This window comes from Plecotus auritus, assembly GCF_963455305.1.
Source record: "Plecotus auritus genome assembly, chromosome: 8".
NCBI lineage: Eukaryota > Metazoa > Chordata > Mammalia > Chiroptera > Vespertilionidae > Plecotus > Plecotus auritus.
The window spans coordinates 66,767,696-66,839,507 of NC_137782.1; the positions used below are offsets into that span (position 1 = coordinate 66,767,696).

At 46.9% G+C, this 71,812-nt stretch overlaps 1 protein-coding gene across 1 annotated transcript; it reads left to right on the forward strand.

Moving 5' to 3' along the window:
• The first annotated feature begins 17,226 nt into the window (after positions 1–17,226).
• Positions 17,227–55,291, forward strand: TGM3 (transglutaminase 3). The gene is made up of 13 exons (XM_080684819.1): positions 17,227–17,402; positions 26,554–26,727; positions 27,090–27,332; positions 28,226–28,344; positions 29,012–29,140; positions 31,913–32,090; positions 32,197–32,332; positions 42,000–42,103; positions 44,136–44,381; positions 47,869–48,177; positions 50,791–50,948; positions 54,132–54,265; positions 54,683–55,291. The coding sequence occupies exons 1-13, from the start codon at positions 17,396–17,398 to the stop codon at positions 54,828–54,830; spliced, it is 2,085 nt and encodes a 694-aa protein (XP_080540945.1). The 5' UTR covers positions 17,227–17,395; the 3' UTR covers positions 54,831–55,291.
• The last annotated feature ends 16,521 nt before the right edge of the window (positions 55,292–71,812 follow it).

Consider the following 71,812-nt stretch of genomic DNA (forward strand, 5'->3'; position numbering starts at 1 on the left):
AATGACTCTTAGAAAATACAAGTGTTGGAAACTTATTAAGTAGATAATGATCAGAAAACCAGATGCCATCACTGGTGTTGGCAGCCCAAGCCAGCCCGGGTAATGGGGAAACACAGGCACAGGCAGACCTTGCAAATGCAAGTCCAGGTGGTAAGCACCAAAAAATAATCCCCGACATTGCTACATGGCCTTTTAACTTTGCAAAGTGCTTTCATAACATCGGTTCATTGGAGCAGCTCTGCGTGGGAAGTAGGCTGTGTGTTGTAATCCTTACTTCACACATAGGGAGACAGAGGCTAGGAGTGAATGGCAAAGATATCATAAGAGCTATGTTTTTTTGTTTTGTTTGTTTGTTTTGGTTTTGGTTATCATCACTACATCTCGTTGCCTTCCTAAGCTTTTCCAGAACAGAAGCCTGGCACTGATGCCTGATACAGTTTAGGGCATGTACAGAGCTTCTTGGAAGAGTGTGTGTCTAGAGAGGTCCTACTTTCAGCTAACTGAAGAGAACTCAAGCATAAAAGGAGGTTGACCTTCGTTCTCTCATAAATGCATAGACTTCACTTTTGACAGGATGGGAGAAAAGGAAAATTGCTGTTCTCATTCACTATATTTCTAGTGGTATCAACCACAAAAGAAGTGGAATTGTTGCTAAGAAACACTTCCCCAGAATGAACAGCCTGAGCTTTATTAGAAAAAAAAATTCTATATCCCTCCTTATATATGATAACCCCTTCTGTTCACAATGCACTTTATAATTTATTAAACTTTTTCAGACTTAATCAATTCAGATGTGGAACAATTCCACAAGTAGTGAACAGTTACTGCTTCTTGTATACAGTGCTTTGTTGGGTGAATGAATGAATGATTCCACTTTGCAGATGAGAAAACTGAGGTCCAAAGAGGTTGAGTGGTTTGTCCCAAATAGGGAAACATGACAGAAACTTGGATTTTCTGCGTTCAAGTGTGATCATGTTCCTACATGAATTATCCCTTGAGATCTGGTTTCTGAACATACACCCATGGAATAGCACCAGGAGAAATTGTCATATTTCCCATGAAGCAAAGATTTGGGGGATCTGGGGTCTCTCCAAGTATTTCTAATCACTTACATTTCTATAAATTAAGTCATTACTCACTCTCTCTGGAAGAGCAGTAAAAAGAACAAATTGGCATTCTGCTTCCCAAACAGCCTGAGGCAGAGTGAAGATGGCAATGAACAGTAGTCAAACTTCTAATCATCTCATCAAGACCCCGAAGCAGAAGGATTAATTTATGAGCCATCAATAAATTAATGCCAGCTTGGCAAAGAAAGTGAAACACACGCACACACACTTTTTTAAAAAATTTAAGCAGCACCTGGTACTGATCCCAGTTTATAGCACAGATGCCTCAACAGATAAGAGAGTGCTTGTTCATTCTCCAGGAATTTTAATATTGAAGAGAGAAATCTTAGAAGAAAATTAGAAACTCAGGTGATTACTAAGCCTAAAAGGGGGAATTACAGTTGGTGGTGAGGGAAAGGGTCTGGTTTGTGTAGATCCAGAGGTGCTTGGAGAAATGTACAAATTGTTTTCTTTCAGGAAGCATTCAGGCACTACTGGACAACCTCTCCCAAGAAGGGCAATATCTTGTCAGGAATTTTCCATAATTCATGTCTCCAAATTGAAAGGGACCTTAGATTAACCATCTGGTATAATCCCCTTGGCCCTGGCTGGTTGGCCAACCGTCTCTGTCACTGAGCCTCCACTTGTCCTTGAGTGGTGGGCAAATCCAACATCCCTTGAAGTACTGTTTCTCTGTATCTGAGTTCTATAAAATGTTGTCCTTATGTTGAGCCCCAAACTGCCACCCAGATCCCTTCTATGTTGCAGCACTTTCTAAACAAAGGGAATCCCTCTTCCGTGTGACAGCCCATCAACCACTGAAGACTGTGATCATGATGCTTCTGACCCATGCAGCTGAAGGTCTCTGAGCTAAATATCTCCAGCCAGGGGGAAGGGGGGAGCTCCTTAAAACATTCCAAAGAGAATTGAGTTTACAGACCCATTATCATCACAGCCATCCTCCTGGAAAATTTTCAGGATTGAAAGCCAGACTCCAGAAATAGTCTGAACTGTGGGCCCTTCCTCTGGGATGGTTACTTGACACCTATCCCAATCTCAGAAAAAGGCCTACTAAGTAGAGAGGAAGCACAGGATGGAAGCATGCTCTCTGATCTCAGGTCTGGAGGCTTTAGCACTGGCAGGGTCCACAGCCTGGAATTGTTCTGTGTTGTCAAGGCAATAGGCAGCACCATGTCAATACCTCAACAGCATAGGGATTAGGGCCTGGCCTTGGCCCAGGCTTGTGTCTGTGGGCCCATCAGAGGGTGAGGGACCACATTCTCCAGAGGATCCCTCAGGGACAGGTTGACTCTCCCTCAGCTCAGGCAGCAGCCCCGTCAGGCCCACTCTTGTCCCAGCAAGCTAGTCGTAACTTATATTCTGACAGCAGCACGGTCTGCCCATCCTGGGCCTTGAGTCTCTCCAACACAAGTTCTGCAACCTCAAGAGAGAAAATGAACCCAGTAAATGACCAGGAATTTAAAAAGTGAAACCAGAGAGCAGGGGCACTGAGGTCAACCAGGGGTCAGCTGTGCTTCGACCTTTGACAATGAAGCTCCCTCCCATGGAGCATCCGCAGAACTTTAAAGCTAAAAGAAATATCTCAAACCCAACTTCATCCTGTTAAGAATGAGGGAACAGACCCAGAGAGGGGACGTGACCCCCATCAAGGGCATACAGTGGTGCAGAGGCAGAGGCAGAGGCTGAGAAGGACCCATCTCCTGGAACCTGTGTTTTCTAGGATCTACCATGAAGTCTCCATTGCAGGAGAGCACTTGAAATGGCATTTCTCTCCCTTCACCTATTTTATACAGGTGGGATTCAGGCTCATAAACAATATATTTTAATTTCCAAATAGCTTAGGTATCACATTGAACCTAAATTGTGGGCTAACAAATAGAGTGTGTGTACCATGCTGGGTCTCAATGACTTTGAGATCTTGGCTCCAGGCTCCACTTTCCCCATTCATATTTCCCCCATTTATATTTATGTTTGGATTAGCCAATCACCAAGATTCCTTCCAGGTGTGACTTCCTGAGATTGTTCTGTGGTCAAGCACGCCAGGAATTTGTTTAGCTTATGTTATAGAGAGATTTCAACCACTGTTAGCAGAACTAATAAGGAATCTATATCTCTGCCAATTGCTTCTTTTACTATCAGGAGAGAAGGAAGAGTTTTGAGGATGCAACTTGAGGTGGAGCCTGTGGGTCAGGGGAAAGCTGCTCCAGGTTTTCACGAGGTATGCTGGTGCCTAGCAGGGGCAAAGGCCTTTGACCTGCTCAGTCTCCAAGGAAGCCTTCCCCAGCCCCCAATCCTGGTTCAAGGGCAGTCACATATGCTGCCACAACTTCATCAATGCCATCACCACACTGTATGTGGTTGCTCCTCCACTGTGGCTTGTTTAGCCCAGTGCCTGGCACAAGGTGGGTATTTACCTCATTCCTAATGACAGGTGAAATGGGTAGAGCCTCTCTCTGCTGAGACAGGAAGGACAGGAGTGAGGTTGCGGGGCATTTGGAATTACTCTGCTTCAGCTTGTCATATTACTTAGGCAAGTCTCCTGCCTCTGTTTTTATAAAATAAGAGTTGGGTTAGATCAGTGGTCGGCAAACTGTGGCTCACGAGCCACATGCGGCTCTTTGGCCCCTTGAGTGTGGCTCTTCCACAAAATACCACGTGTGGGCAAGCACATACAGTGCAATTGAAACTTCGTGGCCATGCACAGAAGTTGGTTTTCGGCTCTCAAAAGAAATTTCAATCATTGTACTGTTGATATTTGTCTCTGTTGACTAATGAGTTTGCTGACCACTGGGTTAGATGAATGGTTTCCAAACTGTTCTATAACACACTGGTTTCTTGGGTATTTTGCAGGAAAAGAAGCAGTCTTCCTGGGTTACCTGGATGATGTGTCATGCGACAGATCCTTCTTGGAGATTCATGTACATCTATACTAATAAAAGCCTATGTGGTCATCACGCCCTCACGCTGTGATGCCCTCACACCAGTAACAATCCATCACCAGGAGCGAGCACGCATGGGTGGGCAGGACTTGACGTTGTGTGTGTGGCACCGAGGCGGGTATTAGTATATTAAAGGCTCTGAGAAGTCCTACAGTAAAGACATCTTTTTAACTTTGTTTAAACCAACTTTCTCCAAAACCTTCTGGCCTCTTCTTCCTCTCTGAAGTGCTGGTGTTGTGAAGCATACAACCTAGGAAGTCCTGAACTAGATGATATCTAAGGTCCCTTGTAATTATGTCTCATCAAGAGATGAAGTCACCTGGTATAGTGAAAAGACCAGGGGCTTTGGAGTCAGACAGACCTGGGTTTGAATCTTGGCTGTGCCTTTTACTAGCTGTGTCATCTTCAACAAGACACTTAATTTTCCAGACTTGGATTTCCTCATCTGTAAAATGAGCATGATAACCCGTGTCTGTGAAGGTTATAGGTTGTCAAAAGTGTGAAATGAGGTAACAGATATCAAGTATCTAATACAATGTTTGACACATAGTAAACCCATAATAAATATTAGCTCCTTTGCCCTATTACTCCTTACACCTTCTTCCACCTCTCACCCCCACACTCCCAAGCCCAGAGCCGGTCATTGGCAGGGCAAAGAATGTAGCAGAAGGGTAGGCTGAGTCCAAGTCCTCGCATGACCTTACCACATTCTCCCAGTTTAATGGAAGGACCACACCCCAGCAGGACCAAGGCGAAGGGCCCAACGGGGTGGTACCAGAGGTCCCCGCCCTTTTTGCCAAGTAAGTATGTCTTTTATCCTAGGCTGAAAAGAGAAGATTAAATAATTTTTCAAACTGTTCTTGAATGAATTGTCACTGTCAGAAGGCCACTACCTAAAACAGCAAACCCTTCCCAAGTCCCAACATGAGGACAAAGCTTTGGCCTGTTTGCCTGGGCAAGAGGCTGAAACAAAGGTGCTGATCTGCGTGATGGCAAGCAAAAAGAGCAGGGTTCAGGGTGGCTTCTAGGAGCTTTGGCTCCAGGACAGCCATTGCAGGATCTGCCCTTGGAGCAAAGCCACCCACTGACAAGCACAAATGAGGCACCAGATCTGTGCCAGACACAGGGCTTGATCATGAAGTGGAAGAAACCAAGAGTTCTCTGGGAGGCAAGAATGAGCAATAGGGCTTGGCTTCCTGTAGAGAATGAACTATCTGGTTGGATCGGATGCATCAAAATCTTTGTGAACTGACCTCATCTTTGTACTACTCTTTTCTTCTTCCCTTCCCACTATAGAGCACTGTTAGGAGAAAGAGCCTTAGAGACATAGTGCCTTCAAGTGCTAGTTTCATGACCTTGGGCAAGATTTGTAACCCCTCTGAGCATTTCCTCCTGTGTAAGATAAGAATAATCATCCCTACTTAATAGAGTAGCTGGGAAGACCAAATGAGCTAATCTATACGTATCCTGAAGTATGACACATGACTCTCACAGGGGGACCAACATTTTTTAATTCTCAAAGTTACATTATAAAGCAATTAACATATCAGTCTTTTTAAGATATGTGTTTATTAATTTCCAAGAGAAGAAGGGAGAGAAAGATAGAAACATCAAATGATGAGAGAGAATCATTGATTGGCTGCCTCCTGCACACCCCCTACTGGAGATCGAGCCTGAAACCGGGCATGTGCCCTGACCAGGAATCAAACTGTGACCTCCTGGTTCATGGATTGATGCTCAACCACCGAGCCACACTGGCTGGGCAATATACCAAACTCTATTATGGATGTTATTGATTGGTACAAGGACAAAATACGTATGTAAGTTAAAGAGGGGGGGGGCAGGCGAAGAAAAGACAGTTTATTTAAAGAAAAATTACTAAGTCAATAATGGTATGGCTAATGTGTAGATATGTCAAAACACATAAATAAGCTATGTGAACCAAATATGGTGTCTGGTACATGGCAGGTACTGAAGGTGATTTCTTCTTCCTTTCTTGGGAATGGAAAGGAAGGAGACTAGGAAAGGAAGGGAGGCAAGAGAGAGGAAACAAACCTACTTACTTATCTACCTACGGAACTTGTAAGTCTACTTCATCCCTACTCTGCTTGTCCGAGTTTCCCTTTACGAATGAATTGCCCCTTTTGCTTTGATTTCTTCCTAAATATAGCTCTTAGATCCTCCATTAACACATTCTTTTTGCCTAAATCTTCTGATACATTCAGGCATCAGAAGCTCTAAACACCTATTCCTAATCCTCATCTCCGACACACTTTAATACATCTTCCAGAGCTTTTCAGGAGGTAAACATTTTAATGGACATGAGAAAGAGACAGAGAGACAGGGAAAGAAGGACTGAGAGGCAGAGAGACAAAGATAGAGAGATAGCCTGGCCAGTGTTGCTCAGTGGTGGCACATCAGCCTATGAACCAGGAGGTCAGGGTTCGATTTCCCGTCAGGGCACATGCCTGGGTTGGAGGCTCAATCCCCATTGGTGAGCGTGCAGGAGTCAGTCGATTGTGAACTGATCTCATCTTTCTCTCTCATCATTGATGTTTCTCTCTCTCCCTCTCCCTTCCTCTATCTCTGAAATCAATAAAAAATATATATTTTTACAAAAGACAGAAAGACACAGAGAGTATGAGAGTTACTATGGGAAGAGAGAAAATAGAACACAGGAGGAGGGGAAGGTTGTGGGACAGTAGAATTGGAGCATGACTCTTGAATCTTTGGGGCAGTCCCGTTTCCTAAATGAGCTTTTTTTTTTTTTTTTCCTAGAGAAAGTGGAAATCTAAAAAGGGGAAGTGACTTGCCCGAGAAACAATAAGTACCTTAAACTGAATGTCTCAATTCTTGGTCATATTTCTTGCTTTCTGTCATAATGAGGAATCTGGGCTTTACAGTCCTAAAAGAATCAAAGTGGTTCTCCTTAAAAATAGGCTCTGCTGTTAAAATCAAAACAAAACAAAATTCCTGGGACTAAATATCCTAAAATCCAGACTGTCTGAGGTCAAGGCCCAGCCCTTACCTGACACCGATGAGCAGGCACTGGAGGAAGAATGGCTGCCTGGAGCAGAGCTTTCCTTTGCTGGGGGAGTCCATTGAGTTCCCCACCCCACCATTCACATGGATAGCTCTCACATGGTGCCTATTTTCTCCCCTTATTTTAAGCCTTTTGGTTACATATGTCACCACTACACACCTACTACAATGACCAACATCCGGAACACTGACAACACCAAATGCTGGCAAAGATGTGGAGCAACAGGAACTCTCATTCATTGCTGGTGGGAATGCAAAATGGTGCAGCCACTTTGGAAGGTAATTTGGCAGTTTCTTACAAAAATTAAGCATACTTGTAACATACAATCCAGCAATCAGACTCCTTTTTATTTAACCAGAAACAGAACACAGGAGGGGAAGGGATACATATTGTATGGTTCCAAATATATGACATTCTGGAAAAGGCAAAACTAGGAAGACAGTAAAAAGATCAGTGGTTGCCAGAAACTGGGGAGAGGAAGGATGAATAAGCAGAGCATAGAGGATTTTTAAGGCAGTGAAAATACTCAGTATGAAACTACAATGGTGAATACATGTTATTATACTCTTGTTCAAACTCATAGAATGTACAACATCAAGAGTGAACCCTAATGCAATCAATTGAAATTTCTAACAATGTGCATTCAATAAAAAAATTCAATAAGTGCACAATGAATAGTCGGTCTCTTTGTTTCCTTAACCACCAGGCTCATAGGTTCCCTCCCCCAGAGAAAATACACTGTTAGCAACTTCTTTTACATCTTTCCAGATATTGTGTAAGAACATACAAGTATATACGTGTCTATTTTTTTTTTCAAGGCTCTTTTGATGGTGATTTAAATTTAGAATCCTAAAATCTAGGAGTGGAGGTTGTGGGCTGTGAAACACATGAAGATCATTTGGTTCAGAGTTTCTCAGGGAAAGTCAGAGACTGGGTGGAGGTGGCCACCCTAGTTGATAATCACGTGGCCAGTGAGATATGTTTGTGTGTAGAACATGTAATGGTGGGACCGAAGAAAAAGGTGGGACCTACTGATTTAGACCAAATTACTCATTTCCCCAGGTCTCCAAGTAAGCTTAGAACAGAGCCAGAACTAGAACCTAAGTCTCCAGGTACCTAATTTAGTTCTCCAACTTCACCCACGTGCAACCATCATGGACAGAGACTGAGCCCGGGGAAGTCTTTCTCATAGCTTTGCTGCGGCGCAGAAGGTGATGAGAAGCCTGTTGGAAACCGATCGTGGCTGAGAAATTCTTTATTTGGTCCTGTGTTGTAATTGACTTAAATTTCCATTTTCTTCTTCTGTTCCCTGTGCACAAGTCCTATGAATATTGCGACATCTCTAAGAGCAGCCTGATTTGGACTTTCCCGACTTTATGTTCCAGAGAGGTGATCAGAGCCATTCCCAGGTCTTCCCCCTTTCTGTTGTCCTGACTCGATTCCGGGAGAGAGGGTTCTAGCATCGTTAGCAAGTCACTCTTCCAGTTTAAAGTTACTAACTTCCTGGATGCATAAAACTGAGATCTAAATCTGTTAAATGGAAAATTCCTACTTGTTCTTGAGAATTAACGAAGTTAAGTATTGGATAAGTTTGGTGAAGACCAAAATTGCCGATCGATCCAGCTAAGAGCCAATATTCAAACTGTAAAATAATAAGTCATCTAGGGATAAATCCATTTTTACTTAGTTCATTCGATATGAAACTAGAATAATCAGGGATGAAAATACACCCTTTGCCCTCATTCATAGCTGCCTAGTTTGAAAGCTATGGATGAGTTTGATGACTAAGCTTGACGGTTAAGTGGGGATGGCAAGCAGTTCAACCCTCTTCAATGTGCTGCTCTCCTACCTTTCCTTCTTTCTTGTTACATAACTTATGCATATTGAGGCATTTCATTATAGACACAAAACAATACAGCAAAACAAAATCAGGGAATACTTACCATTTGGATTTTGTTGTACCACGTTCTAAGCTTTTAAAATTCCTACACTTGCCATAAAGATATGTCAACATTGGATCATCCTATACATAAAGGCTTAAAATCTACTTAATGATATACATATTACTATATATCATTGACATATTTCTGTGATAATATGGTCATTTTTTAAAAAAAAATGGATATATGTTTTCTGATTATCAAAAATCCTATATAATAAAAGCCTAATATGCAAATTGTCCCCCAGGGCAGTTGTTTGACCAGGAGTTCGACAGCTCACTATGACATGAGCTGACCACTAGGGGTCAGCGTGGAACATGGTGGGCATCAGCAATGCAGCTGCTGTCCCTGATGGGCCCTGACCAGAGTGGGACTGCGGTGGGATGGTGGAGCAGGTGAGCGGGTGGCACCAGGTCAAGGCAAGGTGCCAGGCAGGACTGTGAAGCTGGGGCCCAATCTCCACAGGCCACCCCGAGGGACCCCACCTGTGCAAGAAATCATGCACCAGGCCTCTAGTATATTATAACTGTAAAAAATTGAGAAAATATAGAATTGCATAAAGAATCAGGATTCTCTTTTAATACACCACTGTTTACATTCTAGTATATAGATTTCTCCACCACCACACTCTCTTGGACAGCTCTTCACCCCCTTCCCAAACCTTTAGTTTTATTCATGAATCACATTGATATTCAAGCGGATTAGGCTATGTCAGATGATGAAAATACAGCAAAGCACCGAACGCACTAGTTACTATAAAGCCTCCAGCACACATGTGATTTTGAACATATTTTTCCTTATACTCATTTATAATTAGTGCCTAACATGAGATGGAGAAGAAGGAGCATAGGATTTGGAATCCGAAGTTTCAGATTTGAGCCTAACTTCTGCTGAGACACAACTATGTGGGCATCATTTCCTCCCCTGTGACAGGGCAGTTGTACAAAAACCTGCTTCTGAGGAGCTGGGTAAAGATCAGGTGAGGGAACACAAAAGCAAATTTTGTTATGATTGTGTAAATGCTCGATGATGTTAATAACATTTGCTACTATTGATAACATTGAAAAGCATTTCCCAAATCTTGCATGGCCAACCTTTTAGGCCTTTCTAAAATGAATTTTTTTTTTTTTTTTTTTTGACAGAATGGAAGGGACTAAAATGATACAGCAGAAGAACAGAGTGCAGAGGGCAGGAAAGCCTGCATCTCCGGGTGATTTGGGCCTCAGTATTCTCATGGGTAAAAGGAGGAAATTGGACAAAATGGCCCCTAAACGCTCTTCCGGCTCTGAGATGCCAGTCAGCTATTCCGTGATCTGAGGCAAATCATTTCTCCAAAGGCCTTGGTTTCTCGTTTGTAAAACGAAAGGGTTGGGCTGGATAATCTCTCTGATCTGTTTCCCTCCTAAGAATTTGCACAACCCGGTGACCTGCCCTCTGTCCTCCCTTTTTCCTAACATGCTCTGGGTGCCAGCGTGCCTTCCAGGCATGGCCTCAGAGTCCACAGGTGGCGGGCTGTGGTTTCTTCTCTTCTCTCTGTTTGTTTTTTCCGCTGCCTGATCACAAATAGCCAGGTGCCAGCTTAGCAGAGTAAACCAACCCTCTGACAGAGTGAGCCAGGGCTGCCCACTGATTTACCTTCCCCATGCCCCGGGATTAAGCATCCTTGCTCTGTTTCTGGGTGGAGCCGAGGCCTTGCTGGCCCTTTCCCACGTCCCCAGATGCCATTTGCTCCAGATTAACTCATGTGCAGTCTCTTCCGGGGTCAGCTGCCTGCCCTCCGTCACTCTTTCTCCTCCTGCCCAGAATGCCTCTGTCTGTGGTATTTTCCTTCAGGGAATGCCTCTTCCAACAAAACCACTCTTCTTTATCTCCATAATCGGTAATCACCACTCCTTCTGAATTCTTTCTATGGGAGGTATGTACCTCCATTTTTTAGTTCTTATCAGTTTCTGTCTTTAAAAACAAAAACAAAAATATTCCATTGCTCCCTGCCTGTCTTCTCCAGGGCTGGGTGCCCCATGACATATGAGCAAGCATTCGATGAGATGAGCACTGGCATAAGTTGTAAGGGACTTTTGCACATCTACTCTTCCGCCAAGGCCTCGCATGTTCAAGTCGAGCCTTCGACATTCATCTCAGCAGAGTGTTACTAACGCTATCATCACAGTATCAATACTTAATAACAGTCTCCTGAATGAAAGAACCGGGTTTCACTGAACTGGATGATTCGCCAGAGACCAGGAGTCACAAATGGGATTTCCGCTCAGGATGACCCGGCTTCAGATCCTGACGTTGCTATTTGTTGCTTAGTTACTTGCCATCTTATGTAACGTCTCTAAACCTCTGGGTTCTTTTCTATAATATGGAATCGCAATGTCTTTCTTTGGCACGAGCTTAAAAGTTAACTGAGGTGAAACTCTTCACACAGAGCTTGCTGTTGGGAAATGGTGGCCACGCAGACTCGTGTGCTCCCCTCCTGAAGAGCCTTATCACTGCCAGGCTTTTATCTGTTTGTTTTTTAAGTTACACTTATTGGGGTGACATTGGTTAATAAGATCATACAGGTTTAAAGCGTACATTTCTATGACACAAGATCTGCATACTGCTCTGTGTGCCCGCCACCCAAAGTCAAACCATCTTCCATCCCCTCCATCCTAACAGACTTTAACATTTTTATTTTTATTTAGGTATAGTTGGTATACAATTTCATATTGGTTATATTAATTTCAGGTGTACAATACAGTGATTCAACATTTGTATCCCTTACGTGGGGCTCACTCCACTAATTCTAGTAATCATCTAACCGATTTAGATTGTATATTGTTTGATCTAAGTCGGGGCATATTCAAGACACCCGGAAGTAGGGAAGTCAATGCATCTTGTCATTTTCAATGGGCTTTTATGTGTGTCATGATTCCCCAGAATGCCCTGGAGGGTGAGCAGTGCGGGTATCATTATACACATTTATCAGAGGAGAAACCTTAAGCTCAAGGAAGTAAAACCATTTGCCCATAGTCTGTTTGGTTATAAAAATAGGTGTTCCTGGTAGTTAGAATGTGTCTCTGAGACTTAAACCTGGGTTTGCTCGGTTCATTGCAAACTCTCTTTCCACAATACACTGAAATGATTAGGTGGAGGGGTGAGGCATGCTTTCAACCTTAGTAATGACGAGACCTGGATACAGTTGAAATAGGGGAATGTTCCAGGAGGGCATTTTATAAATCGGGATAGAGGCAGGAACAATCAGATTGGGTTCCAGGGGAAATGATTAGACATGTTTTACTGCAGAGTTCGTGGAAGAGTGGTAGAAAATAATGGAGTTAAGGTTGAGCATACACTGGAGGACCTTAAATGCCAGACTAAGGAACTGAAGCTGTAATTGGCCTTGGGGAGCCATTGAAGGTGTCAGAGGAGGAGAGGCCTCCAAGTCATGACTTATGAGGAAAGGTTGAAGAAACTGATGCTTAGCCTAGAAAAGAGAAGACTTCTTGGGGTGTTTGCCAGACTTGGGGAAGGACATGATCATTGTTAGGGGAAGAAGAAACAGCCTTGTTTCATGTGGGCTCCATGAAGGATTGGTGGAGAAGCAGTGAGGGCCCGTGGGTAGAAGCTCTAGGAGACAAATTCTCAGTTCACATGAGGAAGAACCTTCTGGTCCTTTCACTGCTCTTTAGCAATGTTCTGGGCACTGGAAGGCACTGGGATGGAACAGTGATGGACCAGGACAAAGTTCCTGCCCTCACAGAGCTCCTACGAAATTGGGGAAGATGTACCTTAAAGAGAATCACCCCAGAAATGAATGTTTCAGCCCAAACTGTCTAGGGCAGTGCTCGGCAAACTCATTAGTCAACAGAGCCAAATATCAACAGTACAACGATTGAAATTTCTTTTGAGAGCCAAATTTTTTAAACTTAAACTTCTTCTAACGCCACTTCTTCAAAATAGACTAGCCCAGGCCCTGGTATTTTGTGGAAGAGCCACACTCAAGGGGCCAAAGAGCCGCACGTGGCACATGAGCCGCAGTTTGCCGACCACGGGTCTAGGGCAAGTATAGGCTGCTTTGACAGGTGTCACTGGAGTTTTCAAGAGAAATGCGTCTGGCAAGGGGATTCCTGTGCTCCAAGAAAGGCGGGGTCAGTAACTTCTCATGAGATTCTATGCTTCTCCGGGTGTTGCAAAATCTTCAGCAACCCTAAATCCTTTAATTAGAAGGAGATAAAAAGGCAAAGATCAATTAGCGTCTTCTTTTTCAAAAAGCCCATACTTGCATGCTCCATCTTACCTGGGGTTCGAGGTGCAGGTGTGTGGCCAAGCAGGAATTTCACCCTGCTCAAGCTGGTGACTCCACCTATGAATTGAAAATCATTTAGCTGAAATTGTGACATCCTGTGCAAATTATGGCCCTGCTGCAGCTTGGGGCTGCGGCCATGCGCAGCTACGGCCCTGGCACAACCCCCCAGCTGCTAACATGAAGACGATGCGGTGGGCGGGCAGCCAGGGCAGGGCCCAGCTGGAGTTAGCAGGCTCCAGGGGAGCGGGTGGGGCGGCATGGGAGAGAGGCCGGAAGCTGGGCCCCTGAGGTTGGCGTAACACCCCTCTGTCTACAGAGGAGTGTCATAGTCATGATTTCATGGTTTTGAGCCTGACTCCAGCCCTGGGAGGTGTGTGGGTAGGCTGATGAGGAAACTGAGGCTTTGAGATGTAAAAGGATTCTGCCAAGGTCACAGTGGGCAAGTCACAGAGCCCAGCTTTTAGCTGGGGTCTCCTGAATCCAGGGTGGGCATCTTTCTATCACACCCCCTGGGGTCAAGGCTGATCAGCTACACACCTTCCCAAGGAAGACCACAGGGTCAGTGGTCAGGCACCACTGCCCACACTTGTGGGTTCCATTGCAAAATCTGCAATGCTCAGGACTGTGGAATTCCTGAGGGGTAATAGGAATACTAATAATGTCAACACTGATGTGACCCTAGGCAGTGCCAGCCACTGTGCTAAGCATTTTATAGCCAGCATCTCCTTTAGTCCCACAGTAATTCTTCCTCTGCTTTACAGATGAGGAAGCAGAGACCCTGAGAGTTGAGGTGACTGGCAGAACCAAAATTGGAAACCTATGTCTGTATAATCTCAGGGGTCTTCTCCAAAGACAGCACTGCCTCCCTGTCACCTCTGCAGGTGTCTTTGCCAAGTCATTGAAGGAATGTCCAGGGTCCAGTTCTTCTTGGCTCCCAGGCCAAAAATGACAACAGTAATAATAATAAGCAAACCCCTCTGTTTCTTTATAACACACTTGAGAGTGTGCAGGGCACTTTCACATCCATTCATCACATTTGATCTCCCCAGGTCTTGGGGTTTCTGGCAGGACTGACTGGCCATAGGAAGGCCTTGTCCATATCCCAGCTCATGCCATGGCAGGCGCCAACACCCACACTTGAGCCTTCTCTTCAGGGTCCAGCACTCCTTGCCACATACCTCTCTACCCTCTCTCTCTTCCGGGTCACCAGCCAGAGCCAACAGCAGTCATTCTGCCCGGCCCGCGTGCAGAGCCACCTCTCCGGGAAAGCCACAGGAAGCCTGGGAATGGCTGCGGCCCCGCCTCTCTTAGGCAGCTGACCTCCAGGTTAAGTGAACAGGCTCTGGAGTCGCTCACATGTGGATGGGTGTCTCCTGGTTGCACAGATTCATATTAAGCTGTTTCTTCCCCCTGAAAAAATATCAGTAATAATAGTACCTGTGCCATAAAAAGGTCATATAGCCCTAGCCAGTTTGGCTCAGTGGATAGAGCGTCAGCCTGTGGACTCAAGGGTCCCGGGTTCGATTCCGGTCAAGGGCATGTACCTTGGTTGCGGGCACATCCTCAGTAGGGGGTGTGCAGGAGGCAGCTGATCGATGTTCCTCTCTCATTGATGTTTCTAACTCTTTATCCCTCTCCCTTCCTTTCTGTAAAAAATCAATAAAATATATTTTTTAAAAAAGAAAAAGTAAAAGGTCATATATGTGAAGTGTTTAGCCAGTGCCTGCCTATAGTGTGCACTAAATTGATGGTAGTTATTTCCATCTTTATGAGTGACTAATTCACGTGTTCAAAAATATGTGTGCTCCTGCCGTGTGGCCAGCCCATGCTAGGTTCTGAGATGTGAGTAATATTCAGCCTGTGCCTTCAAAAATCTCAGTCTAGGGATGGGGGCAGACAGAAACAGATCATAAACAGATGCAGATGGGAACAGAGGGCCTACGGGGTATAAAATGCTGTGCAGAGAGAGGAGACGTAGATTCCTCTTTCTCCAAACCACCTGTCTGTCAGCCTCACCTTTCTCAAGATCCAGCACTCCCACATTTTTCTAAAGATCTTATCTTGTCATCATGGAGCTGGGTCTTAAAAGAACACACAAGCAAACAAAAAATATAAAGAAAACAGATCCCTCTTCCCCCTCCTTTTTTTCACCAATGCAGAACCTGGGCCCAGAGAGGGTCAGTGACTTACCTTCCAGTCTTACAGAGAGCATGTGTTGAAACCCATGTCACCACTACCAGATCAGTGGCTGTCCCCGCTGCCTCATTAAGAAGATCTGGAAATGGCCCAAGTGCCCATCAGAAGATGAGTGGATAAAAATGCTGTGGTACATTTACACAATGGAATACTTCACAGCCATAAAAAAAGGAAATGTACCTTTTGTGACTGAATGGATGGACCTGGAGAGTATTATGCTACATGAAATAAGCCAGCCAGAGAAAGACAATACCATATGACCTTACTTATACATAGAATCTAATGAACAAAATAAACTGATGAACAAAATAGAAACAGGCATGGATACATGGAACAGACTGACAGCTGTCAGATGGGTAGGGGAAAGGGAATGGATGTAAGAAGGTAAAGAGATTAGACAAAAACCATATACACATAACCCATGAACACAGACTACAGTGTGGTGATGGCCAGAGGGAAGTAGGGCAGGGCTAGGTGGAGGTAGGCAAAAGAGGGGAATATGGGTACATCTACAATAGTATCAACAACAAAAATAAAGTTGGTGCCCTACCTGGTTTGGCTCAGTGGATAGAGCGTCAGCCTACAGACTGAAGGGTCCCAGCTTCGATTCCAGTCAAGGGCACATGCCCGGGTTGTGGGCTTAATCCCCAGTAGGGGGTGTGTAGGAGGCAGCTGATCAATGATTCTCTCTCATCAATGATGTTTCTATCTCTCTCTTCCTCTCTGAAATCAATAAAATATATTTTTAAAAATACTAATAAAGTTTTCTTAAAAAAAAAAAAACACAACAACAACAACAACACATGTTTCCCCCCAATCTGGAATCAAACTGACATTTAAATCCAGATGGTGTCTGGATTTAACCCATCATGGGTCACATCTATGCACTTTTCTTTTTAATCCTCACCTGAGGATATGCTGTTGTGTGTATTTTTTAATTGATTTTAGAGAGGGAAAGGTAAGAGAATGAGAGACAGAGACAGAAACAGAGAGAAACATTGATGTGAGGGAGAAACATCGATTGTTTGCCTCTCCTATGCACCCTGACCAGGGATGGAACTCACAACCTAGGTATGTGCTCTGACTGGGAATCGAACCTGCCACTTTTTGGTGTATGGGACGATGCTCCAGCCTCCTGAGCTACCCAGCCAGGACAATATCTATGCACTTTTGACTTGTATCACCTCATTTGCTTCTTCCCTCTACTTAGTGATTAAGAAGAGTGGGTGCGATTACCCCCATCACAGACTAGGCTTCCAAGGCTTCGAGGTTCAGTGCTGGCCCCCCAGCATTGCAACAGAGTGTTTCTAACTCCAACCCCAATGCTCCTTCTGGCTACCCTGAGCAGGCGAGCTGTGCTGAGCGTCTCACGTCTTTGTACAGGTGGAAACCACCCATGCGTGTGGCGAGTGAGAAAAGACTGAGCAATGTTCTATTTCTGGGTTTTGCAGAGACATTTTTTGGAGACTTCTCAGCTCCAGCTCTGGACAAGATACTGAAAGAAAACCATGACAAAATTTCCCAAACTCTACAATCCAGAGAGGTGTTCACCTTTGGGAAAAACTCACAAAAGTGAACTTTCTTTCTTATCTCCCCTCTTCTCCCCAGGTTGGTCTTGCATAAGCAGGCTGCCCTGCCGTTGGGTGACGAGGATGTCGGGGATGTCGTAAGGGAAACGCTTACAGGCACTACAGGAAGGACCTGGTGCCTCGCCCACCTCATTACAATTCTAATTGGGGTGTGTAGGAGAGGCTTCTATAAATGGTAAGGCGATCCTGGGCAGGTAGCTCATCTCCCCACTCCTCCCTGCCATTCCCAGTGAAACGCCAAGAAGAGGAAGAGGCAGCAGAAGGTGAAGCATGGCTGGTGAGTGCATGACTTCTTCTCTATCTGGTCCTAGCAGGAAGCCCGGCTCCTCCTGGGCCAGCGGAGAGGCCAGTGTCCAGCCCAGGACAGCTGCCCTGGGGGCTCCGGAGGCTGAATCTTCGTATGTTAGGATTCTGTTCTTTCTCAGTGGCTGCCTAGTCTCTCTAGAGTGGTTCCAGGGGTAGAACATATGTGGGATGTAGTCCTGAGTAATGGACAGATATTCAACATCCTTTAGACAGATAGATAAGCTTTGCTGTGTCAAGCCAGCTGGTACCTGCGTCCCGTGTTTCTCAATGCACTTTTACCAGCTGTCAGTAACATAGGTAAAGAAAAGCACATCTCAGAGCTACAAGGAAGTGAGAGCGTGACAGCCTGTAAATTGATTTAAAAGAAGCCATCAGCAGCACGGGAATACTTCTAAGTAAACTACACATTCAGAAGCAGCGGCAGCCTCTTTGAACGTCAGTTGATGAGCTGAAACCTCCCAGTAGCAGAAGAGGCAGGTGTGCCAGACTCCCTAGGAGCAGCGCCAGGGAAGGAGGGTGGGTAAGAACAGCAAGGAGCGCAGGTCATTTAGCTCTGTGGTCACTACAGAGGATTCTGGCTCTTATTAGACAGCCCCCTGCTGGGCGGCATGCTAACTATTGCCGTCCTGGGCCTAATGCATCGCCAAACCCCCCAAAAAAGGCATGAACCAAACCTGTAAAACATCGTGAATGGTGGTTAGGGCCTCAGGAAGGTTTGCCAAAAAAAAATCACTGAGCATAGTACAAAAGGTGAATGCAGTTTCCTTCAGGAATCACCAAGATCAGGACAGGGCAGCAAAATGGACACCTCCCCCGCTCCACACTTCCCCACACACACACACATTTCCTCCAGTGAACATGCGGCAACACGCTAGGTTGCTAAGGAGAGGAGCTTTGGATCCTGTAGACTTTAGCAGAAGGAGATGTCAGCTGTCACCTAGGCCATCTCCCTCCCGCCAGGGGGAGGAGGCATTCCAGGAAGGTCTAGAGACTTACCAGATCACTCGGAAAGTGGGTAGCAGAGCCCAGACTCGGTCCCAGCAGCACCCTTGCCACTGTGTCCTCTTAGCAGAGCTGGGTTCATCCAGGACTCAGCAAAGCAGCGCTGCACCTGGTTCCTCATTTGAGCTCTACCGGCAGTCTCTGCCTTCCCTGCCAGCGCCGAGCCTTGGGTTCCAGTTGTAAAATGAAGGAGCTTGAAATAGAAGGGGCTTCAGTTCCCTCCAGTCCTGGCAACTCTTGCCTTGAGAAGAAGCCAGGGACAGAGAGCGATGGGCCCCAGCAGTGCTCAGCCCCTGGGGCCTGTGCAGGGCGTGGGCCATGGATAAATGGATCACCCCCCATGCCTGCCGCTGCGCTGCCTGCTGTGAGCCCTGCTTGTGTGCCAGTGCCTGTGAGTCAGAGGTCTTAACCTCTTAGAGCTCAACATCTAAACCAACCAGAGACCTTCTGAGGTCACAACCCAACATAGACAATGGCTGGTTGGGAGGAAATAAGTTTTTAAGAAGCGGGGCGAACAGATCAGAGAATCGTTATTCCCTTCCATTTGCCAACATGCAGTTCCTAGCTCAGCTCCTAGTCGCTCACCCAGCAAGTGCTCAATCAGTGTCTCTGGAATGAATGAATGTATTCATTGGACACCCAGGGAGAGGGGCCCCAGTGGGCGCAGTGGAAGGCAGAGCCGAAGGAGCTGTGTCTCTGCCTGGCGTGCTTGGTCAGGAGTAGTTTGTGGTGTGAGGAGTGTTCTGGGCAGTGGGGACGGGAGGTGGGTGGGTCAGCAGGTGTGACCCAGGGGACTAAGGGGTCAATGTGTGTAGGTTGGAGAGAACTGTGTCCAGTTCCCAATTTAAGCTTCTTGCTGGAATCAGTGGGGGTTCAGTGACTATGCCTCCTGGTGGAGAGGGCGGCTGGGCTGTGGGTGGGGCGCTGGGGGTGCGAGAGGGCCTGGCAGTGTTCTGCATGGAGTTCAGTTGACCTCAAACACCACGCTTCTGAACGGGGTCCACTGATACGTAGATTTTCTTAATAGACCTGCACAGTTCACCCCTGAGTTGTTCAGCGTCAGCTCCTCAGCTGGGAATCCCTGTGTGCAAAGGTATATGTGGGTTTTCAACTGTGAGGGCAGCCGGCACCCTTCCCCCAGCCCTGCAATGTGGCACCCTCTGTCTGCTGCCCACTGAGTCCACACCCCAGGGTGGACAGGAATGCACAGACTCTGGGCTCACTGTGGAGTGGAGGCCTCGCTCTCCATCCCTACATCCACTCGGAGGCCCCAGGTCGGAGGCAGAGTTCTCAGGGTTCAAACATGAACCTCAGATCCTGCCTGCGGGAGGCCAGGACCTCCCTGCCGGACTAACACTGGCCGCTGGGGCAGGCGGCTCTCTGCCTACTATTTTCCTGGGCAGAGTGCTGGCCTGGCTGCAGAGATTTAACCTTCTCGGGCCTTGTTCCTCAATCTGTGAGGACCCGCCCCATTCTAGGCCGTGGGTCTGCCACAAAACGTCTTTCCTGGGAGCTGGGACACAGCAGCTCTTTCTCTCGGGGTCCTGCCTCCTCCTGGCCTGGAATCTAGGAGGGGCCCCGGTTCTCTTCGCACTGGGCTACAGCTTCTTGGTTCAGCGGCCTGGACCCCAGCAAGATCTGCAGTCGCTCTGAAAGCAGAGAGCACCCTGGGCTCGGAGGCTCATGGCTTCAGGCGCTCAGCGTTTGTGATGGGACATGCTGCCTTTCCTCCCCCCGCCCCACCCCAGTCCCACCCGCTTTCTTTCCTCTGGGGCAGCAGCTGCTCCCAGGTCAGCGGACACAGATCTGCCAGCAGCTGCATCCACCTGGAATGAGGGCTGGCCATGCTTCCACCTGTTACCTGGGATTAGTAGAGATGGGGGTGAGCCCAAGGTTACAAGTACATGTCCAGGGATGAGCTCTGGCTTGACTCTTAGCTCGGCCCCCCACTAGCTGAGTGATCTTGGACAGGTTACTTATCCGAAGTGTCTCCGTTTCCTCATCTCTAAAATGGGGTTATTGTGGAGCTCACCTCACAGGTGCTTAGTCCACATAACTCATTAATTTGGGGGAACTTTTCATAAGCCTAAAGAAAAACCCTATGAGATGAAGTCCATTTTCTAATCAAGGGCATTCTCAGGGGAACTCTCCCACTAAGAGTGGTTCTCAACCGTTCTAATGCCGCGACCCTTTAATACAGTTCCTCATGTTAATGAATCGTAATGTAAATATCTGTGTTTTCCGATGGTCCTAGGCTCTACAGCAGCGGTTTTCAACCTGTGGGTCGCGACCCACAGGTTGAGAACCGCTAGCAGGGTCGCCTAAGACCATCAGAAAACACAGATATTTACATGACGATTCATAACAGTAGCAAAATTACAGTTATGAAGTAGCAACGAAAATAATTTTATGGTTGGGGGTCACCACAACATGAGGAACTGTATTAAAGGGTCGCGGCATTAGAACGGTTGAGAACCACTGCACTAAGAGCTCCCCTGCCCCCTTGCCAGCCCCATCACATTTCCAGGTCCCCAGTGAGCTGTTTTTGTTCATCTCAGATAACTTCTCCATTCTGCCTCCACCCCGCTGGGCCGTGCTCCATGGGCAGGGCATCACTCTCCTCCCCAGGGCCCACATGCCGGCCTGGGGTGTGAGCTGAAAGGAGGCAAGTATTTTTGCCGTCGCTCAGGATGGAGGAAACGAGGCCCCAAAGAGTCGACATTCTCCTTATGTTCCTCCTGTGTGAAAAGAAGGCAGTGATTCCCCGGTCCCCACCCCACCCCACCTCCTTCCAGATTGCTATGTGGCTCAGGTGAGATAATTAATGTGAAAAAGCTTTGAAAAGTGTAAAATGATATATCAACCTAAGGTAGTCATTCTCTGTCCTGGGTGCTTATTAGAAACACCAGGAGAGTTCAAAATAAAAATACCAGTACTGTCCCTAAGCCAGAAATTCTCATTTAACTGGTCCCGGTTGGGGCTCAGGCCCATCCAAACTCCCCAGGTGCCGCGAGGGTGGGGAACCATGGGTCTAAGTCACGCTCTCTTAAGTGAACTTGTCCAGGAGTCCTTCTTCCTCCCTCTGCTCTCCCCCTGACCATGTCATGTTGAGACAGGCAGTGGACTATGGGTGGTCCTTTCTCTCTGGCAGCTTCCTGGAGCCATCCCAAGTGATTGCCACCCCAGCCACCTCGGTTGGCTGCAGGGTGGCAGCTTGGAGTCATATGTGGGCAAACAAAACTGGCTTCCAGTCTGGGCTTGGGTCCAGGCTCTGCTTGAGTGTGCCATATTTGGCAAGTGATGTCACCTGACTGGACTTTCAAATCCCTCATCTGTGAAATGGGAATAATAACTCATAGGGTTTTTGGACATAATGCAAGTAAAATGCTCAGCACAGTGCTTGGCACAGCAGATGTCCTCAATGGCAGCCCCCAAAAAACCTCAAACCCTGCTGTGTTGCTTTTGTCATTATGTGTGGAGTCCCAGGGGACTTGCACCCCCAACTTCTGGAAGTCCAGGTGCTGGTGATGAGTACATATTGGATCTGAATAATAACCCCACAAGGATGTGCAGGCTTCACTCTCTCCTTCTACAGATGGAGAAAGTATGTTCCGGAAACACTGAGACCTTGCCTAAGGCCTCAGCCTTCCAGACAACCAGTCCAGGGCTCCTTCACTCCATCCCAGGGAGCCTTACTGGCCCCTCACTCAGCCGCTACCTGAACCCCCCAGCTTCTCTCCAACTGGGTACCAAGCAATCCTACCACTTGTGCTGCACAGAGATTGCAAATGTCTGAATGTGGGGAAAAGATAAAGGGAATGGCACACGCCAAAGAGAGAAGGAAGTGGGAGCAGAGAGGAAAGCACCTGGTTCTTGGTGCTGCTGGTGGGGCCAGCCAGGAGTTGGAGATGTTCCACGGGCTTGGGGGGGCATTGAGAATGACTCATAGACCCTCAGTTACCAGTATCTAAGACCCAGATTCTGAGCCAAGCTCTGCTTCTAAACTCCCATGTAACCTCAGCAGATGGTTTCCCCTTTCGGGGTCTCAGTTTTATTACCTGTAATATGGGAATATGGGATTACATCACTGTTTTTCAAGCTGCCATGTGTCACCCATTAGTAGGTTGTAAAATCAGTTTAGTGGCTTATGACCAGCAATTAAAATGAAGTGGAAGAGAAAAATGTCAGTAGAAGTTAGTGCTGTTCTGTGAAACTTCATGTCAGGTATAGACCCCTGTATAGAAACACTGTGTAAAATGTATTTCTTAACGTGGTCTCTAAAAATGCTGAAGACGCTCGGCTGGATTTTTAGTGTATTTATCAGCCCTAATCAACTCTGGAAATCTGTAAGATACAAATATGTCTTTGCCTAGAGAAGAGACACAGGGAATAAGGTCTGGGCAGGTTGGGGAGATGCAGGCACTGGAGTATCAGTTATGTTATGTTGGGCCATCTGCTAGCAACTCTATGCTGTGGTCCTCCCAGGAAGAGGAGGTGAAAACCCCAGTCACTCACCCACAGCCCAGCCCCACTTACCTGTCTGTTGTAGGTGATTCAATTACAGAGTCAAGCCAATAAGGATTGAGACAGCCGACTAGTAACCCCCTTTCACAGTCTGGACTCTGTTCTGTGCTTCTCATGTTACCCCTGCCAAAGGTGGACCCCAAAATAAGTTGGGGGGTTACATCATCAGGTATATGTGAACGACAGTGAATCTCCAAATAGCAATGGCTTAGAGAAATAAAAGAGATAGAAGTTTCCTTTTTCCTTACGTAACAGGTGTGGATGTAGGCAGTTCTGGGCAGAAAAGGCAGCTGCACATGCCCCAGGGGCCCGGGCTCTTGCTGTCCCCACCCTGCTGTTCCCAGGGCATGCCTGGTCCAGGATGAGCACGAGAGCTCTGTCCATATCCCTCCCACAGTCCAGGTGGCAGGATGGACGAAGAGGGAGGTAAGCAGGCTCAGGGTATTTGCCAACGATTTTGAAAAAGAAGTTTCTTCAAAAGAATTGAGAACGAGTATTCAAACAAATACTTGCATATAAACGTTCCTAAGAGCCACTGGGCTCTGGGAGGAAAGGGCGAAGCCTCTGCTATTGGCTCAGCTACAGCATATAGTGCATAACCCTGGACAGAGCAAAGAAGGGTGTGGACCTGTTGAAGGGGAGGCAGATGCCACTATAGATGTGGAATCCCTGCACCCCTCTTTCCTTACCCCTGTGTTTGGCAGAGGCTGTCTGGGGACATTCTTTCCGCTCTCAGAGCTCGTGTCTGGAATAGTGAGCTTCACCTGGAAGAAGACACGCATCCTTTTGCGTTTAAGAGGGGGGTGAAGAATCTCTAGAGCAAGCAGGTCAAACTCGCGGCCCACGGGCTGCATGCCTCCTTTATTTGGCCCGTCTTAGCCTTTGAGTTTGACCTGCTTGCTCTAGACTCTAGAGCAGGGGTGGGCAAACTTTTTGACTCAAGGGCCACAATGGGTTCTTAAACTGTACCGGAGGGCCGGAACAAAAGCATGGATGGAGTGTTTGTGTGAACTAATATAAATTCAAAGTAAAGGAGCGGAGGGGAGAGCAAGAGAACCCTCGGCTCTTTCGGCTAAGCGGGCCGGATAGAACAGCCGAACGGGCCGGATAGAACAGCCGAACGGGCCGGATCCGGCCCACGGGCCGTAGTTTGCCCACGGCTGCTCTGGAATCTAGAGAGGGTTCATGTTATCTGAACCCATATGGTCCTCGGGGCTCTTCTTTTTTCTCAAATAAGACAAGGGATACAGTTCTACCAAATGTCAACTTGCAGGGATGCATAGCAGGTCATGAGCAAAGCTGGGGAGGAAGCAGGCGTTTGAAAGGTGGGACCATTGCCCTAGAGAGAACTAGTATCTAGGGGTTGCCGGAGAGTGCCTAAGATCTGGGCTGTCTCCATTTGCTATTTATGTCCAGGAACGTTCATCTTCTCCCCTCCCTCCCTCTGTCCCTTCATTCCTCCGTGTGTCCTTCCCTGAATTCAATCGATACTTGTCAATTGCATGAGTGTTTTTGTTTCTTTTATTTTGTGCAAAAACTTAATGTATTCTTTCAATAATTACTTGTTGAATGAATGAATGAATGAATGAATGAATGAGAGGATGTGTGAATGAATGAATCTTTAGTACTATGAGCTGGTAGCAAGACCACCTTCTGAGCACCCTTCTCCTCTCCTGTAGCTTTGTTTGGCTCACCACCCCAGAGGGGCTGGATTTCACTTGAAAGAGTATCTATGATGATTCCTCTGCCCATCTCCAAAGCTGCTGGAAGGGGATCCCCCAGTCCAGGCCTGCCCTGGAGCCACACTATCTTCGCCTCACCTTTCTCTTGTGGTCAGAGCCTTTGCTCTAGCCCCATGGTCGGCAAACTGCAATTCGCGAGCCACATGCGGCTCTTTGGCCCCTTGAGTGTGGCTCTTCCACAAAATACCACGGCCTGGGCGAGTCTATTTTGAAGAAGTGGCGTTAGAAGAAGTTTAAGTTTAAAAATTTGGCTCTCAAAAGAAATTTTAATCGTTGTACTTTGATATTTGGCTCTGTTGACTAACGAGTTTGCCGACCACTGCTCTAGCCAAATAACACACGTGCTGTCCTGTGCCTTGGCCTCTCTTCCTGTTGTCTGGGATACAGGCTGCTCTATTGCACCTGACAAAATTCCCTCTTCCTTCAAGGCCTGGCATCTTCATGAAGCTTTTTCTAATTCCTGGGACTGAAAGTGATCTTTCCCGCCTGCATCTCCTAGACACCTTTTACTGGGGAGGTCAGATTTACCCTGTTCCATCGTTCAGTGTCTTACTCACTGCTAAAGCTCTTAGAGGGTTAAAACTTATTTTCGTACTTTTTACACTGCCAACATTGTGCCTAACCTAGTATCCTGTGAATAATAGGTACTCTCTCTGTATTTATTGAATAAAGGCCCCATATTCCCCTTTTCTTATGGACTAAATCTTGAGGTGTAGTCATGATGGTCATTGTATGACATTAGTTTTTGTTTGTTTGTTCATTTAACTCCTTCATTCCTTTGTTTACCTAGTGGTCCTAATATCAATGTAGTCAACAATGTGCTGGGCTTCAGAATAGAAAAATCAAGAAGGCGCATTCTGGTGAAGAGAGACAGACACATGTAAAGAGAAGTTGTGTCTGGTGCTGGGATGTGCCTCCACACTCGCATAGCTGTGGTCTCATCATAAAGACAGAAAAATCAGTTTGGTTTGCAAAGGCACGGATGATGAAACGTCTCAAACATAACTCAGAGGAATAAAACTCTTTAAAGGTTTATGTAGGCTAACCTCCTCAGACCTCATGGTACCACTCATAACCTCTTCTCAGTTTAGCTCCATCACCTCCACAATCAAGTGACAGGAAGCGGGGAGGGGCCGTGGATGTCGAGGTGTTTGCATTCGGGTGTCATCCAGAGATCTCATGGCCTTTGACCTGCTCCTTTACACTGCTCTTGCCAGTGAGTGTCTGAAAGTCCAACCTCTACACCTACAAATCCTGCCCAGAGTCATGCTATTCTCCCTAGCATCAGAGGCCCAGGCCAACACCAAGGTGTTGAGCGTATAAAGCATAAAATACACAAGTAAACATTTGCTGGATGTTGGAGTGGGAAAAGGCACTGGGTGTCTAGCAGATGCAAAGGGAAAAGCAAACAAGCCAGACCAGGGTGGTGGTGGTGAGAAAAACAGCCTCCTCTCCCTTCTACGTGAGCCCCCCTCCACCAAGGAATGGTGCTAAACATGGGCAGAATGTGGGCGCTCTGGTTACACAGCTCTCCTGGCTGGTTGAGCAAAGCTACACGGAGCACCTGGCCAGTTCCTTGAGGGCTGAGTGACAGCTGTCTAGGCAGCAGGGTCCGAATAGTGTATGAAGAGGTTCAGGTTCAGCTGTGTGAAGGGCAGAGGGGAACCAACCATTTGTGAAGTTCTCAGTATGTTCAGTCAAGTTCTTTGTATTTTAATGTGATTTTTCCTAGAAGTTTGGCTCCTCCCTGACTAGTCCTGCCTAAAAGCTATCCCTTTGGTAATTTATACCTTTTCCCCATGCCACTATTCCTTGCCTCTCAGGGCCTAAGGTCTTCTCTTTTCTGTCTCACAGATTTAAAACCCCAGAATATCAACTGGCAGACGACTGCCAATCGGCAAGCGCACCACACAGACAATTACAACAGCCAGGATCTCATCTTGCGGCGAGGTCAACCATTCACTTTCTCATTGACCTTCAACCGAGTTCTTAGATCTGGAGAAAGTCTGGGGTTCATAGCCTCCACAGGTACCTGCTCACTGCTCCTCCCCTCCCCCACATACCCCTGAGTAGCCTGTGGGACTGTGCATCCAAGAGGTGATGATGGTGACACTAGGGTCACTGGGCTCTGGGCTCTAGCCCAGCTCTGCCATTGACTCTGTGTGACCTTGGGAAAGTTTCTGCCTGTCTTTGAGCACAAGAATACTGGTCTTCAAATCAAGAAGAATTTGGCCTACGTGGTCTGTCTCTCTAGTTGCTTCCAGTGCCATAATGTGGTGCTTCCCTGGATGAGCCCCTGGAAGGGCCCCTGTGGTTGTGTTGGAACCTGATCTCGCCCCACAGCCCAGCCAGTACTCCTTGGTTTTCATTGACCCCTTCTTCTTTTACAGGGCCCTCCCCCTCAGAATCAGCCAAAACAAAGGCTGTGTTTTCACTCTCCAATGGGACAAGTGGTGGCAGCTGGTATGCACAGCTCCTGTCCCAGAGGGAGAATACTCTGAACATCTCCATCTCCAGTCCTGCCAATGCGCCCATAGGATGGTACACGCTGAACCTTCAGATCTCCTCCCAGGGCAACAACTTTACTCTGAAGCTTGGGATGTTAATACTGCTCTTTAACCCCTGGTCGCAAGGTAGGCACCTAACCACCCACACTCCCAGCCATCAGATAAGCAGTGCCCATGGAAATGAGATAAGTCGGGTGGTTTTCATGGACTCAGGTTTGATTAGGAAAAGTTTGTGCAATATGGTAAAAGCATAGAAACTATAAGTCAGAAGCCATAGGTCTGAGTCCCAGCTCTCCCACTTATCCAGCTGTGTGAGTCTGGATAGTCCCTCTATCTTTCTAAGCCTCAAATTATTCACCATTAAATGGACATCCTGCTATTTCCTTTGGGGGTATTGCAGGAATCTCGTGATCTTGTACAAACTGCATAGCATGATCTAGATATATAAAAGGCTAATATGCAAAGTGTCCCCTCGAGAGTTTGACCGGGAGACCTGGAATTCAATCGCTCGCTATGCTGTGCACTGACCACCAGGGGGCGGCGCAGAACCTGGTGGGTGACCAGCGGTGGCAGTGGGGCGCTGAGGGAGCAAGGGAAGGAGGAGGTGGGGAGGTGGGGAGGCGGGGAATCTGATCAGCCCTGATCGCTGGCCAGGCCTAGGGACCCTATCGGTGCACGATTTTCGTGCACTGGGCCTCTAGTGTAATTATAAGGGACAATGACCACAGTACAATTCTGTAACATAGAGATAGCTCTTTTCCTAAAGGAACAAGTGTATGATTCCTGGAGTCTCATTTTCAGACTCTCAGATATCCCAGCTTCTCTTTCAAACTCATAGTTCCCACAATACCAGTTGGAAGCATAATAGCCCAAGGCTTCCTTCCTTGGTGAAGGTTGGGGGAAGGCTGCAGGTATGATTTGCTCCAACTCTCAGGCCAGTATTCAGGAGTGGGAGGAGGACTTCTCTATAGCTCCCTGTAGGATTCTAATCCCTGATATCTGATTTTTATGTCAAACAGCGGATAGTGTCTTTATGAATAACCAAGCTGAGAGAGGGGAGTACGTTCTGGAAGATTCTGGCGCCATATTTGTGGGAAGCACAAATCGAATTAGCATGGTTGGCTGGAACTTTGGACAGGTAAAAGGGTCATAGGGACGCTGGGGGTAATATCCCTATTATGCAAGAAGCTCAGAAGCTGGCTCAGATAGGTGGAAGTTCCCAAATCTATCTGTTTGCCTGCCCTTCTATTCACTCATTCAGAAGTCATTTACTGAGCATCTACTATGTGCCAGGCCCTGGTTGCACAGAAAAGATACAGAAGATGAATACAACAATTTTTTTGTCTTTGAGAGGGTCACAATCTAGTGGGCAAAACAGACATATACTGTAACTAAATTGATGCAATGACATGGCATTGATGCTACAATACACAAATGAGGATAAGGCCCAGTAGAGACACTTGGGACAAAAATATAGTTTCTGTTCATTCATTCCTGTGAGAATGGGATGAAACTTCCTTGCTGTGTGCATTTAACCTTTCAAGAGTCCTTCATTACTATCACCCTCCCCCATCTGAAAGCACAGAGTTCCCAGATTTGCTCACCCTCCTGTATTGAGAGACCTCTGGACGAGTTCGCAGGATTGAAGGCTGCAGGAGGTGGTTGTTCCTCTCAGTTCTGGAGGCCACAGAGTAAAAGGACCCAGGCACTTATCGTGGTTCTTGCCAGCATAGCCCCCGGCCCCTTAATGAGCCAACACTACTTGCCATTTCTTTCATCATAATATATGGTTCCATTTCGAACAGTTTGAAGGAGACATTCTGAACATTTGCCTCTCGATCCTGGATAAAAGTCTGAATTTCCGCCGTGACCCTGCTACTGACGCAGCCCGCAGAGGTGACCCCAAATATGTCGGCCGGGTGCTGAGTGCAATGGTGAGTGATAACTAGTTGTTACCACATATCAAACCCAACTGTGGGTTAGGCACATGCGCTCTTACACATGTGACCTCATCGTAACCTCACAAAATGCAGTTGGGCTATTCCCATCCCCATTTTGCACACGTGAAGCATGAGGCTCCTCTGAGGAAAGGACTGGCCTTTCGCACAGTGAGGGAATGTCAGAAGCTGAACTGGAGCCGGGTCTGCTTGACTCCAAAGCCCTTTTCACGGAATCAGGAGGCCTTCCTCAGATGACAAGAGGACTTGCCCCCTTAGTGTCAGTCAGAGCTGGGAGGATGCCAAGCTGAGACTTGGCTCCACCCTGGGCTCGCGTGGAAAGGAGGAATGTTCCAGAGTGAGCCTGGAGTGTGACGCCCCTTTGTTTTGATCCATCCCCTCCTCAGCACCGAGCGGGAGCTTGTCAGACTAGAGAGGCAGAAGGCCAGCCCGCTCATCATCCACATGGGGAACTGAAGCCCCAGGAGCTGAGTGAGGTGCTCACAGCTTGTGAGTCAGACCAGAACAAGGCCTCGAATTGCTCACCCAGGGCTTTTCCACTCGCCCAGTCTCTCCATTTGAGAGACCTGCACCCCCCCTTACACATGCACACACGCACGCACACGCCAGATCCTGGGAGAATCTCTCACTCTGCACTCAGTGTGTAGAGAACGTCTCCATCAAAAAGAGTCTAACTATGGGATTAACCTGCTCAAGAGTTACAAATTAAAAAGCTAAAAGTCAGAGAGTTCTTGATCTTTAATCCTCTGAAACTAAATAATTACCCCACAGATGTCTTTAACTTCTTTTTTAATGGACTAGGCATGGCCCAAGTCTCTTTACTTTGGTGTTGGAGCATATCCAAGCTAACAAACTAATTATGTGGTTAGAAATTTGAACAGCCTTCTGGCTGGATGATAAATATCTGGGGTTAATCAGAGAGGGCTCCCTGAAAGGATGCAGTCCCAAACCTTGCAGGAAAGGAGTGAGGAGGCCCAGGGGACGTGGAGACACTGAGGAGATGGGTGGGAACCAGGGCGGCTGGGGAAAGATGCAGAGAGAATAATGGGGGGATGAGGACAAATATGTAATACCTCAATCAATAAAGAAATTAAAATTTAAATAAATAAATAAATAAATACCTAAAAAAAATGCAGAGAGAAAGTGGGATGTGGACTGAACCTTAAAAACCAAGTAGCCAAAGCCAAGGTTAAGGAAAGCTGCAGTCAGGTGACTTATGAAGCTGAGTCGCCTTGGCCCAGGAGAGGGTGGGTGAGGCCAGCCGGCTCCAGAGCTCCAGCAGCCGCTGACTCACTCTCACCCTGGGGACAAACCGCTTTACATCAATGCCAGTTTCCTCACTACACCTCCCTGCTGCTCTCTCCAGACCTCCTGGTTGGGCTGGCCTGAGCTAATTATGACCTGCACAGGGCTTTGAAATGCTCAGCTTTAGCCAGAGATGACCCAGCTGATTACCACTTTGGTGGCTGGAGCTCTGTGACTCAGGAAATGGGAACAGGCTGCCCAACCTTCCCTCTTGGAGGAGGCCTATCTTGCTGATCCTCGCATCACTGTCCAGGCCCTCTGGAAGGGAGGCAGACCTCACCCACCGCACGGAGGGGCCGTGGGAAACTGGGCCAGCCCGTCCTGGGCAAGGATCCTCTGCTCCCAGCCTTATGTTCCCATCAGGCCTTGCCACTTGCAGACTCCACAAAGAGAGGGAGCAGGACCCGCAGGCTGAGAGACCCTGGTCCTGACCCTCGCTATAGGTTTGGATAAATGCTGGTGAGAGAGTCATAAACTCTGAAAACTGGCTGCTGGGCGACACCTGAGAGCTTGTTTGTGTCTAACTTTCCCTGTGTTGGAAGGTGAAGAGCTAAGGTCCAGATGGGTGAGTTCGCTTACCCACAATCACCGAGCTGACAGTGCCAAGGCTGGGCTTGTTACCCAGGTCTCTCTTTCTTTTTCTCTCTTTTCGCTTTGTATTTTGGAAATTTAATAATACGAAGTTCAGACTTTCACGAAAGTAGAGAGAGAAGTAAAATGAACTCCAGCGTACTCATGACCAGCTCAGCAGTTACCCAATTCTGACCAGTCTAGTTTCATCTCTGACCCCCTCCTCCACAGACTAATTTATAAATCCCAGATATGACATCATTTCATTCATAAATGTTTCAATATGTGTCTCTAAAAGACAATGGAACTCGTGTCTTTCAATCTCTAGTCCAGTGCTCTTTTCACACTGCATCATGGCTGTGTTAATTGTACGAGAATCATGCCTTAAATTGAATGAATGAAGAGTGAATGAATGAAAAACAATATTCCGTCTTTATTCTTTCCAAGAAGAAGTTAGTTTCTAAAGTTCTAAAGTGATCTTTTAGAACACCAGTACAACAAAAGAGAGTTTCAAACCTTGGACCCCAAGCCAGATATCAGCGATAGCCGTGCGTGGAGGCAAGAAACCTCTGCAGGCTGGTTGCTGACCCTGCTTTGCCACTGACGAGCCATGGAGCCCCCATTTCCATGTGAGCCGGCCGCTCATAACTGACATGGGCCAGGGGCAATCAAACATGGCCCGTTAAGCAAAGCACTTTTAAACTCATAAAACTGCTAAGATAATATTATACAATTATCATCCCCAAATCACCTAGGAAGACACAGGAAATCCACCGAATGGCTCCCTGGTTCCTTCCTCATCTCCCCACCTTGTCTCCTGAACTCTGCATGTCACTCTCTGCTGACTCATTTGAGGATTTTTCTCCTGCCCAGGTCAATAGCAATGATGACAACGGTGTGATAGCTGGGAACTGGAGTGGCAGCTACACCGGTGGCCGGGACCCCAGGAACTGGAACGGCAGTGTGGAGATTCTCAAGGAGTGGAAGAAATCTGGCTTCAGGCCAGTCCGGTTCGGCCAGTGCTGGGTCTTTGCTGGGACCCTCAACACAGGTACCCTGCATGTGACATGCCTTTGCTGGGTCAGTGGGCAGCAATGGGGTGCTCCAAGGTCGGCCCCACTGCCACCAGCAGTCTCACACCACCCCTTGATTTGTAGTGCTGCGGTGTTTGGGGATTCCCGCCCGGGTGATCACCAACTTCAACTCAGCTCATGACACAGACAGAAACCTCAGCGTGGATGTGTACTACGACCCCATGGGAAACCCCCTGGACAAAGGCAGTGATAGTGTTTGGTGAGTGTCTAACCCAGGGGTGGGCAAACTTTTTGACTCGAGGGCCACAATGGGTTCTTAAACTGGACCGGAGGGCCGGAACAAAAGCATGGATGGGGTGTTTGTGTGAACTAATATAAATTCAAAGTAAAGGAGCGGAGGGGAGAGCAAGAGAACCGGATAGAACAGCCGGATCCGGCCTGCGGGCCGTAGTTTGCCCACGGCTGGACCCTTGCTGAGCATCAAATCTGAGCAGCTTCTTGCTCTCCCCAGGCTCTGGGACCTGACTCCAAACGGGAGCTGGGAGGCAAGTAACACCAACACCTGGTTTAGAATAGAATTCCCAAAGTGCTGATTACCATCTAGCAAGACCCCAAACAGCTCTTCTCGGGGTTCTGCAAACTCTGGTGTTTTGCTCCGTCTTACAGCCGGAGGAACAGTCTGACACCAGTTCATACCCCATGTGATACCAGGTGTGGCTCAGGGGCTCTGAGAAACTGCCCTGACTTACAGGGTCCACAAGACCCTATAAATTAGAAGATAAATATTGAAGCTATTGATTTTCCAGTAATAAATATAAATTTATCTCATTTCAGGCAACTCACATAATTTATAGACTTTCTTTTTAAAAAGCAATCCATTTCTCTTACTCATATATACTTTTTATGTACCTTGCTTGATAGAATAAAAATCAGTTTATTCTGGATTCCAACCGCAAATAAGTAGTTTTATATGTATATGGGCATGTATATTTCTATCTATAAATAGGCCATGTGCACATGTATCTGTACACATATGTCATGTATAATACATGTAAACTGAAAGTAAGTTATATAAAACTTATATACATATATCTATAACTTCATACAGCAGTATGTATACATAAAATAGATATTGTTACAGCTAGTCAAGGTTATGACACATGCCAAATTATTACCAGATGGCAACTGAAAATAATTATGTCTATATCTGTATATTCAACTAGATATTTATGTGTCTACAAATAAAGTACTCACATATGTCAGTAATCCATTTCAAAGGACACACACAGAAACACAAACACACAATCACTCACATACAGATATGGTAGATAACCTGATAGCAGATGCCATCTTATTTCCAGATGTTCATCTTTGAGATAGTCTATAAAATATTCTTTAACGTTTATTATTCCCAGAATAAGTAGGTCCCACTTTACTGAAATATGCTTGTTATAACGAATGGAATAAAGGAAAATAAAAATTCATAGAGAAAGCTATTAGAACAAACAATGACCCTGTGCCAGCAATGGAAGTGTGTAATATAAGCAACCGCTCCCGTTGAAGGAGAGAGAGGCTCACACATGTCACTCAGGGTCACATGTGTTAATGAGGGAGAAACAGCTTCTTCTAGGATATTCTTTCATGATCTGCATATACACAACTTTCCAATGACATCGCTACTTTGGGCCAGATTTTGTTTTCCAGCTTCTCTTAATTAGCATCTTTTCTTCTCCCTGGTTTTTTCCTTTTGTTGTTTTTGTCCAAAATCCCATGGCGACCTGTTCTGGTTGTTAGGACAATGCCATTCTTCACTAAAGGAGATGACTGATTCTGGGAGGGGTGGCGGGGTTCCCTTTTGGCATAACCCTTCCATGACTACCCTGCACACTAGAAACTGCAGAGACCAGAAAGCCCTCTACTGGAAGCATCTCTGGTGCTGTTAGGGAACAGGGCGTGAGGAAGCCATTAGCAGATGCTGATTAAGGACTTGGGATGGTGTGTGGAGCCCCAGGTGAGTGACTCAGGGAGGGAGTTGTCAAAAAAGGCTTCCCGGGAGCAGGAAGGTGGGGCTTCTAAGCTGAACTTGGAATTAGAACCCAGATCTCTTGGTGACTGGTAAATATTAGTGTCATAATTCACTCCAAATAGAATCACGATGGGGCAAGTATGGGCTCATGGAGACATTCCAGAGTGTTTCCATGGTCATTTTGGGGGGCTTCATTGGAAGGTGTCAGGCCCCAAAGCTCTGACTTTTGCTGGGAGTGTCATCACCCCTCACCTTCCCAAGACCCACCATCCTTTTCTGAACCCTCCTCAGAAAGCAGTGGGTGCTGACGTTCCTCCCGCCCCTTTCCCTGCTGGCTGTGGGTGGGGAGCCAGCACTGGACCATCTGAGGTCCTAGTTTCAACCCCACCACCATCCTGCTCTAGGAATTACGTAAGCCAGCTCATCCTTCTGTTCCCAAGTTTCTTCATCAGTGAGCTATAAGGGTTGGCCTAAAACTAAATGTTCACTTCAGTTTCTTACCAGCTTTAATCTTTTGATTCTCTGCCACTTCAGCTCACACCACTTTTTTTATGAGAGCTACCCCTCCCCAGGGAGCTTTCCTCTCCCCTCTACATGGTTCCCACCCAGGGTGGGGGAGTTAAACCACCAGTCCTTTTCTGCCTGAAGTGAAATTACTAACCTATTATTACAAGGACAGTTTGGATTTGGACAGAAAACCTTTGATCTGAATCTTCTTTGTTGCAAATGTTGAAAGCTTTTAGAAGCTGTCCAGATTTTCCTCAAGTATTAGAAGGTAAGAATCAAGTGAGGTTAAGCATCTGAAATTACTTCATAATAATAACAGCAATAGCTAATAGTTTGTTGAGCAACTGCTGTGTGCCAGGGACTTTTCTAAGTGCTTACCTTTACTCTTCAGAAATGATGAGGTAGGCACTGCCATCCCCATTTTATAGTTGAGGAAACCAAGACATCGGTCATTTACCCAAGGGCATGGGACTAGGAAATGGTGAAGCTGGGCTTCGAACCAAGGCGACTTTGTAAACTCTTTAGCACCAGAGAGATGCCAGAGAATATTTTTATGATGACTTCTGACTGATGTTTGAGATATCTGACAGCTTAATTGAGATTTTTCTGAGGGGTTGGCTGGACACCAACCAGGGTTCTGAGTAGGTGCTATCCAACCCATTCTGATGGAGACGCTGGGTTCTTGGGTTCACACTTAGTCAGCAAATGCCACTTCTCTGTAAGACTAAACCCTGTCTTGGGGGCTCAGTGAAGGGAAGTGACTTGCCCAAAATCAAACTGTGAATTAGTGTCCAAGCTCTTTCAACAGGACTCTCCCAAGCCAAAGGACATTAGGGCTGAAAGGGGCCTTAGGGAGGGACCTGCTCATTTCATAAATGAGAAAACAAAGGCCCCGAGAGAAGTAAGGCTAAACAGATGGAGACATGTAGGCACTCTAAATAAGTGTATGACTCCCCATCAGTTCCTTCACCTTTCTGCACCTTCATCTCCCATCTGTAAAATGAAGGGCTAGATTAGGGGACCGCAGCAATTTCTTCCAGATCTTTCTTTAAATCACATTCTTCTAAGCCATTCCGCGCATAACAACTGTTTGGCTTAAGAGGTACAAGGTTCTGGAGTGACCATGTCTTAAGAGTAAGGACGCTTTGTATGGAGTTATGTCTGGGATGCTGCTTTTTTCAGGCTCCCTTCTGGACCCCTGCACAGGAGGTCTCTGGGGCCTGCTCCGTAACCAAATGATCTGGAACAGTTTGGCCGAGCTTATCTTTATCTTGACATTTCAGACTTGTTTTCTTAAAGTATCTTACTTGATTCCTCAATTTCTGGAGTCACAGACCTGACTCTACTTGTAGACTTTATAGAGGCACGAGGTGGAAGGCACGTGGGATCGCCCTGCCCTGTCATCAGGGAGGTGGAGTCAGCCAGTTCTGGAGAAAAGCGGTTGGCACTCTCTAGGCATGTCAGGAAAAGTTTTTGGAAGAAGTAGAATCTTAACTACATTCGGAAGGACAAATAGGAGCTTACCCGTGGAAAGGGTAGGGATTGGGGTCACTTTCTAGACCGGGTCTTCTAACCTCATAAATTCAAAGATAAGCATAACTGAATTGCTGTCTCTAGGGCACTGGTTTATAAACTTCAAAGATTTCATTAGAACTGACTCGGGTGGAGGAGACAGGAGGGGCAGGAATGCATTTTTCAGTAAGTGCCTATAGCCTGTCCTTTTCCTGAGCTCCTGCTGCTAAACCCTCAGGACAGGAACAGAGGCTGGGAATGTGGCACACAACGAAAAACAAACCAGAATTTCCAAAGAAATGTGAGTAAAGTGCTGGCTTCTGAATGAGGGAGGAACCAGGAATTGTTTATTATCTGCTCTTTATCAAATTCCCGCCTTGCAAATAAGTATTAAAACAGCTACTTACCTTTTTTTTTTTTTTAAACCAACCCACCCTTCCCTTAGGGTTCTCTACCGGGAAGAAAACAAATATGAAACTTGGTGCTGTTACTGCTTTTTCATCCCTTCCTTGCCTCTTTTATCCATCTAGGATCATCTTCCCACACTCCTGCTTTCTTCTGGGTAAATTCTAACTGATCAAAAAGACGTTTTGTGGGTCTTCCAAGAGATCATTTTTATGATGACTTTTTTTTTTTTTTTACAATTATAGAAATTGCAGAATATATCATCTGTAATCTGATTTTTAACATACTTTTAATATTTGATCATTTCCTACCCAATATTTTCTCTATTTGTTGTTTATAGAATTGGGATTGCACATTTTACATGGCATGGGTATAAGACAGAGCATATGACACATACATCCTCCTTTTTCCCACTCATGGAAATCATCCATGTCACAAAGTTTTAAATCATTTTTTTTTTTTACTAAACATTATCAGCATGCTCCCTCTGTCATTAAATAATCTTCAAAAATAAGATTTAAATGTATCATATTCCATTGAGTGGTTGAACCATATCTCTTTCCCTACTGTTACCTATTTCCCATTCTCTATGTTACCTATCTATTTCCTTTTGTTTCCTCTTATATATAACACCATAGTGAGCATTCTTATATGTCAATCTTGAGCATGTCTGTTTTCAGTCTCATAGGACGATTTCTAGAAATGGTATATCCTGGATTAAAGGAAATAAACATTTTAAAGGCTTCTGACATCTGTGGCTGTTGCCTCCCAAAAAGATTGTAATAACGTATGCTTCATTACTGTAGTGAATAAGGGTATTCCTTCCTCCCATCATATCATTGGTTGGTAATATCTGTACTGAGCTGTTGGCTCCCCTCTGATGGGCTTCTCCCTCTCTGCCTTGTTTTGGAGCTGACTCTTTAGTTCCCTGTTCCCTGACAGATACAGCAGGGCCATGCTGCTCCTGATAAGTGCTTATGGAGCACTTCTGACTCCTCTGACAGCTTGCAGGGCAGAGCGCCCTCGTGTACCGCATCCTCTGGTCCCCACGGGAAGCCTCTCACAGCACCCAAAATGAAAACAACTTTTCCCTGGTAATAAAATAAGTAAGAAGAGTCATTAGTAATATAACTACCCAAAGAAAAACACTAATGACATTAGAGATAGATCCTTTAGACATTTCATCTTGTTTACATTCACACACATTAGATGTACTCGTATGTGTTTTGAGTTTTAATTACCCAAGTAGGATCAAGTTGAGTGGTCTGTTTTATCGTTTTTTAGATCTTTCTATGTTAATAAATTAAAATTTAAGGGGGTTGAGGTGCTGGGAGTAGAGGGATTGAGCAAAAAAGGAAAAAAAAAAGAGAAAAACTCATGGACATGGACAATAGTGTGGTGTTTGCAAGGGGGAGAGGTAGAATAGTTTATGAGGGGATAAACGGTGATGGACAGAGACTTGACTTGGGGTGGTAAACACACAATATAGTTTATAGATGATGGGTTGTGGAATTGTGCACCTGAAACCTGTATCATTTTGTTAACCACTGTCACCCCAATAAATTCAACAAAAAGGAATAAATAAAAACTTAGAGGTAGTATAGTGTGGTAGTTAAAAGCAAAGGCATTGCAGCCCTTCTGCCTGGATTTAAATCCCACTCTCCCTCTTTACTCGCTGGGAGACCTTAAACAAGTCACTTAACTACTCTGTGCCTCCGTTTTCAGAATTGTGGAACAGAGATAATAATTCCTACCTTACAAGAACGTTGTGAAGATTAAATGAGTTAGCATATAGGGAAGTTAGAACACATATAACTTTCTAGGTTGACATGTAATATATTAGCTATTAGTGTTTATATAATATACACATTTTAAAATAGTCATTTATTTTGTAATTATAGTATTACAGAAGTAATAGAAACTGAAAACATTACAAAAAATAAATAATGGAAAACTTAGTTTAATGTGCACCCAAATCTGTTCATAGGCACAATATATACACACAAACTGTTATCTAAACTGTGGTTATCTAAAATAATAGAATTAATGGTAGTGAGGATAAAACTGATTTTTTTAATGTATAATTTTCTAAATCCAAAAATGTTCATGGTATTTGTATATATTTTTATAAACTTACACATTGTCACCTACATATTTTGTAACTTGCTTTTCTTACTTGAGGTTATATTTTAGACATCTTTTCCTGTATGTGCTAGATTGATTTTGCTCATCTGGACAGCTCTGTGATATTTGGTTGCATGGCTGTGCCACAATTTATCTTAGCATTCCCTTACTGATGAACTTTTTTTCCATTAATTTTGCTATTACAAACAATGCTTCAGTGAACATCTTTCCATATGCATCTAGGTGCACTCATGAGAGTTTTTTAATAAGAGAAATTACTGGAAGTGGAATTACTGGCTCATTGCATCTGCATATTTTTAAAGGTTTTTGGTCCTCATTGCCAACTTGCCCTTCACAAATGTCAGACCAGTTTAAACTCCCATGGTGCATAGCAGTTCTGGCGCTCCCACACCTGGAATGAGTATCACAGAACAATGCCCAGCATCCTATGCTTTCATTTTTGTTAGTCTAACAAGTGTAATGGTATCTCTTTGTCATTTTAATTTTCTTTTAATGGTAGTGAGGTTAAAACTATTTTCACATGTTGAGTGATCATTGGTATTTCTTGTGAAAATTGCCTGCTCATTGGCCATTATTGGCGTGTTTGACTTTTTACTTTGTATATTTTTCTTATTGATTTGTAAGTACTTTATAATATTAATTATAGTAAATTTCTGTCTACCATATATGTTGCATGTATTTTCCCCACTTTGTTGATTTTTTTGCCCACCGTTTTCTCATTCTTCTTTAGTCTGAGTAATTTCTACTGACCTATCTTCAGGTTTACTGACTCTTCCTGCTGTTATTTCTATTCTGCTAATAGGCCCATCCATGGAATTATTTAATTTCAGATATTGGTCTTTTTTCCAGTTAAAATTTTCCATTAGGCTCCTTTTTTTTATATATAGTTTCTATTTTTCTGCTAAGAATGCCTCTTTTTATCTGTTATGAATATACTTTTCTTTATTTCATTGAGCATAGTTACAATAGCTGCTTTAAGTCCTTGTCCATAATTTCAACATCTAGATTATCTAAGGACTAGAGGCTCGTTGCATGAAGATTTGTGCAATAGGCCTTCTTTCCCCTGGCTGCCAGCACCAGTTTTCCCCCAGCACCCGGGACCCGGGCCACAACGGAGCCAAGCTTTCAGCCTTCAGGCTTGGCTCCAGCCGCAGCGGAATCTTCAGTCTTCAATCTTCAGTCTTCACTCCATGCCTGCATATGCAAATTAACCCACCATTTTGTTGGGTTAATTTGCATACTCACTCCTGATTGGTTGGTGGGCATCACGGAAGTAAGATCAATTTGCATCGTTCTCTTTTATTAGTGTAGATGAGTCACTGTTGATTGTCTTTTCCCTTGAGGATAAGTTATGTTTTCCTGTTGTTTTTATTTTTTATTTTTAAAATATATTTTTATTGATTTCAGAGAGGAAGGGAGAGGGAGAGAGAGATAGAAACATCAATGAGAGAGAATCATTGATTGGCTATCTCCTGCAGGCCCCTCTACTGGGAATTGGATCAAGGCTTTGTGACTCCTAGCCAGACGTGTCACTCTCACTGCAGTCCTATTCATTTTCAGCCCACACAACCCAGGCATGTGCCCTTGACCAGAATCGAACCCTTCAGTCCACAGGTTGGGGATCTATGCACTGAGCCAAACTGGCAAGGGCTTCTGTTGTTTTTATATGTTGAGTGATTTGGAATTCTATCGCAGACATTGGGTATGTCTGCATTCTGATATTTTGTATTTTGTCCCAGAAGTCTACCTGGGGTAGACTCAAACTGCAAACTCTGTCTCACCTGGGGTGAGCAGAAGCTCAAGTCTCAGTTTATGTTTGTCTTTAGCTGGACTGCTTGTAGTGGGCCTCATATATGCATGGTTAAGAGGTCACCGAGAAGCTTGGGCAGAGTTTATATAAAATTAGGGCTTGTCTTTCTCTGATTCTTTACTTTCTAAGACTTCCCCCTAGTGTCCTTGGTTGACCCAGGCTCTGTTTTTTACCTCCTCTGTCTGTTGGAGTTTTTACTGCCCTTCATTTTATCCCAACTGTGGCCTATTCCAGGGCAAAGTCATCAAAAGTGCAACTCGACCCATGCTATCCCCTTCCTCCAGGTTTTGACTCCCTTCCAATTTTGTTCACTCCCAGAGTGTTGTCTTTTTTTTTTTTTTTTTTTTCTCCAGTTTATTGTTATCTGCAAGGGAACTATCCGCTATGAACTTGTTCCTCTAGGTTGGAAACAGAATCACAGTTTGTATGTTTATTTGGTTGGTTGGTATATGCAAGATTAATATTTTGAAATAGTCAAATGTATCAGTCTTTTCCTTTATGGCTTCTGAAGTTGAGTCTCTTCCTAAAACTATCTTCCCCACCTTGTGAGTATTTTTTTTTAAAAATTGTTTTTTCAAGTTGGATTTATGTCAGACTTACATTTTCTTCTAGTTGAACCTCAGACAGCCAAAGCCAATGTTAATGTCATTGCTGTAGGATTGGAGAGGAAAGAAGAGGGCAGAATCAAGAATGAAAAACTTTGGCTAATTGGCAGTACTGGTGAGGGAGGGGGACTGGTGACTGAGACATAGCAATTGGGAGGCAAGGGAATGCCACTGATAAAGGACATTTTAGGTCTGGTCATTCTTCAATCCAGATCTCAGCCCAAAGGCTTTGTGGCTCCTAGCATTCTCACTGCAGTCCTGTTCATTTTCAGCCCACACAAAATGTAAGTATAGGGCACACAAGAGTAAACTGTATGGGTTTACCAGCTGGTTCACTGGCTCTAACCTGGTTCTGTTCTGCTCCTCAGAAGGGCAGTAGAACATGGTGGTCAAGGACCTAGGTTTTGGAGTTAGGCATACTTGGGTCCACACTGATTCTGTCATTGTTAGCTGCTAACTTCTCTGAGCCCAGTTTCCCCTTTTATGAGTTGGGCATAGATATAGTACCCATTTCAGCCCTGGCCAGGTGACTCAGTTGGCTGGAGCATCGTCCCGTAGACCAAAAGGTTGTAAGTTTGATTCCCAGTCAGGGCACATACCTAGGTTGTGGGTTCAATCCCCAGTCAGAAGGCAACCAATTGATGTTTCTCTACCACATCGATGTTTCTCTCTCTCTCTCTCTCTCTCTCTCTCTCTCTCTCTCTCTCTCTCTCTCTCATCAATGAACATGTCTTCAGGTAGTGCTATGAGAATTTGAGTGAGACAATGCTCGCCAAGGTTAAGCACAATAGCTGACATGGAGTAAACTCATTTGACCAGTATCAGAGCCCTGCACTGTCAGATCAGAGATATGGTCTTGCCATTCACCAGCTGTGTGGCCTTGGGCAAGCTCTTCAGTCTCTGTTTCTGTCTGCAGGAATTTCCACGTCTGGAATGAAGCCTGGTTTGTGCGGAATGACCTGGGCTCCTCATACAATGGATGGCAGGTTCTGGATGCCACCCCCCAGGAAAGGAGTCAAGGTAACCCCCTGCTGGCCCACTGATGGCCCCTGATCTGGGTTTGGTTCTAAGTCACAGCCTCTCAGTTCTTTACAGTAGTGGACAGTGACTCAGGAAAGTCACCTGAGTCCTCTCCATCTCTGGAAGTCACAAAGGGATTAAAACAATGTATTTCCAAAGTACATTTCCTTCTAATTTTGCTCAGCTCCAGCTGCTATTTAACTGAGTACTTTCCCTGTGCCTATATGGCTGCCACCGCTGCTGCGGAGGCCCTGTTATGTGCCAGGCAACAGGAAAAAGAAGCCATCCTCTGCCAACAGTGATTTTCCTCTAGTAGCCTGTTCCTCCTAGCACAGGATTGTCTATTACCTTCATTTTTCGTTATTTTTTTCAAACTTAAAAAAAAGTTAATTATACAAGTAATATGTGCACATGCTTAAAATTTTTTCAAACCATGCAATGAACATTAAGTCCCCCAATGCAGCCTCTCTATCAGAAGCAACAAATGTGACCAGATTTTGGGGGGGCGGGGGTTGGGGTTGGGGATAGGATAGTAACCCTCCAGATATGTTTTGGACCTCTGTTTTTCAAACTTTTCACTGCAACCCATTAGTGATTATAAAATCAAGTTAGTGGGCCCTGGTTAGTGTGCTAAGTGGTTAGAGCAGTGGTTGGCAAACTGCGGCTCGCGAGCCACATGTGGCTTGCCGCTCTGTTGACTAATGAGTTTGCAGACCACTGGGTTAGAGCATCGGCCCAAGCACTGAAGGGTCTTGGGTTCAATTCCCGATCAAAGGCATGTGCCTGGATTGCAGCGGGTTTGATCCTCAGCCCCAGTCAGGGCACATGCAGGAGGCAACCAACCGATGTGTCTTTCTCACATCAATGTCTCTCTCTCTCTCTCTCTTTCTCTCTCTCTCTCTCTCTCTACCTCTCTCTCACTCTCTCTCTTCACCCACCTCCCTCCCTTCCACTCTCTAAAAATTAATGGGAAAAAATATCTTCAGGTGAGGATTAACAAAAAAATAATAATGTGACCATCAATTTAAGAAATGAAATAAGATGGCATGGAAAAGGGTGGAGGGGGGAGGAAAGAAAATAGCCAGATGCATTGGACATAGTAAGAGTAAGCACTGTCCTGTGAAACTTCTGTTTTGGGCTCACATATATGCAAGATGTAAAATCTATTTCTAGAGGTCATGGTTTAAAAAAACAAACACAGTTGACAGTGACTGTTCTAGGCACATAAAAGTGTGTGTGTACCTTTTTTGTTCATTTGTTTTGTAAATGCAAATTGGATAATACTCTTCTTTCTATTCTGCTGCACCTTTTTTTCCAGCTGGGCATTTCATGAATGAACCTATATCTATATCTATACCTATATCTATACCTATATCTATATCTATATATCTAGATCTAATTTATATTCATCCATCCATTCATCTATCTATTATATATTTGTCTACCTACTTATCCATCTATCTATCTCTCTGTATCCATCTATCTTTCTGTATCTATCATCTATCTATCTATCTATCTATCTATCTATCTATCTATCTATCTATCTATCATCTACCTATCTATCAGCGCTACCTATGCAGAGTGCTAGAGAAGGGAGGTGACAGTCAGGGCTTGGGAGCTCAGAGGAGCAAGACACTCCTGTGGGCTGGGTGTTCGGGTAAGTCTTCCAGGAATAGAGGTGCGATGATTTGGGAAGAACAATTTGCAGATGAAGAAAAGAGGCCACCCTGAGTGCAAGACAGTATGACCAAGGGCAGTGGGTCAGCACGAGTTATGCACCCACAGGATTCAGGACTGGGCTAGTCTCCTAAAGAGGTGGCATCTGACCAGGGTGCCATTGCAGAAGATAATGATGGTCTGTATTGAGTGCCAATGGGGGTGGGGAGGACTGTTGGGGCTACAGGAGTTTGGCAGGGTAGAAGCAGGAGACTTGGGTGGTTATGGATGGTCTCCAGCAGCACAGGTCCTGGGTGGGCTGTTGCAGATGGGCCTGGCTTTGACATGCACCCAACCTCTGCACCCTGGCCACTAGGGGTGTTCCAGTGTGGCCCCGCTTCGGTGGCGGCTATCCGAGAGGGCGATGTGAACCTGGACTTCGACATGCCCTTCATCTTTGCGGAGGTTAATGCCGACCGCATCACCTGGATCTACGATGCCCACCGCAACTCCCAGAAGCAGAATTCCTCAGACACAAACACCATTGGCAGATACATCAGCACGAAGGCGGTGGGCAGCTACTCTCGCATGGATGTCACCGAAAAGTACAAGCACCCAGAAGGTAGGAGGGGCGCTGGTGGGGCTATGCCACTCGGGGCCTGATGGTAGGAAGACAGCTTTAGGGTGGGGAAGGTAAAATCCACATGCTCCTCCCTCATTCTCAGCCAGTTCTGCCTGAATGGTAGGACTGCTTCCTGGCACCTAACACCCAGTTCCCCAGACTGCTTCCAGCGAGGGCAGACTGGAGCCAGCAGACGTTTGCCGTGGGGCACAGGCAGCTCTCACTCCAGCTCTCTCCAGCTGTGTCCTATTGCCAATGGCACAAATGGAGTGACAGCGCTGTGACTGAGCACACAGGAGAAACCTGGCCCCATGGGAGACCCCCAAGTGCTTTAGGAGACATTGGTCAGTCCTCCCACTCCCCTAGCCTCCAAGTAACACCAGCAGGAAGCATGATCTGAACAAAGAAATGGACAAAGACCTGACCCCAAAGACATGGGGCTGTGCTATATACACTTCCAACTCCCAAGAAGCTAGAGGAAGTGAGGCGAATGCCTGGGTCCCTGAAATCAGCATTTACATGCTTGCTGCCCCGCCCCACTCCCCCCACCCCCCCCCACCCCCAGTCACCAGGAAGACTAGTTGTTGTGAGGCCACCCTTAACTCAAATGACATTTGTTGCTCTATTTTGGAAATTGCTATCTGAGTCAACAGCCTATCTCTTTGAGGAGTCTCAATAGTGACAGAAGTTCTACATTTGAAGATGATATTCATTTCCAGAAATAGCCTAAAGTAAATCAATGCTTGCACTAGCAGCCACAGCCCCTCCTCAATGGGGCCAGCAAATGCTTTGAAATAGTTGCTTCAGTGGATCCTCACAGTTGGTTCTGAGGATCCACTGAAGCAACTATTTTACTTCGGGATGTAAAGGTGCCCACCATACATCCCAAAGTAAACCTGGAAACTCTGAGCAACTGCTGACTGTTGTTGATGGCTGTGGTTTACACAGGAGGAAAGCTGAGCACAGGAGATGGGGTCTGACTCCAAGGTCAAGTAGATTACCCTTCTGAGCTGTGGTATTTGTGAACATTTTGAGGCACAACTCTAGGGCAATGAGATTAGTGGCCTCAATTTGGCCCCATCTGTCTCTGCTGGCTATTCCCACTGTTGGGGTCAGATGGCCCTTCTCTCAGTGAAAAAACATGGACTGAGACTTCCCCAAGCGCCTGCTCTATGTCAGCTCTAGGGAGGCACCAAAGATCACTCACACGGGGCCCCTGCCCTTGTAGAGCTTCACAGGCAGGAGAAGGCAGGTGCAGGGCGAGCTTTTTCAGCAATGTCATGGTGTCGAAACCAGTGTAGAGGCCAGGGAACAAATCACCCGGGTCAGGAATTGAACCCCAGCCCTACTACTTAGAACTGTGCAGGGTTCTTAGCACTCCTGATCCCTCCCTCCCTCCCTCACTTGTGAAATGAGTAGCAATGCCTGTCATCAGTACCAATGAGCTTGTGCCCATAAAGTGCCAAGCGCAGTGCCTGCCACAGAGTGAGGACTTAATAAATAATGGTGATTTTTACCAACGTAAATGTATGCAGCCTCATTGGAATAACAACCTCCCAAGGGGACTTTTGAAGTGCACTACACTTGGATATATGATTCTGTGGGGTGCCTTATTTTACTGTCACATCTTGGGGGCTCTGGCTGTCCCAGTCAAACCTAAACAATGGAACGGGGCCAGGTTGTAGCTAGGTTGGGAGAATCCCTGCAGGACTCCTGGCAAGGCCCTAGTCTCTAGCTCATCACCTGCCTGTTGTTGCCCGGGTCTCCTTACTTAATGATGCCAGTTTGTCTCTGAGGGCCCCGGGGAGGAAAAGCTCATAAAATGGGTTGCTAAGCATTTGCGTAATAGCAACACAAGGGCGAAAACAGTAGCAGGAAGCTGAGTCTTGAGTAAGCCCAGCAGGTGACCTATATAGGTATCTAGGCTCTGAGCCTCATTGTACAAACATGCCTGCTTTGAGGTCCTGGACACAGATGGCTCAGCTCCCTGCATAGACATCAGCCCTGGAGGTGGATGTCCAGCTCGGCTAGAGAATGGGAAAGCACCAAAAGGAACCCAGCCCACCAGGAGCTATCAGCTTGGGTAACCTGGCCACCTGCCTCGTTTTCAGTAGGGTGTATGGGAGGAACCTAGGACTATGGGTCCTGAAGACTGACCCTCTCTCTGCCTCTAATCTCCAGATTAGACTATCTCTTGAGCCAATTGCTTCCCTCCTTAGAGCCTTTATTCTAATGTGATGGGTTTAAATGAGTGGACCTCTGAGATCCCAGCCAGTTACATGTAACTTATGGGAAAGGCCTTGCTAAGTTGTAAAACGCTTATAATAAGTCATTTTGGTGTCTTAAACATTTCACAGGTTGGTTGGAGAAGGTGGGACCATGAGTATGGTCTGCAGATACAAACATGGTAATTTCCTTGTAGACCTCTGTTCGTGTTTCGTGTTCCTGCAAGGTCAACACCTTCTCATTGATAGTGCGTCTGTCTTCAGGTCAAGGCAGGGAGCCTAATGTGAGCTGAGTGATCAACACTGGCTCAGATGCGCAGAGCCAGTTACTCAGCTCTGGCACATCATGGCCATTCCCCTGGGGCCACCTGTACTATCACATTCAGCAGGACCCACAATTGGACGTAGAGTCAGAAAACCTGTCCTTCGTGTTTTTGAAACTTGAACTCTCTCAACAACCAGTCACAACTTGGAACCATACCAACCATGGGAAATTCTTGTCAACTGACATGGACCAAAGAACCACTCTTCAACTTGTAAAGCACCCTTAGAAACAAAGCAGAACAACATGGTTTAGTGGTTGAAAGTCAATTCTAAATCATAAACTTTTTTCCTGTTTATGAACTCATTCTAATTTTTTCAGCTCAGTTTTTTAAAAAAACATTTTTTATTGACTTCAAAGAGGAAAGGAGTGGGAGAGAGAAATAGAAACATCAATGATGAGAATCCATTGATCGATGGCCTCCTGCACACCCCCCACTGGGGATCAAGCCCACAACCTGGGTATGTGCCCAGACCAGGAATGGAAACGTGACCTCTTGGTTCATAGATCAATGCGCAACCACTGAGCCACACTGGCCAGGCCTCAGCTCAGTTTTTATTTATTTTCAAATTATCTGTTTGTTCTTTAAGTCTTACAAGGGACTTTCTATCCAAAATATGAATAAGTAAATCTAACTTAATTGACCTACACAAAATATCAAGGTATATAGTAATCTTATACAGTTGCTGATAGAGCTTCCCCTGCAGTTCCCCAGAAACTTAGAGCTGATAGGAAAAGCACCATAGACCCGCTGGTCTGTGAGCCTCGCGTTAACGAAGGCGAATGGAGACCTGGAGACGTTGGCCACTTGCTTGGATCAGAATCCTTGTGTGGCAGCAGAACCAGTGTTAGTCCCAGGCCACCTTCCCAGGCAGGGCGCTATCCTTTGTCCGGGTTGCCACGGTATCCCTGAGATGCTTCTCTCTTTTCCCCTACACAGGTTCAAGCCAGGAAAGGCAAGTGTTTGACAAGGCAATGGGGAAACTTAAACCCAATAGAACATTTGGCCCAACGTCTGCAACAGAGGTCGAAAGAGATGAACGGGAGCCTAGCATCTCTGGGGTGTTCAAGGTCATGGGCATATTGGAAGTGGGCAAAGAAGTCAACCTGGCCCTGACACTCAAAAACCTGACAAGCGACATGAAGACAGTGACGGTGAACATGACGGCCTGGACCATTGTCTACAATGGCACACTTGTCCACGAGGTGTGGAAGGACTCGGTCACCATCTCTCTGGACCCTGAGGAAGGTAACTCATCCTGCAGGTTGTGAGGCACCATGTATCCAAGGTCGCTGATATTCGGTTGGGGTTGGAGAGTTCGAACTGGAACTGATTCAGTTGTCTAAGAAAGGAGCAGCACACGACCTCTCTGGTTAAGCCTTGGGTTTTGAGGTTTGGGAAATTGCTATCATGGCGAACAGTGCAAGTCAGGGTGGTGCCAACCCAAATTCTTTCATGCCCTGGGCGAGGAAGGAGGGAGGCTGGGGAAATAATAGACATACCGCATTATCCCTTACAGCAGCGATTTTCAACTGGTGTGCCGCGGCACACTGGTATGCCGCAGGAATTTTTAAAACATGCAATACCTGACTATTTAGTCAGGGGCACTGACCTCTTTTCCCTTACACTGTCAAATAATTTTTTAAAAAAATGACAACAGCCAACACACATTAGCCATCTGGTGTGGATGAATCAAAATTATACCTTTTTTGTGTGTCAAAAAAGGTATTGGCAAAAAATACCTATTTTGTGTGTGTGTGTGCTGCAGAATTTTACTAATTAATTTACGTGTGCCCTGAGATGAAAAAGGTTGAAAATTGCTGCCTTTAGGTCTAGACCACTTCCCACAGTGTGCAGAGCACTTCCTTGTATACTGCCTCACTTGATCTTCTAAAAAGTAAGATTCCAATACCCCCATTTCACAGAGGCCAAAACTGATGCTTAGAGAGATTGTAACTTGCTTAAGAAATTAAGTGTCATAGCTAGTAAGTGGCAATTCCAGGGCCTCGGTCCTAGGTTTCCTGATGCTAAAATCCAATGCTACCCTCATCATCTAGGATGTGTGTATACAGCTGCCATCCACACCCTACCCCACAATGAGCCCCTTTTCAGGTTTGACCCTAGAAAGGTGTCAGCACGCGGTGTAGTCTTGAACCCTGGCCCACCTGCCAGGGGGTGAGTGGAATTGCCTGATGAGTGGTGGGTTTTCTGGGAGGTCCGAGGATTTGGGAGGAACAGTGACTCCTTGCTCCCGGGTAGCACAGACAGAAAGGGAGCAGGTGGAGCGGAGAAAGCCTGGTGCCGGGGAAGGCTCAGAATGCAGGTGTGCCCGCATTGGCAGAATTTCTCAGGCTGTTATGAAAAGTTGGGACTTACAAAGCAGATTAACAAGGGTGGGGTGGCTACTTGCTTCACAGCAGGAACTAATAAAGGCTGGTTAATGACACAGCCCATCGTGAAAGAATTCAGTCTGCAGAGAACCCCAGACGTGCCACACCTGTCAGCATTCCCCATTCCCGGCAAGCTGACTTCCTGCAGAATTTTAGCAGAAACCCTCCCGCACCAGAAGCAGCCGCCTGGCTGCTGCTTACTTTCAGGCTCAGGCGGGGGAGCTAGTTTTGAAGGCTGAAAATCCTTTACAGGAGGCAGCAGTGAAATGGGAAAGAGCAGGAGGCAGATGGAGCGCTCTTGAAGGCCTGCCACTTCACTGCTTTCTGGGTGACTCTGTTAGTTCCCCCCTTTTCAGAAGGGAGCCCCAGCATTCACTGTCTGAGAGGGTAGGACCAGTGGTGCAAGGGCCTGTTGTCTCTCCACTGGGTGGGGGGGGGGTGCGGGCAGACTGGGCATGTTCCCCCAGGCCAAAGCAGAGGCCGCTTCCTCCTCACAGTCTCACCTCAGAGGGTATAGGACACTGTGGCTGCCGGAGCAGGTGGGGGGGGGGGAAGGCCACTCAGCGTGACCCTGTGAAGGAGAGTGGGGTGCCCTGGACCGCAGAGGAGGGAGACATGGCCTTGAAGTACAAGGAGTTGCCAGATAAATGGAGAAAAGCTGAGAAAGGCCTTTCCATCTGAGGGAACCGTGGGAATCTAAGAGGGAGGTGACTCTGTGCCCGTTTTGTAGAAGGAACATGAGAAGCACAGAGGTTCTTTTGAGAGGTGAAGGACCCAGCGATGCAGGGCCAGACTGAGGGGTCTGAACTTTATTCTGAGGAGCTGCAGAAGCTTTTAGAGGTGACATGGGAGAGCAGCGGCATGATGGGATGGGGGTTCTTTTAAAGCCTTGTCTTACTGATGTGTGTGGATGACTTGGAGTAGGAGAGACAGGAGGTGGGGCGGTAGGGAAGTGGGGTGGTGGGGAGGTGGGGCGGTGGGGAGGTGGGGCGGTGGGGAGGTGGGGCGGTGGTTCAGGTGCTGTGGCAATAGAACCCCAGGCTATTAGAGGAGCTGGGAGTCTGTAAGCACTCAGTTGGTCAATCCCTGGCTTCCCTTCCTCATTATTGTTGCGTTGTGTTCATTATTGTTATCATCACTAGACAGTAAGTTAACATTCCTATTCTTCCCCTGCCCCTTGGAAGGAAACACACTCCCACGACATTTTCTGGGTGTGGAGGCAGCTTCAGTCCCTGTGAGCCCATCCTCCTGGGAATCTGCCCTGCCAGCCCGAGCCCTGGGCCCTGCCTGGACCCTACCTGGAGCCTGCACAGGACAGGGTGGGGAGTTTCCTCCAGGGCCCGGCCCAGGGAGGGCTCGGTCAAGGTCGGGGCTACAGATATTCCTGGCCCGCTCGCACTGACTTGGCTGGCATCAACTCTGAAGAAGGTTCCACTCCCTCTCACTCTGCTCCCCTGACTTCGCCTTCCAGAAGTCCAGCATCCTATGAAGATCACATACGCTCAGTATGAGAAGTACCTGAAGGCCGACAACATGATCCGGACCACAGCCGTGTGCCAGGCCTCCGATGAGGCCGAGGTGGTGGTGGAGAGGGACATCATCCTGGACAACCCCACCCTGACCCTGGAGGTAAGGGGTGGGGAAGGGATGCCTCCGCCGCCAGTCAACCCCATGAGCCACAGCCCTCCCAGACCACAAGGAAGGCCCTTCCCCAGGGAAGGGGCAGAGGACTGGGGTCCAGACTCTGCCAAATGGAACAGCCAAGAGATCTTGCTCAGACCAATATCCTTGCCCTGAGGGGTGAGATAAACAGGCACATGGCCCCGTGGCTTCCTAGTTCCTGTTCTAGACCCACCGGGGGTACCAGCTGAAGAGTGGCTGGAGGGACTCTTCAGCTCACTCACACACCCACCCAGCCCTGAGCACCTGCTGGGTCCTGGGCCATGCCAGGCTCAGAACCCAGAGCGCACAAGGGGCAGGTCCTGCCTGAGGGAGCCCCAGCCCGGTCTCAGACACATCTGTGAAGCAGATCAGACATGGGCACAACTCACGTGCATCTCTCCACTCACTCTCCAGACCCCAGAGTTACCACTGGCAGACTCTTAGGAGCCAGTTCTCATGCTCCCAGACTCTGCCATTTCCCACAGAGTAAACCAAAGCCCAGGCAGGAGAAGGAAAGAGGCAGTTACTGCCAGCCCAGGGCTAGACCTCAGGCGCTGGGACTCCCAGCCCAGGGCCCTTTCAGAGCATCCAGGCATGCCTGTAGCCGCAGCAGCAGCTTCTCGGTGGTTGAGAACAAGGCTGCCTCTGTCCTTGTTTCTGGTGACAAGCCCTGCTCCCAGGAGCCCAGGCTGTGGGGCTTGCAGGTCTGTGGGAGATGCATGGGACCACTCGGTTTCTTCCTCAGACCAAACCCTAAAATACTTGTGCTGACTCCAAGCCTCTCCCTGCTCCCCCAGCCCCGGGCCCCTACCCACCCCACAGCCCAGGCTGGAGGCCACCATAGCCAGACAGCTGAGGGGTAGAGCCTGGCAGGACAGGACAGGCAGAGGGGATGGGGTCTTCCTATGAGGTCCCCCAGTGAGTCACATGGATCAGGCGCCTGCTGTATCTGCCATCTGCCGCACCTGTCTGGACAGTTAGGCCTTTTTCTGTTCTATCACAATGCCATCAGCCTCCCTAGCCACAGATTTCTGAGAGCTGGATAACTGTGGCTGCCCTGGTCCCACCCCTGCCTGAGCTGCACCCTAGCTGAAGGGGTTCCTGACCTCAGCCAGAGGTCAGGGGACCCTTTCACTATCCTGGGTAGTCTGATCTGTGCTTCAGAATGAGCGGGGCGGTCCCCCACGCAGGCACTAAGGAGCCAGTGGCTGGATGGCCAGTTACTAGTCGGGGGAAGCCGAGCAGGGCCTGTAACCTTGTATCCAGGCCTCACCACTTAGCAGCAGCGACCCTGAGGAAGTCCCTTCATCCCGGCGTCTCAGTTGCTCCAACTGTGTCATGGGGATAATAAAATACTTCCCTTGCAGGGTATCCTTTCCTCAGGGAAGACTTTCCTGGCATCCCACCCCCCCCCCCCCCCCCCCCAGATTAGGCCAGGCCTCTGGTTAAACTCCCTCAGAGCCTGAGTCCTCTTGCTTCACCGCATTTGTCAGAGTTGAAGTTACCCCTTTATTTGTGCAGCTGCTTGGTGGGCGTCTCCTCCCAGACATCAACTCCATGAGAAGAGGCCCCCCCCCCCCCGCTCTGGGCCCCTCGCGGTCTCCCCAGCATACTATCTTAGCCGATAGTCAGTGTCTGTAAAACAGAAACACCCCTCTCCATTGGCACAGGGACGCTTGGCTCCTGGCTTGCATTCTTCACCACCCACAGAGTTTTCGTTGTCAGTCCATGCTTGTCCCCTGCTTGCGAAGGCCCCTCCTTCTTCCCAGGGCACTTCTAAGGGAAGCACGGTCCCTGTACCCATGATGGACAGCTGAGTGCTTGTTCCTGCTCCAGGGGCTGGGAGGCGAGGCTGGGGAGCAGCCAGTTCAGTTATGAAAACTTTCTGCGTTAATATGATCAATGTTAAAATGAAGTTAGGTTTTCCCCATTATATTCCCTTACTCAATATCCTCATCCTTTCTTATAGCATTATCTTTTATTCAACACTTTTGTGCTATATCTTTGGGATTTCCATATCAAGTCTTTAAAGAGTCCATAAAGTCTTTAGAAAGGAAATCAGGCCGGAAATGTGCCATCGAAAACTTTCTTACTGAATCTTGTTAAAAGGCATCTGCTCTTTCTTCTTTGGGCATCTTTGTCTGAATTTCCTCTTAGCCCATTCTCTCCTCTACTTTGGCCTCCAGAGAATCAAAACATTCTTGTCTCTATTGAATGAATCAATGCATAGCTCACTGAGAGCAGGGCACAGATTTTTAAACTCTTGAGGGGCGATCTATGGGTAAAACCCCTTATCTTGTCTGATACTGATTGGCAGTTAGCTTCTATTTCCAGAACACTTTCTTCCCATCCATGATCTCATCTGGTCCCTCCAGGCCCAGACAGGAGGGCAGGAAGGAAGGACTAGTTTCATCAGATGAGGAAGCTGAGGCCCAGTTGTGTCCGCTCCTTGGCAGAACCACAGCTTTCAGCTTTGGGAGCAAACAGATCGTCCAGGTTGCTTTTCTGACTAGAAACCCAGGCTTCTCTGACCAAAGACGGTACAATGTTGGAGCCCTGTCCAGACCACAACATGACATATGGGGAAATTCCGGGCCCCGGAAGTTTAGAAGGGCATTGCTAGATGGGATGTCATCAGAGGAGAATGGCCTGAAAGGTGGTGGGGGCCCCTCCATGAGAGGGGAGCAGACCTGAGCAAGCTGCAGCCTCCTAGGCAGGCTAGAAGGGAAGAAAGAGAACCAGTGAGTGGAGGTTCAATAAAAACACTGTTATTAAGTTCAGAATGAAACCTTTCCCAACCCTCAGAGTGGCCCACAGTGGAGCCAGGCTGTCGTCCTGGGAAGACGTGGTTGCTCTTCCCAGGGTGAACTGGAAAGGGGGCCTGTGAACCCGGCAGGGAGGTTAAAGTGCGCTCAGCTTCTCCCCTAAGCCTGGGTGTCCTGTCTGTAGCATGGGGGTTAGGGACGGGGGAAGTCCTAGCCATCTCCTAGAAACCCCTGCATGGATGTTGCTGGCACTTAGGAGGACTAAACAGACAGTCCTCTCTGCCTTCGTCCTCAGTGACATCTTCTCCATCACCAAGTTGCCCGCCCAGCCCGTCAGCTCTCAGTGAGTGGCAGGTGACTCACTCCACGTCCTCTCTCCCTGCAGTTGCTGGACCGGGCCAGGGTGCGGAAGCCCGTGAATGTGCAGATGCTCTTCTCCAACCCGTTGGAGGAGCCGGTGAAGAACTGCGTGCTGATGGTGGAGGGGAGCGGCCTGCTGCTGGGCAGCCTCAAGATCGAGTGAGTCTCAGGCCTGGGGGCCCATGTGGGATGGCGGGAGGGGGCCAGAAGGGGTCTCCCAGGCAGGGCACACAGAGGTTCTCTAGCATCAGAACTGGAGAATCTGCCTGTAGGCGCACACATTTGCAATTGGTTTGGGGTTCGCCAAACCTAAACTCCTGGAAATTCCAGGTCACCAGAGCTTGAAGCTGGTCCTGAGGGCTTAGCATATTTGGGAGATCAGAGGACCCCCACCACCCCTGCCGATGGGTCTCAGGGCTAGAGGGGCCCCGGGACCCAGGCAGCAGCTAGAAGGAGCTAAAGAAGCAGTGACCTTGTCCAGCCCCCACCAGAGCAGGACTTGAGGTCACAGAGGCCTGTCCAGCCTGTGGTCTGTGAATGTCACCATCAACACTGATTTATGCCCTTTCCCACCAGCGTGCCGACCCTGCGCCCCAAGGAGCGGTCCCGGGTACGTTTTGAGATCATGCCCACCCGGAGTGGCACCAAGCAGCTGGTTGCTGACTTCTCCTGCAACAAGTTCCCTGCGATCAAGGCCATGCTGTCTGTCGACGTGGCCGAATGAAGGGCCCAAGAGGCCCCATACAAACTTGGGTACCATGGAGCAGGCAGGGCTCGCCTGTCCAGCCTGGGAAACCCACTCTGTCCCCCAAGGCTGCCTGGATGGGGAGCTCCAGCCTCAGCACACCCCCTCCCTTACTCCCAGGCTGGGCTGGCTCCACCCGGCCTGAGACGTGACCACTTTGCACGTCCCCTGGCTCTCTCTGTGGCCACCTGCCTTGTGAGCCCCATGGTCCTGCTCAGCCCTCTCATCTTTCAGTGCAGCAGATGAGTGGCACCTGACCCAGCGACTCTGGATGGATCCAGGGAAGAAGCCGGTCTGGACTGTTTGCTGATCCCTAGCCTGCAGTTGGGACATTCCTGCTCCTCCCTCAGGCCACTGTGGAGGGGAGGGGATGGTTAGCCATCTGTCATGGCAACTCACACCCTTATACTCAAAATAAATGTTAGAAAGAGCACGATTGCACTGCACCGACTCCAGAGACTGCTGCTTCGCCTACGGTCGGTGGGGGGGGGGGGGGGGGTGGGGCGGGGGGAGGAGAGGAGCTGGGGCCTGGTCCTTCCTGAGAAGAGATGACCTTGGGAAGACCTGCTCTCCAAGTCCCAACGTCCAGAGGGCGTGGGCTTGGTCTGTGTGGCTCCAGATGCAAAACTAGGGAGATGTTTCAAGTCAGTTTAGGAAAACTTTCTAATATGATGTCCACAACTAGGTTAGGCCACCTTGGGAGGGGGTTCCTGGTCACGCAGGCTTCCAGAGCCCAGGGCCCTCACAGGTGTCACAGGGAGAAGACTTCTGTCTTCACGGGAACGCTTTAGCAGAGCAGGTCCTGTGGTGGCCTGGCCTCGGCTCATGTGGGCTCTTTCCTCCTGGTGCCACACTCCTCCGCTGGCCCCAGGAGAGAATGTGCCACTTCGGGTGGCCTCAGCATGGCTAACTCAGCGGAAACATTCCCTGCCTTCACACACGCTCTGATGGTTCCTCAGTCTTTGCCCCTTGAAATAACTCCAAGCAGACCCCATAGCTTTCCTATAGATTGTGCTGATTGATCCCATTTTGGCAATCATACCTCACTTTCTGAATTTAAGGGACCAGTCCAACCTCATGTCCAGCTCAAAGCTCCTGCCTGCTGCTCAGCTGGGGCCTGACTCTGGCTTGCAGAAGGCTCTGTCCCATTCCTCCGCTTCCTTCCCTTTCTTCCATGTGCCGCCTGCTCCTTCAGAGTCAGAGCAGGGAGAGAGGGGATTAGGAGAAAAACGACCCAGGTCTATTTCACCGATGCTCATGCAGCATGGCCAGCGATGCCCTCTGTGTGGCCGGCGTGTAAATGAAGGCTTTCTGCACCACATGTTCCCTGATGCGAGCAGCATGCCCCTCAGTGTCGGCCCCCAGAGGTTCACCCATCACCTCCCACTGCACTGGAAGTCGTGGCGCTTTCATGATGCTTGAGCCCATTTGCCTTTCCTGGGGTCCACTGCCCCTGGGAGCTCATACCTCCTTGCCTCGCCAAACAATGGACGAGCAGCTGCCCCAGTGGCCCCCCTCTCCTCCTCCTGCATCTTGAGGTGCTCCAGCCCCAGCTTCCCACCTCCAGAATGTCCCTGGGGGCAGCCAGCACAAGAACCTGAGCCCATCACCTGCCCTGCTCCCAAGGTCAAGGATCTCCCAGAAGCTCTGGTGTCTGCACACAGCTGGGCGCCCAGTCTCTGCCGCACAGTGGGCCTCTCCTGAGAGTGGCAGTCTTGTCTCTCATCTTGAAGCTTCGCCACTCTCTCCAGTGTCCGTGGGGCCTCCCTTGTTGCCTGACTTGGCCTGGAGGTGGGGTGCTCCACTCTCCCTCAAACACTCTGCGCCAGTCCCCAGTGAGGAGGGTGAGGGTGAAATAGACAGACTTCTGCTCTGGTTTCTGAGAAAAAGAAAGAAATCCAGAGGTTTCCATTTCCTCCCATCCCTGTGAGGCCTGCCCGGGACCTTCATTCTCTCAGGCTTCCGCCTTGTCAGCAAGCATTTCCTGAATGCTTACTTAGTGCCAGGCTCTGGGCTGAGCACCGGCTCCGAAGAGATTAGAAATCAACAACAGCATGATCCCTGCCTACGGGTTTCTACTCTCGAGAGCGATTCCTAAGGTGCGACATTAAAAATGCATGTGGACTTTTTAATCAACCCCAGGCACACGTGTCTTATATCTAATAACACTCTTCCACCCGGCGTGGGTTCTGAAGAATTTTAGCAATAAAACAAAGAAATAGCAGACAGAAGCCCAACACTGCATTTATTTCTAGTAGAATTGAAGTTGGAGGCTGCAGCGTAGTGTGAGATGCAAGGGGGCCTGCTAGCTGAACCCCAGAACAGGAGGCTTTGGTTAGGGTATATGCTCAGATGTCATCGCAGGGAACCCCAACATGCTGGGTCCTAACCAAGGTAGGCACTTACCTCTTTCTTGTGTAAGAGCCAAAGGAGGCCATTCAGGACCCCAGGCTGCTTTGTCTTAAGAGTCTATCACCCTCCATTTGTAATTTCCACCATGTGGTTCCAGGTGGCTATTCCAGCTCAGGCAAAATGTCCCCAGTCAATCCAGCAAGAAGGAATAGATGGGCTCCCTCTTTCCCACTAGGGAAACAGTCTGAGAGTTGAAAGTTAAAATGATACATTTCACTTCTGTTCACATCCCATTGGCTGGAACTTAGTGGTGTGGCCAATAAGGGCCACACCTGCAGGGGAAGGTGGGGAATGTGGTCATTAGCTTGGAGGACGTTTATCCAGCCAATAGTCAGGGTTTCGGTCACTAGAGAAATAAGGGAACTTGGGGTTGGGGTAACCAGCAGTCTCCATTACCCTGACCCACCAAGACATGGGCCATGCAGGCCTAGGGCGGCACTCTTCTCCGTGGTGGCAAACACACCCACAGGAACTTGGAGGACCCCTGAGCCAAGAGCAGCAAAGGGAAGTTGAGTCACACACACACACACACACACACACACACACACACACACACACACACACACACATAGTTATTCTTCCCAAATTATTCCATAAGGTAAGCCCCACCACCTGTCTAGGGGCAGAGAGAAGCTGGGGCCATGCCTAGTGGGGAACTGTTCCTTGTAGTAATGAGAAATGGGAAAAAGCCTTTTCCCAGAACTGATCTTGGCATCCTTAAACTCTTTGCTCCTTCCAAATCTCCTGCCTCAGGAACAATCCCTGGAGCCTCAGGTATGCTCTTCCGAAAATATCCTCACTCGGCAGAAGTCTGCCCTTGGAAACTGCACTAGTGTTTGGAACCAGGCAGGTGTTCCCTGGATCCCAGCCTGGTGGGAGCTCAAAATGAGAATCAAATGAGGCAAAAAATAGAATGCATCAGTTAGATCCTTGGGAGTGTCGAGATGGAGTTAGAAGTACGAGAGAGTTATTGGGGGTGGTGCCTACGAAAAAATAAGTGGGAGCAGGAATAGTGTGTAAGCCTTCAGACTACGATGCAGGTCTGCCACCTGTGGAAGGAGAGACAAAACAGAAGGAAGGGGGTTTGGGAAGAAGAGCCCAGGTGCCGCTCTGAGAAGCTGGGGCCTGCGGTACAAAGGTTCCCACACAAGTCACCCTGGGCAGCAATGGCTGGGGCTGCCCTGCACCATCATGGCCTCAGCTCACCAAAAAAAATTATGTTTTTTGCCTATCTGACCAAAAAAAACAAAAACAAGTAGTAATGATTTTGATTCATTCACATGGGAAAATGATTGTTGCATTGTTATTATTTTATTTGACAATTTAAACAAAAAGAGATCAGTGTCCCTGACTAAATATTGCATGTTTTAAAAATTCTTGTGGCACACCAGTTGGAAATCACTGGTCTAAACCCATCCTGATAATATTTTCCCCTTTTGCCAGTGATTTCTTTGGAAGCAAATACCAAGGAGTGTGAGTGCTAGATTATATGGTAAGGGAGCATGTTTAATTTTTTAAGAACCTACCAAATTATCTTCCTAAGCGGCTGTACATTTTGCATTCCCACCAGCAATGACTGAGAGTTTCTGTTGCTCCACATCCTTCCAGCATTTGGCGTTGTCAGTGTTCCGGATTTTGGTCATCCTCATAGGTGTGTTGTGGTATCTCCTTATTGTTTTAATTTTCCTTTCTCTTATTACATGTGAAATGGAGCAGCTTTTCATATGCTTGTTTGCTATTCATATATCTTCTCTGCTGAGGTGTTTATTAATATCATTGGTCTATTTTTAAATAAGGTTGTTCTCTTCTTGGTGAGCTTTAAAAGTTTCTTGCATATTTTGAATACAGTTCTTTATCAAGTATGTCATTTGCTAATATTTTCTTCTAGTCTGTGGCTTATCTTTTCATTCTCTCAATAGTGTCCTTTTGTAGATGAGAAGTTATTAATTTTGATGAAGTTCAGTTTATTAATTCTATTATGAATCATGTTTTTGGTATTTAAAAAAAAAATCATTGCCAAGTCCAAGGTCATCTAGGCTTTCTCTTAGGTTATCTTCTAGAAGGTTTATAGTTTTGCATTTTACATTTAGGTCTGTGATTCATTTTGAGTTAATTTTTGTGAAGGGTGTAAGGTCTGTGTCCAGATTCATTTTTTTGCCTATAAATGTCCAGTTGTTCCAACTCCATTTGTTTAAAACACTGTCTCTGCTCCATTGTATTGGCTTTGCTCCTTTGTCAAAGATCAGTTTACTATATTTATGTGGGTCTGAGCTATCCCCTTCCATTGATCTATTTGTGTGTATTATTATTATTATTATTATTATTATTATTATTTTGCCAATACCACACTGTGCTGATTACTGTAGCTTTATAACAAGTCTTGAAGTTAGTCCTTTGATGTTGTCCTTCTCCTTAAACGTTATGTTGGTTATTCTGGGTCTTTTGCTTCTCCACATAAACTTTAGAACCATTTTGTTGATGTCCACAACATAACTCAATGGGATATTGATTGGGATTGCATCGACTCTACAGATCAAGTTGGGAAGAACTGACATCTTTACAATATTGAGTCTTCCTATCCGGGAACATGGGCTATCTGTCCTATATTTAGTGCTTTGTTGTTGTTGTTGTTTTATTATTAGAGTTTTGTAGTTTTCCTTCTGTAGAGCTGGTACATATTTTTTTAGAATTATACCTATTTCACTCTTATGGGTGCTAAGGTAAACAATATTATGGTTTTTATTTCAAATTCCACTTGTTCGTTGCTGCAATATTGGAAAATGATTGACTTTGTCTATTAACCCTAAATTCTGCAACCTTGCTATAATTGCTTATTAGCTGTGTGTTTCCTTCCTCCTACATGGAAGGCTAGTGAGGGCTAAAGTTGAGTATTTCCCGCCCCCTTGTCAGCTAGGCTCTGGCAAAACTCCAGCAGGTTCGGCTCTAGTAAAACAGCTTCCCCTGAAGTCAGACCTTGTTAAGAAAAGCGGAATGCTCTGGGGTATTTTTAAATAGCTGCTCACCTCTGACCCGTGCCTGAAGCATGAGGGGATTTGGCTCTGATTTTCACGCTGAGGACCGGATAGGGCTCCTGGAGGTAAACTCACAGAAGTGTGGGGGCTCCTCTGGGACGGGGTCCCCATGGAGTTTTTAACTCTCAGACTTGTCCACACTGAGCCTCCAGCAATCTGTCAGTCACAGTTCAGGTTTCCCTCCTCTGCCCTGGTTCCCATGGAGGTTGCTGCTTCTGGGCTTCTGCTCTTGGAAGTTGAGATTCTCTGTACTCGCCTGTCAGTCCCTTCAATTCGGGGGCAGGAGCTGACTCGAAGGCCTCACTTCGCTTACAGTTCCAAGCAGAGTTGTTGATTTCTCAATTCATTCAGCTTTTTACTTGCTAGGAGAGAGTGGCAACTTCCAAGCTTCTTACATGCTGGAACCCAGCAGTCTATTCTAAGCATTTTATAAATGTTTATTTATCCCTTCCACACTCCTTTGGGGAAAGGATGAAAATTATCTTTATTTTACAGGTGAGGGAGTTAATTAGGTCACAGGAGAGTTAGTGCATGCGGCATCGGTGCCCAGGTAGACTGGCTCTCGTGCCTAACCTCCATGTTATGCAGCACAACCTACACAAATTCTAAGAAGGCACCCCGTGAGAGATGCCATCACAGGTTTACAAAGAGACAGGGAAGTCAATGATGCAGACACTAAAGGAAGTCTGTCTCTGCCATGGCACCCAACCCTCCAGAGGCATTCTTGGATGCCGCCTCCCAGCCTTCTTTCCCGTAATGATGAGTCGTGTGCTCTCCTTTCTATACTGAAGAAATGCCATTGACAGGGAGATTAAGAGTCCCTCTTCCCAGAAGCAGCCTCTTCACCCATCCTGCTTCTGGCTGTAGGCCATCCCTTCTCCCAACCTTGGTCACACCTGCCTAGGAGCCAGCCTCAAACACCTGGATTCAACCAGCATGCCCTGGAACTTGTCCTTGTCCAGTAATAGGGACTCATCCTGCCTTCATGTCACTTCTCCTCCAAGCAACCTTCAATGGTGGACATTATTTTCCCACCTTGTACCAATGGGGAAGCGGAGGCTTAGAGCAGGTTCTCTCCATTTTTTGCTCTCATACTAGCTTTCACATGCTTTATAATAACCTACAGCACTTTTTGGAATCACTTCTTTATCTGTCAATGATTGCCAATCTACAGGGTGGAGACAGGCAAATGTGCATAAAAATGATTTCTTGATATCACATTATAATATATAATATGTTCAATGGTATTACATGGTAAGTTCAATGTGCTTGAATTCTTTTTTGTTGCTGTTGTTGTGGTTAATCCTCACCCGAGGACATTTTTTCCATTGACTTTTAGAGAGAGTGGAAAGAGGAATGGAGAGAGAGAGCACGCCATCCCAACCAGAGCTAGGAATTGAACCTGCAACCCAGCCCGGTAGGTGCCCTTGACCAGGAATCAAACCTGCTACCTTTTGATGCATGGAGCCAGGCTCTCTAACCACTTAGCAACACCAGTGAGGGCAAATGCTTACATTTTTCTTTTCTTCTTTTATTTTTTTTTTTACTTTATTTTATTTATTTATTTTTTTATTTTTTATTTTTTTTTATGTCGTGACTGGGAATTGAATCAGCGACCTCTAGGTGCATGGGACAATGCTCAACCAAATTGAGCCACACCAGTCAGGACCACGCTTGAATTCTTACACAGCATACATAACTTGTTATGCTATGCAAAACTGCATGAAATTGGAGTGTTAACGTGGCAATTTCATTAATACTGCATGCTGCCTTGGATGATCTGTGTCTCTGATTTTCACTGAATAAACCTTCACCTTCAGCATGCCTCAGAAGATGTAATCAAGGGGGTTTAATCTGGAACAGAATAAAATAATGTTGCTTATGTATTCAGATTTTATGGCCACTGTGTAGCAAATTAGCTATCCCTTGTATAAAATAAAAAATTCTAAATATATTCAGACACATTTATCAAAACATTTTATACAAATATATTTACAGCATAAAAATTCCTTAAATACATAGCATATAAGAGAGTGAAAAAATAGGCAGTCCCCTTCCCCAGCCCTCTGGCACTCCTTTCCCCAGAGGACACTCAAGTTCTCAGTTTGGAGTGTGCCCTTCCCAATATTTCTGAGCCCTTGAGGAATGAGAGTGAGGTGCCTCCTTCAGTTCCATTGTGGGAATTACAGGCTTTTGTAAAGTCATCTGATGGCCAGTGCTTCAGACTGAAGACCCAGTCTGTGAGGGCTGGGGGCATAACTCTACAGAAAGACTTTGGTATTTTTGTGTATGACGTTGGCCATGCAACTCACCTGATCCTGGAAGATGTCACCTCCCAGGGTGACCAAGCCATTAAGTTCCATGGCCAAGATTCCACTGAGTCACATGTGACTCATGAGCCCCTACTGTGACTAGAGTTATCTGTGCTTTCTGGAAGTCTGTCCTCACGAGAAGACGGGGGTATGGGAAGGCAGATAATAAAATGAGTAATCAAATAAATACAAATTCAAGTAGTGATTGGTACGGTGATGAATAAAAGTCAGGAGGGGATATGTGTTGGGGCGGGCAGCCCCTCTAGTAGGTGATGTTTGGGTAGAAACTTGACATGAACTATGACGTCAAGCCACATGCAGATCTAAAGGACTGAGTTCCATGAACACAGGCAAGGCCGTGAGGTGGGAGATGTCCCTGGTGTGCAAGCAGAACATAAAGGGAGCAATGTTTCTGTAGTGGAGCAGGGAGGGTGAGAGTAATCAAAATGAAGACAGAGACGTGACAGGGCCTTGTAGGCTACAGTAAGGACATTAGCTTCTATCCTGCTTGAGATGGGGAACCCAAGGGGGGGTTCGAGCAGAGAAGTGACAGGATCTGACTTGTGTTTGGAAAAAGAAAAAAAACCCTCTGAATGGAACTTGGTGCAGCCACTACAGATAACAGTATAGAGGAGTTTCCTGAAAATAGAACTACCATATGATCCAGCAGTTACAGTTCTGGGTATCTATCCAAAGAAAACAAACACACTAACTTGAAAAGATATATGCACCCCTATGTTCACTGCAGCATTATTTACAATTGCCAAGATAGGGAAACAATCTAAGTATCTATCGATGGATACATGGATAAAGAAATTGTGAGATATATATATTATTCAGCCATAAAAAAGAATGAAATCTTGCCATTCAAGACAACATGGATGGCCCTCCAGGGCATTATGCTAAGTGAAATAAGTCAGCCAGAGAGAGGCACATAGCATATGGTCTCTCTTATATGTGGAATCTAAAACAGGTAAACAAGCAAAAACAAGGTCCTAGACACAGAGAACAAACAGATTGATGATTGCCAGAGGTGGAGGGCGGAGGGGTTGGCAGGGGCAGGAGTAGGGGAAATGGGTGAAGGGGGGTCCAAAAGGTAAAAAGAAAAATTAAAAATCAGGAAAGTACCCTCTGGTCCTGGCAGGCAGTCCAGTGAGGCAGCTACTGTAACCACTCAGATAAGAGGTGATAGTGACTTGGACCAAGATGGTAGCAACGGGCTGGGTGAGAAGTGGTAGAGAAGGCAGAACCCACCAGACATCCTGAGAGACTGGATGGCGATGTGAAGAAAGGAGTCATCCAACTGACGCCAACACCTGTCAGCCTGAGCAATTCGGTGACTCCAGGTCTCAGGGAACACAGCCCTTTCGTTCTCCCTCCACCAGCTGAGCCCTGGGGACTGTAAAGTGGACCTCTTTATCTTCCCCTCCAGGCTCACTCTGGCCCACGTCAGCCACCTCTCTGTGTCTGACTCCCTAACTATTGTGCTGGGACCCTGCCCTAAGCCTAAGCATCTTCATTGGTCCGGGTCCCAGGTTCTCAGAGCTCCACACAGTCCTGCAAAGAAGGAGCAGGTTTCAGGGGGAAAGGGAGACTTGAGGTCCAGCTGGGAGGCTAGAGCAATCAGGGAGGACTTCTCAGATGAACTGGCCTTGAAGGGGGTTAAGATTTCCTTATTTCAGGCAAAGGGCCTTGGACCCTGGCAGGGAAAGACAAGAAAAGGGAAGATGTGTTACTAAACCTGAGGGCCATGGGGCTGGAGAGGCAGGCGGACGAGGACTGGGAAAAGCCAGACATTGACTGGCCAGAGTTAACTTCAGAATGGAGCAGGGAAAGGGGCCTTGTGGCAGATTATATTTTCCAAAAATATAATAGCCCTGATTCCATATGCTCTTCCAGACTCAATCAAAAGGTGGAACCTAGTTCCCTCTCTTCTCCAAAGGCTGTCCTTGGAGATGACCCTGATGAATACCATGCAAGTAAGTGATGCCACGTGGCTTCTGATGCATCGTGAAGGACAACCTGGCTCCTGCCTGGCTCGCTGCCTCAGGACACTCACTTTGGACCCAGCCTCTATGCTGTGAGAATGGTGGGCCCCAAGGAAAGGTCTCATGTAGGTGTGCCCGCCGAAGCTCAGCTAAGATTCCTGCCACCAAGCAGAATCAACCGCCAACCATTGAGCAAAGGAGCTCCAGGTAGCTTCAGCCCCAGACACTGAGTTACATTGAGCCTTTGAGCTGAGGCCCCAGACATCGCGGAGCTGAGGCAAGCCATCCCAGGTCTGAAATCCTCACTCATAGGAACAGTAAGTGGATGTTTTACACCATGAAGTTTGGGGTAGTTTGTTATGAAACAACTAGTGGCCCGGTGCACAAAATTCATGCGGCGGGGGGGGGGGGGGGGGGAGTGTCCCTCAGCCAGGCCTGCACCCTCTCCAATCTGGGACCCTTCGAGGGATGTCCGACTGCAACCCTCTCACAATCCTAACCGCTCACCTGCCTGCCTGCCTGATCGCCCCTAACCACTCTGACTGCCAGCCTTCTCACCCCAACTGCCCCCCCTTGCTGGCCTGATCACCCCCAACTGCACCCCCCACCACCAGCCTGCTCACCCCTAACTGCCCTCCCCTCCTGACCTGATCGCCTCTAACTGCCTCTGCCTCAGCCCCACCACCATGGCTTTGTCCAGAAGGACATCCGGAAGGTCTCCCGGTCTAATTAGCATATTACCTTTTTATTAGTATAGATAGTAACTGGAACAAGCTCTAACACATGTCAGCCTGGTGAATAATTTCCCAGTATCATTAATTTCTCCCTATTATTTCCAGGGTTATCAAAGTCTAAGTAGGCATTATACATAGGCATTAAATTTAATTATAGCCTCTTCTGTAAATATTATTTTATTATTGTTCCCCACTGTGCTTGGCTGGTGCCTGTGTTTTGAAGAAGCAGACACCCCACCCAGAGCAGGGACAAGCTTCGTGATCTGTTTAAAAATAGGGTTTTCTCTTCTCAGTGCTCTCTCATAGCCAATGATGCACCCACTCATCATGAAGGAAGAGAACCCGGAGACTCCAGGTGACTCTGGAGGGAGGAATGTGACCTGAGATAAGGAGTTAACTGCCATCTGTGACTCCCAGGTCAGTCCTGTCCCAAAACAAGCCCCTTTAACTATCCATGCGTCCATCAGTCATCTATGCATATATTCAGTCAACCACAACTATCTTGAACACCTACTATGTGTCAGGCTCTGCTCTGCATACACAGGGGTTCATAGCCTCGTGGAGTTTACATCCTAATGGGGAGCCAGACAGAAGAAGATAAACAAGCAAATAAATTACTGGCAGGTTGTGATAAGTGCAATGAAGGGAAGACTCAGGTGTTGTCCTGGGGAATAGTAGGCTACCGTCCCCTGTGGCCAGGGAAGGCCTTTTTGAGGAGAGAATCGTGTCTACCCACTGAGACCTGAAGGAGCCAAGCATGGTGGACCTGTCTGTGAACAGTGGAAACTGAGTCTGGCTGGATCAAGGAGAGGAAAAGTATTAAAAGTACATCAGGAAACTCACAGACTAAGTGGTGAACTTGAAGGATCAGACTCAGGAAGTGGGCAGGAGCAAAGAGCGGCCATGCAGCCAGCATCACCGTCAAAACTGCACTACAAAAGCCCATGGAGTGAGAACATCACGGCTTGACCTAAGAATAACATGGCACTAGAATCCATTATGGCCACCAGAACCACCCCAATGTCCCCCAGAATGGAGTCCCTATTTTCCCCACTGCTTTTTGCCAATTAAAAAATCCAGGTGAACCCTGGCTGGCGTGGCTCAGTGGTCACAGGTTCAATTCCCAGTCAAGGGCATGTACCTGGGTTGCAGGTTAGATCTTGGCCCTGGACGGGGCACATGCAGGAGATAGTCAATCAATGTGTCTTTCTCACATTGATGTTTCTCTCTCTCTTTCTTTCCCCCTCCCCCGTTCACTCTCTCTCTTAAAGAAATCAATGGAAATATATCCTCGAGTGAGGATTAATAAAAAGAATTCCAAGTGAAAACTTTGGCTGAGCCTAAGTCATGAGACTATGCTCTTGCTGCAACAAAGCCTGGGAACTGGGGAAAAGATTCCTGGATCGGCAGCAGTTGTCTCGAGACTGTGATGCAACAAGCATGAGGAAGAAAGCCAACAACCCAGGAGAGCAGCACAGGAGCGTGAAGGAACGAGGTCTTCGATGGCACTGCTGAGCAGCTATGCCAGGCGATAGACTGTCTAATTCTGGGCACTTTATTAAATAAACAAAGGTCTTTAGAATTTTAGCCACTACAGGCATGCCTTGTTTTATTGCACTTCGCTTTATTGCGCTTCACAAATGTTGCAGTTTTGAGAAATTGAAGGCAAGACCCTCCGCCAGTAAAAAGGTTTTGACTCACTTTATTGTGATACTCCCTTTACTGTGGTGCTCTGGGACCAAACCCACCATCTCTCCAAGGGGTGCCTGTGGTGTCGGATTCTATTCCCTGCAGCAAAAGCATTGTAGCTGTTATGGAGGGAAAGCGACACATGCCCCAGAAATGTTTATCTAAGGTGACTGTGCTCTAAGGGGTGGTGGGGAAGGGCAGTAAGGTTTCTCAAACTTTTCTGTAAATCAGGATCAACTAGGGTGCTTGTTAAAATGTAGATTCTCGCAACCCATCCCCCAAAGACGCTGGCTCAGAATCACGAGGCACATGCACTTTTATGGCATCCAAATTCATCTAGGCAGCCCACTGGACATGCTCGATGAGTTCTGCCAGCACAGGCGCCCTGGTTCAGAGGAGCAAACCCAAGCCTGCTCCATTTTCTCTGAGCCCCAACTTCTCATCTGCAAAACTAAATGTGATATGAATGTCAAGGAGCTAACAGCGCCTGGACACGGAAACAGTACACATAATGTTATTTAGAGCACCAGACTGCCTGGGGGTCCCAGCTCTGCCTCTCAACTGACTTATGGGGAAATTATTTCAAGTCTATGCCTCAGGTTCTTCCTCTGCACAATGCAGATAATAACAGTGCCTGCCTCGCAGCGTTGTGATGAGCAGCGAGCTCATCATGTTGAGCACGTAGGACAGTGCCTGGCAGAGAGTGCGTGTTCACTGAAGGTCAGCTTTAATTGCTATTGCCAGGGTCAGTCACTGGTCAAAGCATCATCTTAGTCAAAGAGGCTCCCCACCCCACAGCACCCAGGTTTGAGAGCACCAGGGAGGATACTATCATTCGCCTGGGGGTCATTGGGAGGACTTCTGAGAGACGTGGGACATGGTTTCCCCTTTGGTCAGAAGTGGTTAATCAGGGCTGAGTCTGTGGCACCAGGGAGAGACCTAGGCTGAGGCTCGGCTCAGCTCAGCTCTGAGGATTTGCCTAGAATGGAGCAGAGGCCCACACCTCTGGGGAATCACAGAGATAGGCATTAAGAGGTGCAGCCTGCATATTCAGGAAAGACCCAAGGAGACTGAGGGCTGGGGACAGCCTGCTGCAGTCTTAAAGAAAACCAACAGAGGGAGACCTAGACCAGAACCAGCCTCCAGAGTTTAGCAATAAGCAAACGCCAGACTCAGGAAGCCAGGTGATTTCAATGTGCACTTCAGACTTAAAACCAGCGCCTTGGAGAGCACACTAAAAGCCCTGGGGAGCTTGTTATAACTGCATGTGATAATCCAGCATGGGGGGTGAGGGGGGCAAGGAGTGAAGTCGAACATAGTTGTGTATCAGACACTTCAAATTCTCTTGGCCTCACCTGTCACTAGTCCCAGTCACTACTGCACTCTGGAACTGACTCTGGCATCTGCAGTACTTTCTCTTGTACCTACACTTAGACTCATGCCTATCTTTGACTTTCCTTCTGATACTAAAGACCCAGCTCAGCATCCACTGAACTGCACACTTAAAAATAGTTAAAATGATAAATTTTATTTTATGTATATTTTACCAAAATTTTTAACAATAAATATTTTTAAAAGACAACAGCATAAATCATTATAAAACTATGTTGATTTCTTTATTATGTATAAAGATGTAATTTGTATAACAATAAATACACAAAGGATTGGGGAGGGAATGGAGCTACACTGAAGTAAAGTTTCTATATGTAATTCACATTAAGGTAGTATTGATTCAAACTAGATTGTTTCAAGTGAAGATGCTAATTGTAACCCCAGGGCAAGCACTAAGAAAATAACTTTTTAAAGAATATGGAAAGAAAGAACAACAAGAAAATTAAAAGGGTACACTAGAAAACATCTATTTAACACAAAATCAGTAAAAAAGGAACAATGACATAAGACAGAAAACAAAAGGGCAGATGTAAATCCTATCTTAATGATAATTACATTAAATATAAATGGATTAAACTCTCCAATTAAAAGGCAGAAACTGACAGAATAGATTATAAAAAAAATTACCAAACTATATGCTGTCTACAAGAGACACATTTCAGATTTAAAGACACAAATATGTTAAAAGTAAAAGGATGGGAAAGTACATACCATGCAAACAGTAACCAAAAGAGAGCTGGAATAGCCATACTAATATTAGACAAAATAGACTTTAAGACAAAAATTCTTACTAGAGAAAAAGTAATGAATGTTCATTGGGCAGGATCTCTGTAGACAAAGTCCAAAAACATATACACTTACTTTCACTTCAGAAGGTTCTCCTGAACACTAATGCTTAAGAAACATTGGTGGATGTAGTAGGGCCAGGAATGATTAAATTTGGCCCATACTTTGTTTAAAAGTGTTTAAATTTACTAACTATTAAAAATTAATAGATGACATAATATTCAAACTAGCTGCTTCTCTTGTGAAGCCTGACCATACTGGGTCTGCATTTCCGCTTGGTAAACATTGGCTCCACCTGAAACCAGCTTCCTTTTTAGATGGGTCTATTGTGCAATTGCCCATAGTTCCCACCTGGAAGAGACTTGGAGTGTGAACATGCCCACACTTTCCTCCACACTTACTGTCCACTCTCAGTTCATAGATGGGGAAACAGGTCTAGCTAAGTAGGATCTTGCCAAGGTTGACATGGGGAGGCTCAGGCAGGGGCAGGTCCTCTGCTCCTGGTCACCACCACCCGTAACATTAGCCTGTCTTTCCATAAAGAACAGAAATGCTACCTTTGAACTCTTAACCCTCCAAATTGGGCTGATCTGGGCTCCTCCTTCACCCTCCCCTGTTACCTAGGGTCCATAAGTTCTTTCTCCCCTATCAAAACCATTTTTGGAGAACCCAACAGTCACAGCAACACTGAGAGTTGTATGGATGACAGCAACTCAGGGAGGGTACTCTCAGGGGCAACTTATAGCCTAAAAGAGGTCCAGCGTGAGTTGAATGAGTGGTTGAGATTCTAATGCTGGAATTTCAGGCACATGCCATGAATTAGGGATAGACCTTCAGACATCTATTGCAGGGGGCACATAGCAAATCTTCACACTTAGTGCTGAGTTGACAACAGACTGTAAAAAGAAGTGTCTTTGAAGTGATTCCAGCTGTGAAACCCTTTCTTCAAATCAAACAACTAATGAGACTTGAATGTCCATAAAGTAATCAGGGAAGTTCTATGATTTGGTGGGAGTGGGGCCAGGAGCTGGGTTCACTCCACTCCCCTTGTAGTAGACACTGTGCTAGACCACACCTTCCCCTCAGCACAGCTGGTGTAGAGTCCCAGGCACCACAAGTACATGCCATGACACGTCTGCTCTGCTTTCAGATAAGCCTCCCCCGGCTGCGCAGCCATGTGCAGGCACACTGCAGAGGTGGGGGGCAGGCAACATCTCTGGGTAACCCACTGCCAGGAGATACTGAAACCAGCCCTCCATCTTTAAGGTATATTTCATACAATTCTTCAGAGAGTGCCTTGCAGGAGTCAGCCCCAGTTTCCACAGTCACTGTCCTCGTCCATTTAGGCTGCTAGAACAAAGCACCAAGGGTGACTTGTAAACAACAGAAATTCACTTGTCACCGCTCTGAAGGCTGGAAGGCTGAGACCAGGGAGCGAGTGCAGTGAGGTTCTAGTAAGGACTCCATCCAGGTTGCAGACTATCGACTCCTATTGCCCTCACAAGGCAGAAAGAGAGAGGGAGCTCCGTGGGGGTCTCATGACCGAATCACCCCCCAGAGGCCCCAGCTCCTAATACCATCACATCGGGAGCTGAATTTCAACACATGAATTTTGGGTGGGACACGGACATCCAGTCCATAACAGTAATCCACTTATTAACGCACACTTTATTTACATTCCTCCCTCCTGCGTCACCCTTAATGCTCCCTCGCTTCTGCCTCCTTGGATCACCTCCCAACTCAACTCCTGGCACCCCAGCCCTTGCCTCAGGTTCTGCTTTCAGGGGAATCCTAAGTAGGACATCCCTAGTCACTGCCCCAGCAGGCCTCCCAGACATTTGCCAGGACTCCTCTGTGTGGGTGCCAACCACTGCCCTAAGCATCTCTAGACCCCGGGCTTCTTGACCACCGTGGCTTTGCCCCCTTCACCTCTCAGAAGCCCTCTGGACTCAGGAAAAAGTCGGCAAAAGGAAAATATCGATGCAGTTGACTTTATACAACATTTCAACTTCTTTATATAAAATTAGAGCACAGATTTTATATAAACTGGTAACTGGAAGCGGGAGTTGAGCAGATTGTGGGGAGATGAAAAGATTGGTTTTAGACATGTGTTTTGGTGCCTGACTGATACATTGGTGTCATTTCCATTTGACATTAGTTACCAGTTCCTGGAATTCAGGAGATTGAGATTTGAAAGACATCAAACTATAAGTGATGTTCAAAGTCATGGCATGATGAGATCACTCAAGGTGAATGCTGAGAGCAGAAACAAAACTTAAGAATCACTTTTATAACTTACCATGGTGATTTCTAAAGGGTGAAGTTTCAGTGGTAGTGGAATGAAGGAATTTCTATTTTAATTTTAGACGCTTTTTTTTCAGCTTTATTGGGGGGTGTAATTGACAAATAAAATTGCATGGTATTTAAAATGTACTTTGTGACGATTTGATGCATGTATACACTGTGAAAGAATTCCCATCATCTAGTTCATTAACATCATCACCTCACATATTTATCCTTTTTTTGTGAGAATATTTAACATCTATTCTCTTAGCAAATTTAAAGTATGCAAGACAGTGTTCTCAACTACAGTCACCATGTTTTACATTAGAGCAG

What these genes read in the sequence shown, in the direction of transcription:
- TGM3 (XM_080684819.1), top strand. An exon ending in ACCCCACCCTGACCCTGGAG is followed by an intron (nt 50,949 to 54,131) that starts GTAAGGGGTGGG and finishes CTCTCCCTGCAG; the next exon opens with TTGCTGGACCGGGCCAGGGT. An exon ending in CTGGGCAGCCTCAAGATCGA is followed by an intron (nt 54,266 to 54,682) that starts GTGAGTCTCAGG and finishes CTTTCCCACCAG; the next exon opens with CGTGCCGACCCTGCGCCCCA.